We start from the raw sequence: 71,777 nt of genomic DNA, 5'->3' as shown, positions 1-71,777 counted from the left end.
GAATCTACTAATACAGAGATCAAGGGTCTAAGAAACAGTCAGGAGGAGCTAAAAATGCTATAAATGAGCTGCAAAACAAAATGGAGGCGACCACAGCTCAGATTGAAGAGGCAGAGGAGAGAATAGGTGAATTAGAAGAAAAAATTATAGACAAAGAAGAAGCTGAAAAAGAGAGATCAAAAAATCCAGGAGTATGAGGGGAGACTTAGAGAACTATGTGACATAATTAAATGAAATAATATATGCATAATTGGGATTCTAGAGGAGGAAGAGGCAAAGGTGCTGAAGGTGTACTTGAAGGAATTATAGCTGAGAACTTCCTTTATGTGGGGAAGGAAAAAGGCATTGAAATCCAAGAGGCACAGGGAGCTCCCTTCAGATGTAACTTGAATCGATCTTCTTCATGACATATCATAGTGAAACTGGCAAAATACAAGGATAAAGAGAGTATTCTGAAAGCAGCTAGAGATAAACATGCTCTAACATATAAAGGGAGACCAAAAGACTAGTGACGGATCTCTCTACTGCAACGTGGCAGGCCAGAAAGGAATGGCAAGAAATCTTCAGTGTGATGAACAGAAAAATAATGCAGCTGAGAATCCTTTATCCAGCAAGTCTGTCATGTAGAATAGAAGAAGAGAAAGAGGTCTTCCCAAACAAAGAAAAACTGAAGGAATTCATCACCACTAAACCAGCTCTAAAGAGATCCTAGGGGGGATCATGTGAGACAAAGTACCAGAGACATCACTACAAGTATGAAACCTACAGATATCACAATGACTCTAAACCTATATCTTTCTTTAATAACACTGAATGTAAATGGACTAAATGCTCCAACCAAAAGACATAGGGTATCAGAATGGATAAAAAAACAAGACCCATCTATTTGCTGTCTACAGTAGACTCATTTTATACCTGAGGATACCTTCAGATTGAAAGTGAGGGGATAGAGAACCAACTATCATGCTATTGGAAGTCAAAAGAAAGCTGTAGTAGCCACACTTATAACAGACAAACTAGACTTTAAAGGCTGTAACAAGAGATGAAGAAGGGCATTATATAATAATTACAGGGTCTATCCATCAGGAAGAGCTAACAATTATAAATGTCTATGAACCAAATATGGGAGCCCCCAAATATATAAAACAATCACAAACATAAGCAACCTTATTGATAAGAATGTGGTAATTGCAGGGGACTTTAATACTCCACTTACAACAGAGCATAGATGATCTAGACACAGGATCAATGAAGAAACAAGGGCCCTGAACGATACACTGGATCAGATGGACTTGACAGATATATGTAGAACTCTGCACCCCAAAGCAACGGAATATACCTTCTTCTTGAGTGCACATAGAGCCTTCTCCAAGATAGATCATATACTGGTTCATAAAAGAGCCCTTCATAAGTATACAAGAATTGAGATCATACCATGCATACTTTCAGACCACAATGTGATGAAATGAAACTTGAAATCAACCACAAGAAAAAGTCTGGAAAGCCTCCAAAAGCATGGAGGTTAAAGAACACCCTACTAAAGAATGAATGGATCAACCAGGCAATTAGAGAAGAAATTTAAAAATATATGGAAACAAATGAAAATGAAAATTCAACAAACCAAACGCTTTGGGATGCAGCAAGGGCAGTCCTGAGAGGAAAATACATTGCAATCCAGGCCTATCTCAAGAAACAAGAAAAATCCCAAATACAAAATCTAACAGCACATCTAAAGGAAAAGAAGCAGAACAGCAAAGACACCCCAAACCCAGCAGAAGGAGAGAAATAATAAAGATCAGAGCAGAAATAAACAATACAGAATCTAAAAAAACTGTAGAGCTAATCAATGAAACCAAGAGTTGTTTTTTTTTGAAAAAATAAACAAAATTGATACACCTGGAGCCAGTCTTCTCTAAAAGAAAGGGAGATGACCCAAATAGATAAAATCATGAATGAAAATGGAATTATTACAACCACTCCCTCAGAAACACAAGCAATTATCAGGGAATACTATGAAAAATTATATGCCAACAAACTGGACAACCTGGAAGAAATGGACAAATTCCTAAGCAGCCACACACTTCCAAAACTCAAACAGGAAAAAATAGAAAGCTTGAACAGACCCAAAACCAGCGAAGAAACTGAATCAGTTATCAAAAATCTCCCAACAAATAAGAGTTCAGGACCAGATGGCTTCCCAGGGGAATTCTACCAGACATTAAAGCAGAGATAATACCTATCCTTCTCAATCTATTCCAAAAAATAGAAAGGGAAGGAAAACTTCCAGACTCATTCTATGAAATCAGCATTACTTTGATTCCTAAACCAGACAGAGACCCAGGAAAAAAAGAGTACAGGCCAATATCCCTGATGAATATGGATGCAAAAGTTCTCAATAAGATACTAGCAAATCGAATTCAACAGCATATAAAAATAATTATTTACCATGATCAAGTGGGATTCATCACTGGGCTGCAGTGGTGGTTCAACATTCGCAAATCAATCAATGTGATACATCACATTAATAAAAGAAAAGATAAGAACCATATGATCCTGTCAATCGATGTAGAAAGAGCATTTGACTAAATTCAACATCGTTTCTTAAAAAAAAAAACCCTCAAGACACTCGGGATAGAAGGAACCTACTTAAGCATCATAAAAGGCATTTATGAAAATCCCACAGCTGATATCATCCTCAATGGGGAAAAACAGAGCTTTCTCCCTGAGATCAGCAACACGACAGGGATGTCCACTCTCACCGCTGTTGTTTAACATAGTGTTGGAAGTTCTAGCATCAGCAACCAGACAAGAAAAGAAAATCAAGGCATCAAAATTGGCAAAGATGGAGTTAAGGTTTCGCATTTTGCAGATGACATGATATTATATATGGAAAACCTGATGACTCCACCAAAAGTCTGCTAGAACTGATACATGAGTTCAGTAAAATCTCAGGATACAAAATCAGTGTACAGAAATCAGTTGCATTCTCATACACTAATAATGAAGCAACAGAAAGACAAATAAAGAAACTGACCCCATTCACAATTGCACCAAGAATCATAAAATACCTTGGAATAAACCCAACCAAAGATGTAAAAGATCTGTATGCTGAAAACTATAGAAAGTTTATGAAGGAAATTGAAGAAGATATAAAGAAATGGAAAAACATTCCGTGCTCATGGATTGGAAGAATAAATATTGTTAAAATGTCAATACTACCCAAAGCTATCTACACATTCAATGCATTCCCAATCAAAACCGCACCAGCATTCTTCTCGAAGGTAGAACCAGCAATCCTAAAATTTGTATGGAACCACGAAAGGCCCCATTAGTGTGTTCTGTTTTTAAGAGTCTCTTACACTTTGGCTCTCTCCCACTCTCACCTCCTTTTTTTTCCTTCCCCTCCCCCATGGGTTTCTGTTAAGTTTTTCAGGATCCACATAAGAGTGAAACATATGGTATCTGTCTTTTTCTGTATGGCTTATTTCACTTAGCATAACACTCTCCAGTTCCATCCATGTTGCTACAAAAGGCCATATTTCATTCTTTCTCATTGCCACGTAGTACTCCTTTGTGTATATAAACCACAATTTCTCAGGGACTCCTTTGAAAAGAATTTTATTTCACTTTTTGGAGTTGCTGAGTTCCCGAAGTATACGTTTGAGATGCAATATTTAGTTTTCCTCTTCTTTCCTGCTTCATTTCCCCCATAATTTTATCTTCTATGTCACTTACTCACTCATCTGCTTCTTTCCACCTGAGGTCGTTATATACAATCAGTTTCACATCCCGTTTATAGCATTTGTAACGTTTCAGACTGACAAGTTTTTAGGTCTTTTCTATATGTAGACAGGGTATCCTCCTGTCTTGTTTGCTTTCTTGAAGCACAGCTAGTGTCCGTATGATAGTTTTTAAAAATTCTTTTTACTTATTATAGTTTTTAAAAATTCTGTTTGAGGCATATTTGTTATATGTGTTTTAATTATATCCCTTACAATGACCTTTTATCGTTTATTCTTTTGGAATGCATTCCTCCATCAGTCTGTATGTCTGTCTCTGCTTTCTTAAGTTTTTCGGAAAATCCTGTTATGTTTTCTGCTTCTAGAGTAGTGTCTTCATGAGAAGTGTTTACATACTGTTGAGGACCTGATATTCTGGAAGCATTTCTTGCATGTGCTGTGTGCACTGTGCTGTCATGTATTGGCTGCTGTGTCCCTCAAGTCAGTCCTCTGCAGGTTTCTCCTTGCCTCCAGTAGGGAGTTTTTCAACTTTGTCCAGTGTTGTGTTTTAACTAAGTGAGTTTGTTCTGACTGTTAAAAGAGGCTAATTCCTATCTCCCCTAGAAGTGAAGCTTTGCCTCACTGTATGGTCAGTAGACTTGGTGCCTGTGGGGGTATATGGTGGTCTTTGGAGGGAGGGGCGTGGTGCTGGTCTGGGTTCCAGGCAGTCTTTTCCTAGTAAGGAAGCATCTGAGTAAGACAAGGGGGGTGGATCTTGGTGTCAGTGGCTCAGCTTCTACTGGGGGGTGCTGTGCTGCTCACTGAACTCTGTCCATGCTGATTGGCTGGAGGAAATATTGGCATCAGCAGCCCCTCTAGTCCCTGCAGTTGGAGTTCCCAGCCGCCCCTGTTCAGGAAGCCCTCCCACAGAGAGAAAAATCTGTACTCGTTGGTCCCAGTCAGAACCCTGCCTTCACCCTGTCTGTGTCCAAGCCATTGGCCCACCTGGTGGCACAGAGCTCTTATATTTTATATCAGGAGCTCTAGCTGGGTTTCAAAAGTCCAAACTGTATGAACTCAATATTAGAGGGACCCCACCGATCCTCTGGGAGAGGGTTTTTCTGTGCTGCGGCTGGAGCTGGTTATCCCAGAAGGGCAGTTGCATGAACATTAGGGGCTTGGAGTTCATGGTAAAGAACATCAAGAAGGCAGCGTCCAGTTAGGTGCTCTTAGCAGAGGCTCCAATGCTAATGACCAGGGCAGTGCAATGGTGCCTGTCAGCTCTCGTGTCCCATGAGAGGCAATGCCCCCTCTCCCAAATGCACTCCAAGAAGGGACTGTCTCTCCCTATGCCAGCCAGGGGACCCTCAGATCGCAGTGCCCCCCCATTGGTCTCTGCTGTCCTTCTTCACAGGAGCACTGCCATGCCCACCAGGCTCCACCCCCGTGACAGCATGGACTTCTAAATCTTTAGTCTTTGAACTCCGTATTTACAGCAGGTTGACTTCATGATTACCTTATTTTAATCTTGACTGCGTCATGGGTGCCCAGATTAACCACTCCTTCTGAGTATGTCTGATATGTGTTTCCAGAAGAGATTGGCATTTCCATCCATGTTTTCTTTCTGCCTAGGCATCACCCATTCCATTATAGTTTTGAGTAGAACCCGAAGCAGAGGGAGGAAGAATTCCCTCATTTTTACTTCCCATGTGCTTGTTTGAACTGGACATTGGTCTCCTCTTGCCCTTGTTCTGAGAGCTACATCATCAGCTCTGCAGGTTCTGAGACTAGAGTATTTCATAATCAGGCGAGAATTACACCATTGGTTTTCCTGGGTCCCCAACTTGTGACAGTAGATCATGGGACTTCTCAACATATTTTGTCATGGAAACCAATGTGCTTTGGATTCTGTTGCTCAAGGGAATCCTGACTAATACATGGAGATGATTCATCTCTTGTTTAGAGGAATTGAATAAAGCTGTAGCTCATTGAATGTCCTGAGTAGCAAATGCCAGGAGGGAAGAGTCACGTTGTTTGATTGGGACAAGCGATGGGTGAAGATAATGGGGAGCTGTGGGATCCTGTGATCCTGGCTGCACAGGGAGTGCATCTGGGACTGCTTTAAGGTTCAGGTGTTGTGCCTCAGGAAATCTGTAATTCACTCATGTTGAGGGACAGGAGTAAGCAATGCAAACAACTGTGTCTTTGTGCATGTTAGTGCAGTTTTCCTTTGACAACACAGTTGCTAATTCAGAGAGTTAATAGGTACGCACAGAATCCTGTGTCCAGGAACTGCTGTGTTGAGAGGAAACCCCAGACCCTGACAGGAAACCTGCCTGTATCCTCCCACTGCACCTGCTCCTGGGAACACAAAGCAAAATTGTGCATAGTGTGCGCCCCCTGGTGGTGCTGATCCCCTCCTGCAGGGAGGTTTGTGTGTGGGCTCCCAGTGAGGTCCCCTCACTGTGTCTCTCGCACAGTAATATGTGGCCGTGTCCTCGGTCTTGAGGCTGTTCATCTGCAGATACAGCGTGTTCTTGGCGTTGTCTATGGAGATGGTGAATCGGCCCTTCACGGAGTCTGCGTAGTATGTGCTACTTCCATCACTATAAATGCTTGCGACCCACTGCAGCCCCTTCCCTGGAGCCTGGCGGACCCAGCTCATGTAGTAGCTACTGAAGGTGAATCCAGAGGCCACACAGGTGAGTCTCAGGGACCCCCCAGGCTTCACCAGGTCTCCTCCAGACTCCACCAGCTGCTCGTCACACAGGACACCTGCAGACACAAGACATCTTGGTCAGGAAACTGTCACACATCCACTGTCTCACTCATATCCACTCACAGACTCAGTGTCCCTCGTTCACCATGAATTACCTTTTAAAAGAGCAACCAGGAAAACCCAGCCCAGCACAAACTCCATGGTGAGGTGTGTGTGTTCTGTGCTGATCACAGAATGGGAACACCTGGGACTCCCGGGGCTGGGGCTCCTCTCCCAGCTGCAGGGTTGGAGCTGGACTGGTTTAATCAGCACAGGGAGGGCCCTATTTGCATATCCTCTGACTATATATCAGGCTCCAGACTTAGATTTGTTTCAAATTTAAAACCAGTGTTTGAGAGGCACTTCTAGATCACTTCTTGCAGAAGGGACTGTGACAGTATAAATAATTCTAATCTGTGAACACAGTGATCTTTTCCTCTGTGTTTGCCATTTTACATGTCTTTCTCCTAGCACGTCATGTTTGGTATGCTATTTTACTTTTTAGTGAAATTTAATCCTAAATACTTTATTTTGTGCCATATAATTTTAATATGTGTTTATTTTTGTGTGATAGATAGAAGGAGAGAGAGATCAGAGAGAGAGAAAGGGACAGAGAATCCCAAGCAGGCTGTAAACAATCATTGCAGACCCTGCCTCAGAATTAAACTCAGGAACCATGAGATCATGACCTGAGCCAAAATCAACAGTAGGCCCTTAACGGATTGAGCCACACAGATGCTCCATTTTGTGCCATTTTCAATTGTGTGATTTTGTTATTTTTTTCATATACTATGTTTTAGGTGTGTGGAAATACAACATATTTTTGTATGTTGATTTGTACCCTGAACTTTTCCTGAGTTTATTAGTTCTAATACTTTTTTTATGGAGTTTCTAAGATTTCACTATAAGTTCATGTGATTCTCAAACAAATAATTTTCTTCTTACTGATTTGCATGTCTTTATTTCATTTTCTTACATAATTTTTATGGGTACACCTTCAACTTCTAGGAACAGAAAGGGTTTTCCTTCTTTGCCTCTGTGTTCTTTGTCTGGTCTAAGGATTGAACTGACATAAGACAGATCTACAGAAGACAATAAATTTCATTTTGCATGTGCAGAAGCTTCCTAATAATATGACACCCAGAGAATGAAGAATGTAGGTGGCACTTGTGCCTTTTAGAAAAAAAAAACAATGGATTTGTGAAGAGTTAACAAGACAGAGATTTGGATTTGGGCAAGTCAATTAGTGAGGAATTAACAAGGCTTGTTTGCACAGCCTTCTTGGTGCTAAGGTTCCCATTTCAGGTGTAAGGATGGTTCTTCCATTCTGGTAGAGGGAAAGGAAGTTTCCCAGGAGAGATTTATTTCCTGCTCTCAAGGGGACAAAGGAGGGTCACAGTTTCCTTAGACTAGCTGTTACTCAAGTGACTTTCCTCCAAATAAGCCATGTGACAAGATGACATACATTGGGTGCCATATTTTACTGGTCTTCATGTTACCATGCGGAATACCTATGTAGGGAATGAGAATCCTTCCCCGGCTCCTAATAAGACAGGAAAAGCGTCAGTTTTTCACTGTTAAATATGCTGTCAGGTGTGGGCTTTTCATGTACGGCCACAATTTTGTGGAGGTAATTTCTTTCTTTCCCTCAGTTGCTGAGATTTTTTAATAATGACAATTTGTTGAATTTTGTCTAGTTTTATATATATCAATAGATGATGATATAGGTGATCAATAGATGTGACTGCATTGTCACATATGACCCTTTCATTGTGCTGTTGCATTCACCATGCTAGGAGTTTTGCATGTATGTCCATCTGAGATATTGGCCTTTAGTTTCTCTTAAGGTGTCTTTTGATTCCACATCATAGTAAGGTTGGTCTTGTAGATGAGTTGGGGCATATTCCTTTCTTTTCAGTTTTTGGTAAGAGTCTGAGAGGTATTGGCATTAAATATCCTTTATATTTTGATACAATTCATAGATAAAGTCCTCTGTTACCAAGCTGAATTTTTTTCTTTAGGGGCGGGATATGATTAGATTATAGATTCAATCTTACTTACTTTAATTCTGTTAATTTTCTATTTCTTCATGTACAGTCTTGTGGATTGTATAACTCTAGAAACTGCCTAGTTGCCCCTTAGTAATCTAATAATGGGTCTATAATTATCTAGGCATTTTCTGTTATTGTTCTTCACTTCTTTGGTATCAGTTATGTCCCCTCCTTAATTCTGATTGTATCTGTTTGAGTTTTACTTATTTCCTAGTAGAGATGCTTTTTCAATTGCATTTAGCTTTCCAGATATCAATTTCGATTTGTTAATTTCTTGTATTATTACACTCCTTATTCCTTTTATCTGTTCTAATAATTTCTAATGTTAGTTGAGTTAATAAAAATGCCAATGAATGTATCTGGGAAATTCTTATTTATATGGTACCACAAAGCACACGGAAGTGAGAAAACAATCCTGAGAAAGAAGAACAAACCTGGAGACAGCACACGTCCTTCTTTCTAAGTATATTGCAGAGGTACATTGTCTATCACACTGTGCTGCTGGCATACAGTCAGACACACAGACCAGTGGAGCAGGTTACAGAGACCAGGATGAAATGTGTCTGGATGCAGTCAGCATATCCTCCATGAGATTTCATAGAATTAAAATTAGGGAAAAAATGGCCTCTTTCACAAATGGTTTTGAATTCCAGTGAGTAAAATAATGACATTTGGTCCTTATCTTATACCATACAGATATGTAGACTCCCATTCAGCCCCTTCCCTGGAGTCTGGCAGACCCACCTCATCAATTAGCTACTGAAGGTGAATCTAGAGACTGCACAGGAGAGTCTCAGGGACCCCCTCCCCTGCCGGGCATCATCAGGTCTCCCCCTGACTCCAACAGCTCTACGTCACACAAGACATCTACAGACACAACTCAGGAAAATGTCACACATCCACTGTTTCTCTCACTCACATCCACTAACATAGTCAGTGTTTCTTGTTCGTCATGAATTACTGTTTAAAATAGAACCACGGAAAACCAAAGTGAACCCAAACTCCATGGTGAGATGTCTGTGTTCTGTTCTGATCACTGAATGTGAACACTTAGGGGCTGGGGCTCTTCTCCCAGCTACAGTTTCAGGGATGGGAGGGTTTAATCAGCATACAGATGTCCTTTGACAATATAGTAAATTTTGCAACAGAATCCTCAAGAAGCCAGTGACCTTTGGCAGGTGTAAGGGATGGGGCAGTGTTTGGTGTCACAATATCTTTCAGGACATTGTGATTTATTAATTTGTGATTTTGCTGCAGTGATTATAAGTACCCATGATAATCCTTATTTTCACATATGAACCCAAACACTTGAGGTAAGAATCAGTATACCACCATTGTACAGGTTAACAGATACACTGCGGCATAGATGGATTGTGTGCGTGTCCAAGATCACGTATGAGGTGAGAGTAGTCCCAGTATCTGGACCTGTGCTCTCCATCGGAGGACCCATCTGCCTCCTGAACCACATGCAGGACAAGGCTGGTCATCCCATTGAGGTTTGAAGGTTCCTGACTTTCTAGAAGTCCCAGGAGAGTGATGGGTGGAAGCCAGGTCTATTCTGTCACAAATTGGATAGAGTGAGAAGCCTCGACAGAGACTCACAGAGCTGATGGAGATGCCAGGGGTTTTCTACAGACACAAGGGGTCATTTACACATGAACTCTATGTGGACATCAATGGAAACCCTCAATAATGGGCCTCTGGGTGGCTCAGTTGGTTAAGTGTCCGATTTTGACTCAGGTCATGGTCTCACAGTTTATGAGTCTGAGCCTTGTGTCGGGCTCTGTGCTGACAGCTCAGAGCCTGGAGACTGCTTCATATTCTGACACTGTGTCTCCTCTCTCTCTCTTCCCCTTGCCCGCTCATAGTCTGTCTCTCTCTCCCATAAAAATAAATAAACATTAAAAAAAGAAAGCCTCAATAACGTTAAAATGGTTGAAATTTATTAAAATATGTTGAAGGCAAAACACCTGAGATCAGGAAGGATGATGTTAATTAAAAATATTTCTTCATCTATGAAATGGAGAACATTATTCTTCTAAACTCTTGTTAATGTGAGAATGATCAAAGATGTATTTATCCCAGTGTCTGACCCTGGGAAAATTTGTGTATTCCCATTATCATGGTTTATTTAAACAGGGAGGACACTTGTGTGTTTCCACAGCTTTTACAAACTCTTTGCTGTGTTCATGTCAGAGGAAGTGTGCAGAGCCTGGATCTGAAAGCCCTTGAGAGGAGACCAGTCCTCAACCAATCTCTTGTCGTGGATCATGAGCTCCCTGGTCTCTGAGTTCCCCCTGGTGGTTGTGATTGCCCCCGGTGGTCCCCGTGCTCCTGTTGTTTCACAGACCCCTGCAGAGATACAGTGACTCCTTTATTCCCCTCCCCATTTATGCAACAGGCAAGGGTGAGACCCTTCCATCATGAGCACTGCAGACCCTACTGTTCACAGGATGTCTCCTCCTACATATTTTCCATCTTTGAACCCTTCACTCTGCTTTTTGCCTATAAATATACAGTTATATTTCCTTTAATCATTGGTGAGCAACAATCTTGAATAGTTATCCTTATCAGCTGGCAAGAGTCAGAAGAACTTTTCATTTGATAATCGAGAGAACGAAAAGAAAGATTTTTGGGCTCAGAAATTCTACTTTCATGAAACTGGGATAAATGTGCTCAGCTTCAAACATGCACCACCTTTAAGAAAAAAGGAAGTGTCAATCCCAGAGACAAGTTGGAGTCTGAGATTCAGAGAATTCTGTCTTTGAACCTAATGGGTTTCCCCAGATTGATAATATAATTTTTTCTTCTTGGTGATGCACTTCTAAATTACACTGTATTTCTTCTGGGATAGGAATGTCAGTACCTGTTATGTTATGGTTACCATGCAGAAGCATTCAGAAAACAAAAATGGTTTTCTAGAAATGCAGGTCGGCTGATGGAGAGAGTTTCACACCAGGATGGAAGGCACCACGGTCTCACCCTACCCAAGCTACATGGTTAGATTTGGGGTTTTAGAGGTAGTGAAATTTAGGTACGTTTTGGACTTGACTTAATATGTAATGATTTGACCTGTTGGAGGATTTGGGGGTGTGGTAATGTGAGTGTCGTGTGGGATGGAGGTGAACTTTCCCTGACATCAGTGTGGACTGTGGTCATCTATGTCATTCTTGAACCTGTGTAGAATAACTTATGTGGCCAAAGGGACTTGTCACATGAGATTAATTTTGACACATTGATATTACTGCCATGTGTATGAGTCTGGGGATGGCGTTCAGGACACAGATGGGCAGTCACCAAGTGTCCATCTCGGAACTGAAGATGAGTAGGTCCTGAAGACAGCACATCTGTGGGAGGGAATACCTTGAGAATTGTGGGATGAAACCCCTCATCACCAGGCACAGACACTTTCTTGCATGAACTTCAAGTCTCCCTCTGGATCTGAGTGTCTGACTGAACCCAGGTGGATATGCATGGATGTCCCCAAAATGCTCTGAGGTGAAGAGAAACAGTAAGGAAAGAAACATGAAGAAAGACAGATAACAACAAGGAAAGACACATAAAGGTGTCATTGCCATTGAGAGAGGACTTCTGGGGCTGACATGCATCCTGTTTTCTACAGCCTTGATTGGACGATGTTGGACACTAGCCAGTGGAGTTTGGGGGCAGCCCTACAAACTGGGCTCTGTGATGTAAGAACAGAACCATAGCCACCCCCAAAGCTGACTGTATTGTGGACAAGTGACATGACTCGGGAGGTCCCTCATCTGAGGGTAAAGAGATGTCCTGGCCACCCTGTGGCCCCTCCACCCTCTGAGGTCACTCCCTCCAGATGTTATACATTCACAGCTTCTATTGTATGTGAAATGTACCCTCTCTCAGTAAGGCGATGGTCCACTGCTGGTTGTGGGAGGATCCATCCTTGTGACCTTGTCTCTGGTATAAACCTCTTCTCTGTCTTCTAAGAATGAAAGCAGAGTTCCCCTTAACATGCAGCTAAAATCCAATATTGTGCCCTCACTTGGACCCAATTATTTTTTGGTGTAAATCACTAGTGAAATTGTCATCTGTTTGGAAATTCCCTTCAGAAGCAAGTACTGGAATACATGGGTGGTGTCAGGTGGTGTAGACCAGTGGAACAGCACATGGTAACCATGCATCCTCAAGGCTGAGCTTGTTCCCTAGTGAGGAATGGGAAGTACAAGGAATGCCGGGTGACACTGGTCTGTGCTTTCTGAGTACCCAGCAGACCTGGGTGAATGAGCCTGGTCCAGGAGCAAGGACGTCTACACACAGGCAGTACATAGATGCCAGCTGTCTAGACAGACTGCCCATGAGATGTGGTCACAGAGAAGCAGGGAAGGGCAGCTGGGGTTTGAATTCCCACTCACGTGGCACCAACATTGGGAATCATGAGTATGTTTGTTAATTAATGTCCACTACCAGTTAGGGATAAAATGGGTAAATGCAAGTTGTTAGACTCACTGCCCTAGATCCCATTGGTTATGGCCATTTGTAACAACATTTGTCCCCTTCCTTTTTTCCCCCTGTTTTTTAATATATGAAGATTTTATTTATTTACATCTTTGTTAGTTAACATGTAGTGTAGTTTTAGTTTTGGGAATAAAATTTAGTGATTCATCACATACATTAACACCCAGTGCGCATCACAAGTGACCTACATAATCTCCATCACCCGTTTAGCTATTTGAATCAGAATTTTTGTGTCCTTTGTGTAAATACCTTGTAGAGAAATTGGTGGGACATAAGGCAATTCTATTTTAACTTTTTAAACTCTTCTCCAGTGTGGTCACACCACTTTGCATTTACACCAAGAGTATAGGAATGTTCCTCTGTCTCCACATCCTTGCCCATATCTGTTGTTTCCTGAATTGTTCATTTTAGCCATTCTGACAGGTGTGAGGTGGTATCTTATCATGATTTTGAATTGATTTTCCCCAATGATGAGTGATGTTGAGCATCTTTTCATGTGTCTCTTAGCCATCCAGATGTTTTCTTTGGAAAAGTGTCTGCTCGTGTCTTTTGACCATTCACTGGATATTTATTTGTTCTTCTGTGTTTGTTAAGTTCTTATAGATTTTGGATACTAACTCTTACCATGTATGTCATTTTCAAATATCTTCACTCCTCTGTCAGTTGCCACTTAGTGTTGTTGACTGTTTCCTCCACTGTGCAGAAGCTTTTTATCTTGATGAGGTCCCAATAATTCATTTTTTGCTTTTGTTTTCCTTGCCTCTAGAGGCGTGTCTATTAAGAAGTTGCTGAGGTCGAGGTCAAAGAGGTTTCTGCCTGTTTTCTCTTATAGATGTTGATGCTTTTTGGTCTTACATTTAGGTTTTTCATCCATTTTGAATATATTTTTGTGTTTGCTGTAGGAAAGTGTGCCAGATTCATTCTTCTGCATGTTACTATCCAGTTTTCCCAACACCATTTGCTGAACAGACTGTTCAGGAAATCTGGTTCTCTATTCTGTCCCATTCATGTATGTGTCTATTTTTGTGCCAGTACCATACTTTCTTGATGATTACAGCTTCGTAATACAGCTTGAAGTCTAGAATTGTGATGCCTCCAGGTTTGGATTTCTTTTTCAACATTGCTCTGCCAATTCGGTGTTTTCTGGTTTTATACAAATTTTAAAATTCTTTGTTCTTTTTCTGTGAAGAATGTTGGTGTTATTTTGGTAAGGATCACATTGAATGTGTAGATTGCTTTGGGTAGTATTGATATTTTAACAATATTTGTTTCCCAATCCATGACCATGGAATGCTCTTCCTTTGTGTCTTGTGTAATTTGCTTCATATGCTTTCTATAGTTTTTAGCATACAGATCTCTAACATCTTTGGTTAGGTTTATTCCTAGGTATGTTATGATTTTTGGTGCAATTGTAAATGGGTCTGATTCCTTAATGTCTCTCTTTTCTGCTTCATTTTTGGTGTATGTATATAGTGCCAATAACTTGATGTTGTCTTTGTATCCTACAACTTTTCTGAGTTTTGTCTCCGTCCTAGAAGTCTTTTGGTGGAATCTTTTGGATTTTCCACATAGAGTATCATGTAATCTGCAAAGAGTGAAAGTTTGACTTACTCCTTTCAAATGTCTATGCCTTTTATTTCTTTTCATTGTTTGATTGCAGAGACTAAGCGTTCTAGTACTACGTTGAACAAAATTAGTGACAGTGGATATCCGTGTCATGTTCCTGACCATATGTGGAGAGCACTCAGTGTTTCCCCATTGAGGATGATGTTAACAGTGCGTGTTTTGTATATGGCCTTTATGTCGTTGAAGAATTTTTCATCTATCTTTACTTGCTCGATGGTTTTTATCAAGAAAAGATAGTGTAGGTTATCAAATGCTTCTCTGCATTTATTGAAAGGATCATTTGGGTCTTATCCTATTATTGATATGGTGTATAACTTTGATTGATTGTTAATATTGATCCATCCTTGACCCCAGGAATAAATCCGACTTCATCCTGGTAAATGATTCTTTTAATGTACTGTTGGATTCAATTTGTAAGTATGTTGTTGATAATTTTTGCATCCATGTTCACGTGGGCAATTGGTCTGTAATTCTCCTTTTCTAATTCTTCCTGTTGAAATTTTGGTAGTTTACATGTTTGTGAGAATGTATTCATTTCTTCCAGATGGCCTAATTGGTTGGTATATAGTTTTTCATAATATTCTCTTATAATTGATTGTATTTCTGGTGTTGGTTGTGATCTGTCCCATGAAATTCATGATTTTGTCTCTTTGGGTCCTTTTTCTTTTCTGTTTGAATAATCTGGTCCAGGAAGTTCAATTTTATTCATTCTTTCAGAAAGCAACCTAAAAGTTTTGTTGATCTGTTCTACTGTTTTTGTTTCTTTCTATGCCATTTATAGGTACTCTATGATTGTGTACCCTCCTCGTCTGACTTTAGGCTTCATTTGCTCTTCCTTTTCTAGCTTCTTTAGGTGTAAAGTGGTTGTGTGTTTAAAATTTTATTTTTATCGTGTTAGGCCTGTACTGCTATCTACTTCCATCTTAAACCTGCTTTTGCTGCATCCCACAGGATTTGGACCGTCAACGCTAACATTTTCATTTGCTTCCATGTATTTTTATTTCTTCTTTAATTTCCTGGTCAACCGCTTTATTCTTCAATGGTCTTTTACTCCAACTATTGGTGGTGTTTCCAAATTTTTCCTTGTGGTCGACTCCAAGTTTCATAGTGTTCTGATCTGAAAATATGCATGCCATAGTCTCAATCTTTTTGTACTTGTAGGGGCTGATTTATGACCCAGTGTGTGATCTATTCTGGAGAATGTTCCATGTGCACTCGACAAGAATGTATTCTGCTGCTTTAAGATGGAATGTTTTGAATATATCTGTTAAGTCCATCTGCACCTGTGTCATTCAAAGCCATTGTTTCCTTCTTGATTTTCTTCTTACACTATGTGTTCATTGTTGCAAGTGGGGTGTCCCTACTTGCAAGTGAAAGTCCCCTACTACTAGCGTATTATTATCAATGAGTTTTTTTATGTCATTAATTGCTTTACATATTTCAGTGCCCCAATTTGTGGTCATAAATATTTACACTTGTTAGTGCTTCTTGTTGGATAGACCACTTTATGATATAATGCCCTTCTTCATCTCTTTTTGCAGTCTTTGTATTTTAAATCCAGGTTGCCTGACATGAATATGGTACTACAGCTTTCTTTTTATGTCCAGTAGCATGATAAATTGTTCTGCAACCCCTCACTTTCAATCAACAGGTATCTCTAGGTCTCAAAGGAGTCTTTTACAGGCAGAATATACATGGATCTTGTTTTTTTAATCCATTCTGATACTCTGTGCCTTTTGACTGGACTTTTTAGTTCATTTACATTCACAGTGATTACTGAAAGACATGATATTAGTGTAATTGTGTTATCACAATGTTTCTGTAAAGTAATTTTTTTTTCTGGAGATTTATTCTATTCCTTTCTAATGTTTGTTGCTTTTGGTCTTCCTTTCCCACTCAAAGAGTCCCCTTTAGTATTTCTTGCAGGGTTGGATTAGGGGTCAGAGACTCCTTTAGATTTTGTTTGTCTGGGAAGCTCTTTATCTCTCCTTCTTCTCAATGACAAACTTCCTGGATAAAGTATTCTTCCCTGCCCATTTTTTTCCCATTCAGCACATTGAATGTATGTTGACACTCCCTTCTCTCTTGGTAAGTTTCTGTGAATGGAACTAACCTTATTTGCCTTCCCTTCTTAGGGACTTCTTTTCTCTTGCTGCTTTTAGGATTTTTCCTTTATCTCTCTATTATGTCAATTTTCTGATTTCTCTTGGTAATGGCCTACTTTTGTTGATTTTGATAGGAGTTCTCTGTGCCTTCTGGATTTGGATGTTCATTTCCTTCCTTGGGTTAGGGCAACTTTCAGCTACAATTTGCACAGATAAACCTTCTGTCCCTTTTTCCCTCTCTTCTTTTGGGACTCCTATGAAAGGAATTTTACTACACTGTACAGAGTAGCTGAGTTCTCTAAGTCTACATCCATAACCCAAGAAGTTAGTTTACCCTCTCTTTTCTGATTCCTTATTTTCCATAATTTTATCTTCTATCACTTAGTCATTCCTCTGCTGCTTCCACCCATTATTATGTGCCGTAAGCATCATGTCTCTTTCATAGAATTTTTAAATTTCACCGTTGACCAGTTTTTATGTCTTTTATCTCTGTGGTATGCATATCCTTGATGTCTTCTATGCTGTTCTCAAGCCCATCCATTATCCTTACTATTGTTGTTTTCAGTTCTGTTTTAGGCCTATTCCTTATATCTGTTTTGATTAGATCCCTGGATATGATCCTTTCTTGTTCTCTCTTTGGGGACGAATTCCTCCATATTCTCATATTGTCTAGGTCTCTGTCTTCTTCTGTGTTTTAGAAAACCTGTTATGTTTTCTGCTTCTGAGAGTAATGGCTACATTAAGAAGAGTTCGTATGCTGTACGGAGACTGGCGCTTCAGGAAGGGTTTGTGGTGAGTGCTGTGTGCACTGTGTTCTTGCGTTTTGGTGTCTTGGTAAGTGGGCATCACCCAATACATTACGGTTATGAATAGAATAAAAATAAAAGTGAAGCAAATTCTCTCATTTTTACTTCTTGTGTGCCTGCTTGAGCTGTAACATTGGCTTCCTCTTGCCCTTGGAGTGAAAGTTAAACCATCAGGTCCCCACATTCTCAGACTTGAGTCTAGTTTGGAATCAGATGAGAATTACACCTTTGACTTTACTGGGTATCCAGCATGTGATAGTATATCATGGGACTTCTCAGCCTATTTAGTCATGTAAGCCAATGTGCTATGTGTTCTGTTCCTCAGGATTATCCTAATACATGTAGATGCTTTTTCTCTTGTAGTTTCAAGTATTTGAAGAAAACTGTAACACATATAAAGTTCTGAGAAGCAAAGTGACATGAATGAAGTGTCATGGTGTTTGACTGGGACAAGAGCAGGGTGAGGATAACCAGGAGCTATGGGATCCTGTGGTCCTAGATGCAAAGTGAGCGCACCTGGGACTCCTGTAAATGTTCAGTTGATGTGCATCAGGATACGTGTAAACCATTGATATTTAGTACAAGTGTAAGCAATTGTAAGAGACTCTATCTCTTGTTCATGTAAGTATAGTGTTCCTGGTAAAACAAACTTTGTAAACCAGACCCGAGTAGGTAAGCACAGAATCATGTGTCCAGAGAGGCTTCCTGGGGGAAACTGCTATAAGGAGAGGAAGCCCCAGGCCATGGCACAAAACCCTCCAACAACCCCTACCTGCACTTGCTCCTGGGAACACAAACAGAATGGTGCATAGTGTGCAACCCCTGGCGGTCCTGATCTTCTTCTACAGGGCGGTTTGTGTCTGGGCTCACAGTGACAACCCCTCACTGTGTCCTTGCACAGTAATACATGGCCGTGTCTGCAGACCTCTGACTGCTTAGCTCTATGTAGGCTGTGTTTGTGGATGTGTCTGCTGTCAGAGTGAGTCTGCCCTGGAACTTCTGTGCATAGCTTGTAGAATCATCTTCAGGGTCAATGCTTCCCATCCACTCAAGCCCTTGTGCAGGAGCCTGTCGCACCCAGTGAATATAGTAATCAGTGAAGCTGTATCCAGATACTTTGCAGAAGATCTTCACTGATGCCCCAGGCTTCCTCAATTCAGCCCCAGACTGCACCAGCAAAACCTGGGAGTGCACACCTGTAGAGAGGGGACAAGAGTGGATGAAATCAATGTTGACTGGTCCTGGTCCTCTCCTGTGTCCAGGGACTTGGCTGACCCTTAGCTGTCGCCACTGCCGCCAGGTAGAGGATTCTCCAGCTCCAGTCCATTGTGAGGGGATGTGTCTCAGGGTCTCCGGTAGAGGATGGCATTGTACGGTGATGCTCTCAGGGCACAGACACACCCATACTTAACCTAGTGCTCTGAGGACTATTTGCATAGCCATGAGACAGAGTATTTCATACACAGGACCAGAACCATCTGGAGACGGTCCCAGGGACCGTGTACATTGTGACTCAGAGAGCACCAGTCTAATCCTTGTTTGAGGACATGGGTCCTTGGCCAGGTTCCTGAACTGTGTGCAGACTGAGCTCCTGCCACTGAGTGATAAGACCTTACAGGAAATTCTCCCCATTGTGGACCAGTATTGAATGAGGCAGAGACCACCTGAACCTATTGTTGGCTCTGATATCTGGACGTCTTATTCCTGGAGAAGCGTGTCTCCAAACTGCTGCACAAAATGGAGTAATGCGTCCTGGCTTCCATCTCTTAGATGAAGATATCTAAAAGCCCTGGAGTAGCAGCGTCAAGTGTCTTCTCACTGCCTGAGTTCATTAAATGCTCTGATGGAACAGGATATTTAAACACCCTTTAGCATCCCTCATCCTACTCATATTTTAGATTGCTTTCTGGAAAAGGAAACACTGGCTTCCAACAGGAAAGCCTTCCTCACCCCTTGTGCACCTACTCACCTGGGGTAGCAGCCTGGTGCTGGGTAGTACTGAAAGCTCCCTGCAGTCTAGGCCCGGCCCTGCAGGGAGGTTCCTGTCGAGACTCACAGGACATTTATTCCAGTGTCTCTACTCCAGCATTACATGGTGGAGGGGAGCAGAATATGCCACCCCAAATATGCCGCTGGAATGAAACATGCTTGAGAAACAGTCAGTGCAGAGACGCACTGACCATCCTTTGTTCCCTAAACAGAATATAAATCTCCTATGTGAAATACACCCTTTTTGTACCAGGAGGGGAGAAATGTCCTTAGCACCAGAAAAAGGAATTCAGGCCCCAGAATGCTGTGCAGAGAAACCTTAGTTCTTCACTACTGTAGTAACACTAAGCACATTGAAGCTCTCACTTTTTCCCCATTGAGGATGATATTAGTGTTGGGTCATTCATATATGGCTTTTATGATCTCGAGGTATGCTCCTTCTATCCCTACTTTCTTGAGGGTTTTTATCAAGAAAGGATGCCGTATTTTGTCGAATGCTTTCTCTGCATCTATGGAGAGGATCATGTGGTTCTTGTCCTTTCTCTTACTGATGTGATGAATCACGTTAATTGCTTTGCAGATATTGAACCAGCCCTGCATCCCAGGTATAAATCCCACTTGGTCGTGGTGAATAATTTTTTTAATGTATTGTAGTATCTGGTAGGCTAATATCTTGTTGAGGATTTTTGCATCCATGTTCATCAAGGAAATTGGTCTATAGTTCTCCTTTTTAGTGTGGTCTCTGTATGCTTTTGGAATCAAGGTAATTCTGGCTTCAGAAAGAGTCTGGAAGTTTTCCTTCCGTTTCTATATTTTGGAACAGCTTCAAGAGAAGAGGTGTTAACTCTTCCTTAAATGTTTGGTAGAATCCCCTGGAAAGCCATCTGGCCCTGGAGTCTTGTTTTTGACAGATTTTTGTTTACTAATACTATTTCCTTACTGGTTATGGGTCTGTTCAAATTTTTATATTTCTTCTTGTTTCCGTTTGGTAGTGTATATGTTTCTAGGAATTTGCCCATTTCTTCCAGATTGTCCATTTTATTGGCATATAATTGCTCATAATATTCTCTTACTATTGTTTTTATTTCTGTTGTGTTGGTTGTGATCTTTCCTCTGTCATTCTTGATTTTACTTATTTGCATCCTTTCCTTTTTCTTTTGGATCAAACTGGCTAGTGGTTTATCAATTTTGTTCATTTTTCAAAGAACCTGCTTCTGGTTTCATTGATTTGGTCTACTGTTTTTTTGGTTTCCATAGCATTAATTTCTTTTGTAATCTTTATTATTTCCTGTCTTCTGCTGGTTTTGGGTTCTATTTGCTGTTCTTTTTCCAGCTCCTTAAGGTGTAAGGTTAGGTTGTGTATCTGAGATCTTTCTTCCTTCTTTAGGAAGGCCTGGAATGCTATATACTTTCATCTTATGACCACCTTTGCTGCGTCCCACAGGTTTTGGGTTGTGGTGTTATCATTTTAATTGACTTCCATATATTTTTTAACTTCCTCTTAACTGCTTGGTTAGCCCATTCATTCTTTAGTAGGATGTTCTTTAGTCTCCAAGTATTTTTTACTTTTCGAAATTTCTTCTTGTGGTTGATTTTGAGTTTCACAGCATTGTGTTCTGAAAATATGCACAGTATGATCTCAATCTTTTTGTACTTACTTAGGGCTGATTTGTGTCCCAGTATATGGTCTATTCTGGAGAACGTTCCATGTGCGCTGGAGAAGAATGCATATTCTGCTGCTTTAGGATGAAATATTCTGAATATATCTGTTAAGTCCATCTGGTCCAGTGTGTCATTCAAAGCCATTCTTTCCTTGTCAATTTTTTGTTGAGATGATCTGTCCATTGCTGTGAGTGGGGTGTTGAAGTCTCCTAATATTATGGTATTACTATCGGTGAGTTTCTTTATGTTTGTGATTAATTGATTTATATATTTGTGTGCTCTCCCATTTGGCACATAAATGTTTACAACTATTGGGTCTTCTTCATCTATAGACCCCTTGATCATGATATAATGCCCTTCTACATCTCTTGATACAGTATTTTTAAGTCTAGATTGTCTGATATAAGTATGGCTACTCGGGCTTTCTTTTGTTGACCATTAGCATGATAGATGGTTCTCCATCCCCTTATGTTCAATCTGAAGGTGTCTTCAGGTCTAAAGTGGGTCTCTTGTGAACAGCATATAGATGGATCTTGTTTTCTTATCCATTCCGTTACCCTATGTCTTTTGATTGGGGCATTGAGTCCACTGAGGTTTAGAGTGAGTACTGAAAGATGTGAGTTTATTGCCATGATGATGCTTGTAGATCTGGAGTTTCTGATGGTGTGCTCTGGTCGTTTCTAATCTTTCTTGCTTTTGATATATATATATATTTTTTTTTTTTTCATCTTTTGTCCCCTCAGAGAGTCCCCCTTAAAATTTTTTGCAGGGCTGGTTTAGTGGTCAAAAACTCTTTTAATTTTTGTTTGTCTGGGAAATTTTATCTCACCTTATATTTTGAATGACAGCCTTCCTGGATAAAGAATTCTTGTCTGCATACTTTCTGATTCAGCACACTGAATAGACTCCGCCACTCCTTTCCGGCCTGCTGAGATTCTGTGGATAGGTGTGCTGTAAACATGATCTGTCTTCCCTTGTATGTTAGGGACTTTTTTTTCCTTTCTGCTTTCATGATTCTCTCCTTGCCTGAGTATTTTGTGCATTTGACTATGATATGCCTTGTTGCTGGCCAGTTTTTGTTGAATCTAATGGGGGTCCTCAGTGCTTCCTGGATTTTGATGTCTGTGTCTTTTCCCAGGCTAGGAAAGTTTTCCGCTATGATTGGCTCACATAACCCTTCTGCCCCTATTTCTCTTTCTTCCTCTTCTGGGACTCCTATGATTCTGATGTTCCTTTTTAATGAGTCACTGGTTTCTCTAATTCTTAAATCATGCCCTTTTGCCTTAATCTCCCTCTTTTTTTTCTGCTTCATTATTTCCTATTAGTTTCTCCTCTGTATCGCTGATTCTCTGTTCTGCCTCATCCATCCTTACCACAGCTGCATCCATCCGTGATTGCAGTTCAGGTATAGCATTTTTCATTTCATTCTGGCTATTTGTTTTCTTACTTCTCTTAACTCTTCAGAAAGGGATTCTAATCTATTTTTGACTCCATATAGTTTTCTTATTATCGTGATTCTAAATTCTGGTTCAGACATCTTGCTTGTACCTGTGTTGGTTAAATTCCTGGCTGTCGTTTCTTCGTGGTCTTTCTTTTGGGGTGAATTCCTTTGTTTTGTCATTTTGAAGAGAGAAAAGGAATTAATGAAGTAGAAATATTGAGATAAAACAAATAAAATTACAAAAATATTAAAATTAAAATTTAAACACACACACACACAAATCTAATAGTTAATGCTTGATCCTAGGTGTGTTTTGTTTCGGTGTTGAAAGTGGTTTGACAGATTAGGGAAAAAAAAGGGGGCAAAGTAAATCATTTGAGAATTTGAAAAAATGAATACACTGATGTAGAGTAAAATGGGTAGATGGGAGTAAAATAGAATTTGAAAATAATATAGACAAAAGTAAAGTATACAGTAGAAAAAATTAAATAAAAATATTTTTAATAAAAATCATGAATTTTTTGTTCTGTATTTAAGAAAAAAGTAAAGAAATGAAAAAGAGAATAAAGATAAAGAAAAGAAAAAAAAGAAATAATTTGATAATTTGAAAAAGTGAATATACTGTAGTAGACTAAAGTAAAATGATGGAAATAAAATGGAATTTGAAAAAATTTACATACAACTAAAAAAACATACTAATGACAATTAAATAAGATTATTTTGTAAATATGAAATTGATTGTCAAATAGGTTTCTATACAACACCCAATGATCATCCCAACAGGTGCCTTCCTCAATACCCATCACCCACCTTCCCCACCCTCCCACCCCCATCAACCCTCAGTTTATTCAGTTTTTAAGAGTCTGTTATGGTTTGACTCCCTCCCTACAACTTTTTTTTTCCCCCTTCCCATGGTCTTCTGTCAAGTTTCTCAGGATCCAAATAAGAGTGAAAACATACGGTATCTGTCTTTCTCCATATTACTAATTTCACTCAGCACAACACTCTCCAGATCCATCCATGTTGCTACAAAAGGCCACATTTCATTCTTTCTCAATGTCAGGTAGTATTCCATTTTGAATAGATACCACAATTCCTTTATCCATTCATTAGTTGATGGATATTTAGACTCTTTCCATAATTTGGCTATTGTTCAAAGTGGTGCTATAAACATTGGGATACAAGTACCCCTATGCATCAGCACTCCTGTATCCTTTGGGTAAATTCCTAGCAGTGCTATTGCTGGGTCATAGGGTAGACCTATTTTCAATTTTTTAGGAACATCCACACTAGTTTCCAGGAAGGATGCACCAGTTTGCATTCCCACCAACAGTGCAAGAGGGCCTTACATCAAATATAGTGCCTTACATCAATCCCTTGAAGCATTGAGTCAGTCAAACTAACAAGCCTTATGAGGAATCGGGCACATTTTGACACGTTGTTGAACACACTATACATTGTTTTGGAACCGAGAACAAGTCCTTTCAAAATCCCACGATGGGATGAATACAACTTACTAGAGATCCTGGGGGCTGCACTGATATTTGCTTGAGAGAACAGGGGTTTCCTAACCTCCTTATATCCCAGGTTATAAGTAGGTCCCGTTGCATTGGTGTCTGCCACTATCTGAGAAACAACGTGTTCAAACCGTTGGGAATGGCTGAGGGGTCTGATTTCATAGGCAAGGTCATCCAGCTTCATGATACCTTCAAGGCCCCCATAGCACGTGTCCATGGTGACCATGGAAAGAGGAATCTCCTCCAGGTAGCCGAGGTAGTAACAGTCTGGAGGGATGAAGGGGTAGTCCATCTGCAAGGCTCCCTGATCATCCTGAGTCATCATCAGCAACTGTCTGGACCAAAAGAGTTTCTTGTGCCTCATGTGGATAACATGGCTCTTGCCCCCAAAATGCAGGCTATAGGACAGCCAGCCAGGCATCTGAACGCCCTTGCCGTGGTGCAACTCCTTCTTGGGAATTACCACCTCAGAAGAGATGTAGCGCCATGAGGGACGACCTTGAGAACCTTGGACAGGAGCCAGCAATGCCCAGAGCGCAAACAGCAAGAGGGGTGCCCTCAGGGTGACCTGGTCCTCTGCCAGCCTCATGCCCCTGCTCAGGGACATCTGCCAGTGAGAATGGATAAATGGAGGATCCTCAGCAAAACCAGGTCTAGACCATCAGACAGAACAGAGGGCTGTACCAGGTGGCCAGCACCCTACACCTCGGGGCCACCTGTGGGGGTTAGGTTACAGTCACAGGGTGTGGTATTGGGTGACCCTGCTCATCAGTTCACCTGGGGTGGATGTGGGAGAGTCAAGTGGGCCATGGTCAACAGTGCTCACATGGACATGGGTAGGGACTTGGACCCAGAAACACGGCTCTATACAACACATTCCATCTTTTCTCCTTCTACTTGGATACGGGATATGCAATTATAACACACTGAACTTCTCTACCAATTCCATGTCCTGTGTTACTGCTGGGTCACTTTCTCTGGATGACTGCTTTTCCTCATTATGGAGACCAATGCTTCCTACTTCCATGGGATATGGAGGTAGACTGTCAACTTTACCTTTGTACGTATTGAAAAACATCGCTTTGTAATGTTACATGTCTTATTCTGGTTGGCTATTAGTTTGCAGGCCATTTGATCCTTTTGGTTTTTGGTTTGAAGCTTCCTCTGTGTTTACTGAGGAAACATTTCCCAGTATTCTGTGTCATGATTGGTGAAGTACAAAGTTGTATTTTAGTATTTTCTTATGCCATCTGGTGAGAACAGAAAGTACTGCTGAACATGTGTGAGCCCCAGGGGATTTCCCCTCTAATCCCTTATTGTGGTTCTTTCCTGGCCTCTGGCAGTCCTCTCCCATGCCTGTGAGTTTCTCTCCTCAGGTGGAGATAGATGCAGGGGAGTTGAGGTTACCTTGGCAGCTTGCACTATGGAGGACGCACATGATTGAAAATGGTATCCACCATGGAACTCCCTTGTTTAAGTACTGTCTAGCCCTTTAAAATCCTCTGGGTTGGGCAGAAACCCTCAGAGTTGGCTTTTGGAGAAGAGTCTGCCTTAGCTCCGGGTGGCTGGTCTCCTAAATAAAGCTCAACTTCTTTTCCCACCAAAACTAAAACTTTGAACATTGACCTTTCCAGAAATACTCAGCTGAATTTGGGATTTGATAACAATAAAATGGAGAGTGGAATGGCAGTTGTCAGGGGCTGGCAGGATGGGGCAATGTGGAGTAGATCTCAAGGGCTATGATTTTCTGTTATGCAAGATGATTAAGTTCTAGAGGGGTCTCCACAACATTACCCCTGTCATTAACAGTACTGTACTGTATGGTTCAAATTTTGTGAAGAGTGTTGGTCTCATGTTCAGTGAGATCCTAACACAAAACAAAAGTGGAAGACACGAATTTTACTTCTCACATGACAGTATGCTGAACTGCATGGACACACTCTCTACTGATAATGTGAAAATAATTTAAAAGCATTTACATAGTTTGAATACTAACCCTGAGGATATGTCATTTACAAATATCTTCTTCCATTCCATAGTTTGCCTTTTACTTTTGTTGATTTTTTCCCTCACTGTGCAGAAGCGTGCTATTTTGAGGTAGTCCCAATAGTTCATATATGTATGTATTTAATTTTCTTGTTTTATTTTTAATTTAAATTCAAGTCTTCAGGCTTTGAGCTCCACGTTTACAGGAAGTTGACTTGTCATGATTAACTTTATGGGTTATCTGGAATGAGTCATGGGTGCCCAGATTCACTACTGTTTCTGTGGATGTCTGTGATGTGTTTCCAGAAGAGACTGGCATTTCCTTCCATGGTTTCTGTCTGGGCATCACCCATTCCATTAAGGTTGTGAATAGAATCTGATGCAGAGGCAGGAAGAATTCCCTCATTTTTACCTCCCATGTTCTTGTTTGAACTGGAACAGTGGTCCCCTCTGGCCCTTTTTATGAGAGTTATATCATCAGATCCCTATGTTCTGAGGCTAGACCCTAGTTCAGAATCAGACCTATTACACCACTGGTTTTCCTGGGTCTCCAGCTTGTGACAGTAGATCATGGGACTTCCCAACCTCTTTAGTCATGGAAACCAATGTGCTTTGGGTTCTGTTCCTCAGGAGGATCCAGACTAATACATGGAGATGATTTATCTCTCTTTAGAGGAATTGAATAAAGTTGTAGCTCATTTAACGTCCTGAGTAGCAAGTGCCAGGAGGGAGTGTCACGTTGTTTGATTGGACAAGGGCTGGGTGAGGATAATGGGGAGCTGTGGGATCCTGTGGTCTTGGCTGCACAGGGAGTGCATGTGGGACACCTCTAATGGTTCAGCTGTTGTGCCTCAGGAAATCTGTAATTCACTCATGTTGAGGGACAGGAGTAAGCAATGGAAACATCTGTGTCTTTTGTGCATGTTAGTGCAGTTTTCCTATGACAACAGGTATCTAATTCAGAGAGTTAATAGGTAAGCACAGATTCCTGTGTCCAGAGAGGCTCCCTGGGGAAACTGCTGTGTGGACAGGAAGCCCCAGACCCTGACAGGAAACCTGCCTGTAACCTCCATCTGCACCTGCTCCTGGCAACACAAAGCAGAATTGTGCATAGTGTGCGCCCCCTGGTGGTGCTGATCCCCTCCTGCAGGGAGGTTTGTGTGTGGGCTCCCAGCGAGGTCCCCTCACCCAGTCTCTTGCACAGTAATATGTGGCCATGTCTTCGGCCCTCAGGTTCATCTGCAGATACAGCGTGTTCTTGGCGTTGTCTCTGGAGATGGTGAATCGGCCCTTCACGGAATCTGCGTAGTATGTGCCACTTTCCTCAGTATCAATCCGTCAGACCCACTGCAGCCCCTTCCCTGGAGCCTGGCGGACCCCGTTCATGCTGGAACTACTGAAGGTGAATCCAGAGGCTACAACGGTGAGTCTCAGGGACCCCCCAGGCTGCACCAGGTCTCCCCCAGACTCCACCAGCTGCACGTCACACTGGCCACCTGCAGACGCAAGACATCTTGGTGAGGAAACCGTCACACATCTACTGGTTCTCACTCATACCCACTCACATACTCAGTGTCTCCCATTCACCGTGAATTACCTTTTAAAAAAGCAACAAGGAAAACCAAGCCAAGCACATACTCCATGGTGAGGTGTCTGTGTTCTGTCCTGATCACAGAATGGGAACACCTGGGACCCCTGGAGCTGGGGCTCCTCTCCCAGCTGCACGGTCGGGATGGGCTGGTTTCATCAGCACAGAGAGGGCCCTATTTGCATGTCCTCTTACATATATATCACACTGCAGACTTAGATTTGATTCTTTCAAAGTGAATGGCAGGTTTAGGGATGCACTTCTACATTAGTTTGCGTGGATGGTGCTGTGACAATATGAATGATTCTAATCAGTGAGCACAGGTATGTTTGCGGAACTCGTGCATTTTTACATGTCTTTCATCAACGAAGGTCATTTTCGCTCTACAATTATTTTACATAATTTATGAAGTTTAATCCCAAGTACTTTATTCTGTGCCATTTTCAGTTGTATAATTTTGTTATTTGTTTTGCATATATTTCCATGCTGGTGTGTAGAATCATAGGTGGTTTATTTTTATTTATTTTCTTTGTTCATTGTGCTCATTGTGCATCCTGCACTTTTCCTCATTTTAAAAAACTGGTTCTAATATTTTTTGTGGTATCTCTAGGGTTTTGTTATGTTTAAGATCATGTCATCTGCAAACAAATAATTTTCCTTCCTCCTTACTGAGTTAAATGTCTTTTATTTCTTTTTATTGCCAAAGTTTATGGGTACTTCTTCCAGTTGTAGGAGAAGAATGCCTTTCCCTTCTTTTCTTCTGGGTTTTCACCAGGTGTAAGGATTCAATTGACATAAGACTGATCTAAAGGGAAGAATAAATTTAATTGTGCAAGTGCCTGGGCTTGCTAATAATATGACACCCAGAGAATAAACAGGCAGGTGGCACTAGTGACTTTCAGACAACGAAATATTGGATTTGGCAAGAGTCAAGGCAAAGGTGTGGTTTTGGGGTATTTAATTAGTCAACAAATAACTAGGTTTGTTTGCACAACCTTCTTGTCCCTGAGTTCCTTATTCTGGTGCTAAGGATGGTTCTCCCCTCCTGGTACAGGGAAGGGGAGTTTCCCAAGGGAGATTTATATCCTGCTGTCAAGGGACAAAGGAGGGTCTGAGAGTCCTTGGACTGGCTGTTTCTCCCGTGACTTTCATCCAAATAAGGATTGTGACACGATGATATGGTTTGAGGCAGCATAGTTATTCTTCACGTTATCATGTGGAATACTTATGTTGGGGATGAGCATCATTTCCTGGCTCCTGATATGGCAGAAATGGTTTTAGTATTTTATGTTCAATATGCTGTCAGGTGTGGACTTTCATAGTGGCCATGATCATGTGGAGGCAATTTCCTTCTCCTTTTTAATTGAGTTATTTTTAAATGATGAACATGTGTTTTTTGTTCATGAAAAAACTTTCTCTAATGATTTTATGAATAAATTAAGGATGGCTTTGATTTAATCATTCCCTCTGTTAATGGAGGACATCACATTTTTGCATTTGTGTATGTTGAAGGAAACTTGCATCTCAGGGATGCATCACACTGGATTATCATGTGTGATCCTTTCAGTGTGCTGTTGAATTCAGTAGGCTCAGACTTAATCAAGGAATTTTGCATGTATGTGTATCTGAGACACTGGCCTGTAGTTTCCCTTCTTGTGGTGTGTTTCTCTGGCTTTGTTGTGAGAGTAAAAGTGTCCTCATAAAGTGCATCTGGGAGTGGTCTTTTTCATCAGCAATTTGTAATAGTTTGAGAAGTATTGGCATTAATTATTCTTTAAATATTGTGGAATTTTAATAAAGCCTTGGTTTTTTTTGGAGGGTGAAGGTTTATATTAAGGATATCTTCTTACTAATTTTTGTTTTGTTCCTCTGTATTTTGCATGAAAGAGTATTGGTGGATCATATAATGCTAGAAAATGTGTAATTTGTTCTTGGTGATCTAACTGTTGACCTATAAATATCTAAGTCTTTCCTTTATGATCCTTTTCATGTGTTTAGTTCAGTTATGTCTCCTTTTTCAGTTCCGATCGCATTTGTTTGAATCTTACCTATTTCCCTAGGCTACCTATGTTTTTTAAATTTCACTTATCTTTCCAAATTCAAATTTTAATGAAGTTGATTTGTTTTCTGTATTTGTGATAGTCTTTTTTTCTCTGCTGTATCTTTTTATGTTAATTTTATATTTATCTTTTTATCTCAATGAAAATGCCAATGCCTTTTTTTTAAAGGAATGTGAAAAATATACTAATTCATATGTAACCACAAAACACATGGAAGTAAAAAAAAAATCATGAAGAGGAGAGAACCTGGAAGAAGGAGAACACTTCTTCCTTCTAAATATATTGCAGAGATACATTAGCTCCAACAGTGTACTGCTGGCATGAAATGAGGCATATAGACCAGTGGAGCTCATTACGGAGCCAAGATGTAGAATTGTGCAGATGCAGTCAGCAAATCCTCCATGAGATTTCCAACAATGCGCAGTGGGGAAAGGATTGTGTCTCTTAAACACGGTGTTGACTAGGGGCGCCTGGGTGGCTCAGTCGGCTAAGCATCCAACTTCCAGTCACGTATTGTTGTCATGATTTGTGGGTTTGAGCCCCACATCAGGCTCTGTGCTGACAGCTCAGAGCCTGGATTCTGTGTCTGCCTCTATCCCTGTGCCTCCCCTGATCATGATCTGTCTCTCTCCCTCAAAAATAAAAGAAACATTAAAAAATGGTGTTGATATACACGTGCAAAATAATGACATTTGGCCATACTCTTGCATCATACATATACGTCAACACAAAAAAATCTCAAAATGGATTAAAGATTAAGCAGAACAGCTGACCCAAAATGCCTTCGAAGAAAACACACAGGATAACCATCATGACATTCTCTTGACAATGATTTATTTGATACAAAAGCAAAATCACAGAGAACCATGGCAGACAAGGGGGACTGCATCAAACTAGAAAGGGGGCAAATCAAACAGTAGCAGGGTGAGAAGGCAGTCTATGAAATGGGAGATATTACATTAAAAATATCGAAAAGGAGTTAATATCCAAAATACAGGAGGGACTCCTTAACATCAATAGCAAAAATCACAATTATAATAATAAACGCATCACCTGATTAAAATTTGGGTCAAACATGTAAATATCCATTTTGCTATTAAGGTTGAAAAAATGTCCATCCAGCATATGACTTGCTGTTCATCATCACTAATCATCAGAGAATTCCACCCCCGATCCACTGAGATATCACCTCACAACTGATAGCAAGGCTATTATAAAATAAGGCAAACACAACGAGAACATCTCAAGTGTTGCTGAGGATGTGGAGAACAGGCAATCCTAGAATTCACTTGATGGGAGTGCAACATAGTGTAGCTACTATGGAAAACTGTGGTGAAATAACCCACTAAACTGAGTTCCTAATCTGCTCACATACAGTTGACTTCATGTCCAGCTGAGTGTGAGGAAGGTCTGGGCCTCATGTTCTGTGGAGAGCAGGTGCAGAGACAGGTGGATCCAGTGGATGATTCCTTAACTACTTAAGTAAAATGGACCCCTGGCTGACCGTTTTGTAAGACTTGACTCAGTGTGCCTCCCCACTGGTTGTCTCAGGCTTCCTGAACTGGATGGAGAACAAAAGGAGTGAAGGGTAGAAACTACTCTTTTCTCTCACAGGAACGTGTATATACTGAGAATCCTTGAGAGAAAGTCGTGGAGTTGATGAAGCAGCTGTGGGGTTGCGACAACTACAAGAGTCTTTACTCATGCTCTCTCTTCATGGGCATCAAAGGAAAACCTTAAGGAAAATAAAAGGAGAGAGGAGCTGCTCAAATATATTAAGTTTAGATCACTTGAATGAGTCAGTCTCCTCTGTTTGAAAATCACTTACATCTATTTTAAATGGTGGCCCGTGTACTTGTGAGGCACAGGTCTGATCATATGAGAGTTAATTTATCCCCGAGCTTGGTCTCTGTCAAGGTCGGCACTACTATATGACTGTTCACTCTAAATGTTAGAAGACATCTGTGTTTGTAAATGGTTTAGGAAACAGTGTGTACTGTTTGCTGGTCAGGTTGAAGTTTGCAGGGCCTGATGAGAAAGATGCTTCACAGGAAACCTGACCCTGTAACACTGGTTCTGGATATGAATTCTGAGATCTTGGGTGCCCCCTGGAGACCTGTGAACCTCCAGGTTCCCTAGGTGGCTCCTGGTGTCCTGTGTGTTCCTGATGACCTGAGTGCCCCCAGGTGAACTGAGTGGCAGCTAGTGACCTCAATGCCCTATGGAGACCTGAGCATCCCCCTGGAGGTCTGAGTGCTCCATGCAGAACTGAGCGACCCTGGTGTCCTCAGCTCCCCCTGGTAACCTGAGCACCCCAGGAGATCTCAGTTACCCCTGTTGTCCTTAATGCCCCCTTGTGACTTTTAGGTAACCTAAGAGCAAATCGCAATTTTTGGGCTGATGCTCAGCTCTCAGAAGTCCTTTGTGGTGTTTTAGCCAGCTCTGTGGCTAGGCCTATTCTGTCCTGTTCACCCTTAGAGGGGGTTCTGATTGTGTGGCTGTTAATCCTGGGGGAACCTCCAAGGGTGTGGCCAGCCCCTGCTTTATCCCACTTCCTCTTGCCTAACAAACTGCCTAACTGATGAACATGTGGCTCTTGTGGTCTGGACCCTAGTATGTGATATAGAATATATGATAGTATGTGAACCATCCACTGCATCCACTCTGCTGGGGTCGGTGGATCCAATTCCACCAGAAATTACTGGTTGAGATGGAGAACCCCAAGATGCTGCTAGTGAGGTGCAGAGTGTGCAAGGCACTCACCAGTTGGGCACAACCCCTGCAGCTGCACCTGGGACAGGACCCCTGGGGACAAGGAGACTCAGCCTGGGCCAGTCACCAGCAGTCACAACCATTCCCATCATCCCACATCTGACATCTGAAACCCTCACCTTTGGGACCTCTCACCAGGCACAAGGAAGGCCCTACAGTCTCTTCTGTTTCTCGAATACAGTTCTGCCTTCCTCAGGGACTTCAGCCCTGTCTGAGGAGACAGCTGTGGGCTCCCACACCCTGAGATTGGAGTTTACTCTAGATCTTGAGAAGTTTGCCTGTGTGGGAGGGAGCATGTCCTGATAAGTGGACAAAACTTGAGTCAGGCTCCCCTTGTCCTTCCAGGTCCACCTGTGGGCATCTCTTTGTGGATCCGCAGGCTTGTTGGTCCTCGGTCAAGGCAGCACTTGGTCTATGAATTGTGTTGGAGGCAGGTCAAGTGATGGCCTCACCTTTCTGATCAGATAGTGAACAAATGAGTGGACCACAATTCACTATACTCTATCTGTCCGAAAGATATTTGAAGGGATCCATACTTTCTCCAGAAAACTTTCCAAATCAAGTCTTTAAGTACATTCAATTTTAACAGTCATTCCTCACATAACTGCATAGGAAAAATCTATATTGATGTCCAGTCTGGTGTAAATATAACAAGCAAAGGACACTTGTTCCCAGGATCATATTTCTTTTAGTTTCCACACTGATGTATTAACCTCACCTGACAACCACCTGCAAAGCATGCGCACATCTGGAGACTTCTGATCTTGATGGTTCTCTGCTGATGGGGTTTGCTTCCTCAGTCATCTGCAAAGCTTGGAAGCAGTGCCGACATCTTTAAGTGCACAGACACGAAGACATGGACACCTTTCTGTCACCTGCAGATATGATTCGCATGCATGGCTGGTGTCTCCATCTCCTGAGAAATCCCCATCCAACACAAGGGGCTATTAACTCAGGGAGGAGGCACAGATGTCACAGAAAAGTGGGGGACTCTTCACTGATATGGACAGAGACCATCAGTATCTGAGGTAAGAAGTTAATGGCACTAAAACAACCACATTAATGAAAATGGATTGGCTGACCTGGACATCATTGGAATCTAAAAATCCGGAGCCTAAAGAAATTGTAGAAAATGTGTTCATAGTCCTGAAGGCATGTGCCAAGAGGATAAATGCTGAGTTAGCTGAATAGACCTCAAATAGAGATCAGAATGCTAGATAGTAAATAGATAAGAGGATAGGTGATGGATGATAGAGGGTAGATAGAGGATAGATAGATAGATAATTTTATGTTATATTAAAGTCATTATAGAGGATTCACATCATTATGAAAGCATTATAATGAAATTATCCACTACTGGCAATATTTTTTAAAAGACCATAATTTCATACGGAAAAGAATATTTGACACCAACTTGAGATATACAAAAGAAATAATTATGACTTCAATTTTTTCTGAATACAGCTTCCACATGGGGTAGCACATGCCTGCTTGTAGATTCCTCCTCCCTCTGGGGCTTTGGCTTCCATTCCCATTTGTTCCCAGGGTCTCCCTTCCCAGGATGTCCTGAGCTCTAGGATATCCAGGGACAAGAGCTCTGTCCTGGATCTGGACCATCGTCCCTCTGGCCTAACATTTACAGCTCCTTCCAGGCCCTTGCTCAACCACCAGGCTTCTGCCCACCAGGCTCCCTCGCTGCCTGCACCACCTGCCAGCTTCCTTCTGGACTCTTCCATTCATTTCCTGTGGATTTAACAACAGTTTGTTAGGTTGGCAGGTCTCCTAATAATAATTCGCATTGAGGAAAGAACTGTATAGGTAAAACATGACAGACTCTCTCCACAATAGCCTTGAGTTCATTACCATGATGTTATTATTTTGCACCCCATCTCAGCCCCTTGACCCCACAGTCTTGCCTTAGAAACTGTCACTTTCATGAACTGAACTAAATCTGTCCCCCCTACACAACTGGTCCATCCTATCTATCTACTCTATATGGTCATCAGACAACCACCAAGCTAAGAAGGAACACAATACAGAGTGTGAAGACATAAGTATTTATAGAAATAATTTTATAAAATTTTATCTAATAATCAAAGTAATGAGATATTTACAGAAGTAACTTAAATATGGTAAATGACCATGTTTATTATAAGATTCTATGAGTTTAGATGAACATAATCAAGTTACAGGACAACCGAGTAACCACAGGTCAAAGAAATGTATCCTTCTCAGGTCTATCCAAACCCTTTCCTTTGCACACCAATCAGTTTCCTATCTCTCCCTTTCTCTATGGGCCTCGCATGTTCTCTCTCTCAAAAATAAATAAACACTACAAAATAAAGATACGTACAGGTCAGTGATATTTAATGGAGAACCCAGAAGTAATCCCCTTCATCTTTGGTCAACTGAATTTTGACAGGAGCAGACAACATGACATTGGGGAGCAAATGGTCTTTTTAATAAAGGGTGCTAGACAGCTGGCTATCCATGTGCAGAGGAATGAAATTGCGTCCATATCTCACAACATATACAAACATCAAATCAAAATGGATCAACAGTTTAAATGTAAAATTATGACCTCTGGAAGCAATATATCGAGATAAATCTTCATGACCATTGGGTTTAGCAATGCTGTTAGAGATGACACCAAAGCACAAGCAAGGAAAGAAAAGTAGATAAATTTAGTTTTCTCAACATTAGAAACCTTTGTACACCAGAAGATGCTATCCCCAAAGTGAAAAGACAAAGCCTAATGGAAGACAATATTTGCACAGTATTTGTCTGGTAAGAGCCTGTTATGCAGAATGTATAAAGAGTTTTTACAACTCATCAACAAAAAGACAACCCAATTTTTAGTATGGACAAAGGATTTGGATATATCTTTCCCCAGTGCAATCATAGAAATGGTGAATACCACTTGAAAAGATATTAAACATCAATAGTCCTTATGGAAATGGAGATTTAAAACACAGTGAGATACCCTTTTACACGCACTAAAAATGCTCTAATCAATACAACTATAAAATAACAAATGTTGGTAAAGATGTTGAGAAATTGGAACCCTTCAACCTTGCTTGTGGAAATGTAAAATGGTGGAGACTATGTGTAAAAGAGTTTGGCAATTCCCCCCCCCCAAAAAAAAGATAAAAACATAGAATTACCATATGGCCCAACAATACTACTCCTAGATGTATATCTCGAAGAATGAAAACAGTTGTTTAAACAAAGTGCATGTGCACATACATAGCAGTACTGTTCACAATAGCCACATTGTAGAAACTATGCAAATGCCTATCGGTGTGTGAATGGATAAACAACCTGGGGCAGACCCTTAAACAGGAATATTATTCTGTCATACAAAGAAATAAAGTAAAATGTTGTGGCTGTAGAGAATACTGGTTTCTCAGAAAGCTATCACAGAACTCCACATCTGCACTTACATCTGGAAATTTAAAGCAAAGCCTTGAGCAGGTATTCATGTTCCCGTATTCATAGCAGCTTCTTCACAACAGCCAAAAGATGGAAGCAAATCAAGTAACTATTCACAGGTGAGTAAATAAACAAAATGTAGTATATACACAATGGAATATAATTCAGCCTTCACAAGGAAGAGAGTTCTGATACACACCTGCACACCGACTGAACTTGGCAGTCATTATGCTGAGTGAAATGAGCCAGTGACAGAAGGAAAATACACTATGGTTCCACTTAAGTGAGGTGTCCAGAAAAGTCATACTCAGAGACACCAAGTAGAATGTGGCTGTAGGGGCCGAGGCGAAAGGGGAATTGGGATTTAGGGTTTAATAGATACAGAGTTTCCCTAGGGGAACATGACAACGTTCTGGAGATGGATGTACAACAGTGTGAATGCAGTTAATGCCAGACAACTGTATGCTTAAAGTGACTTACGTGGTAAGTGTTATGTTACATACATTTAATCAGAATTTAAAAAGGAAGGACTGATACACGTCACAACATGGGTGAATGCAGAAAACATCCTCAGTGACAGAAGCCATCCAGAAAAGGCCACTCAGGAACCATCTTGCTCTTTTTTTTTTTTTTTAACATTTATTATTTATTGTTGAAAAAGAGAGACAGAGACAGGTCATGATAGGGGGAGGGGTTAGCAAGAGGGAGACACAGAATCTCAAGCAATCTGTAGGCTCTGAGCTGCTGACACACAGCCAGAAGCAGGTGCTCGAACCCAGCAACTTCGAGATCACGACCTGAAGTGAACTCGGCCTTTAGCAGACTGAGACCCCAGGCGCCCCAGGAACCACCTTGCTCTTTAAATCCCCCCAGGTTACACAGATAGGGGAAAGTCTCAGGAGCACTTCCCCAAAAGAACCCAGATCAGATTGGGAAAAGACATTTCACAGTGGGGCAGGTGGGGACACTTGAAGTGGGCCTGTGGTCTGGGGTCTAATGTGGAAACGCAGGGATTTCCTCATTTGGGGTTCTGTGGTGGTTTCTCGGGAGGGTGTCCCTGTTTGGGGTAAAACGCACCAAAGTATCTCGTTTGAAGTGGCAAACGCGGCAAAGAAATGAGCCTCCAGGTAAAGCGTATTTGCGCTGCCGTGACACGTTCAGTGCACGTCTGAAATCACAGAGTAAGGTACTCCTCCAACAACCGTGTCAGCCCCACACGATAGAAGCAAGAGAGGGGTCAAACGCTGTGACGTAGGCCCACGCCCAGACCCAGCTCACCCAGGCGGAGAGGCCACGGGCCCTGCAGGAGGCAGCACGTGAGCCAGAGGCACGTGGGAGGGTTCTATTGGTGGCCACGTGTCTTGGGTGCAGCGGAAGCAGTGGGATTTGGAATTCCGGTTGTCCACAAGACGCCACTAAGAAGCTGTTAGAACTGCGAAAACCAGTGAAGGGACATCTCACGGAAGTGGACTCGGGAGGCGGGGAGGGAAGGCTGGAAGGCGGAGCCCACCACCCAGGGTCAGGCTCGGGAAAAACCCACGGCTACAGACCCAAGATTAGAACCCTCCGCGGAGAGAACCCCCCGGCTCAGGCCCCACCAGGGGAAGCCTTGCCCTGCGGCCCCTGCAGGAAACCCACCGCCCCTGCAGCTGGGCCCGGGAGGCGCCTGCTCGCCCTGCAGCCCTGCTTTCCTCCTGCGGACTTCGCTTCAAAACCACGCTCCCAACTTCCTCTTCTCCGCGAAACAGCGTTCCTCTCCGTGTGCTCCCCGCTCGGCCGCGGTTTTGCCACAGCTTGCTGGGCCCGGATGGCAATTCTCCGCTACTCCTGAAGAAACCCACTTTGGCTGGTAACATAACTGGCGGGTTATTTCCAAGGGCAACGGAAGGAGCAACGAGGACACTCGCAGGATAGGAGAGCAGCACACACACACCACGTGCACGTCTGCACGCTCCTGACGAGCCGTCGGAAAGAGAAAGGAAGAGACGGTGCCATTTGCAACCGCGGCGGAAGGAACGACGTGCCCCAGAGGAAATCTCAGCAAGGAGGTGGCAGGCCTGCTGTCCCAGGACAGGGCACTGGGGACAGAAACGGAGGAAGACGCACGGGGGCGGAGAGCTGCTCTGTGCTCCTGGCCGCGGAGGAACCGCCCCTGTGAGCACGTCTGTCCTGCCCGGAGCCATCTGCAGCTCCGGGGTGTCGCACAGAAGTCCCCACGGCGCCGTGGCAGACTCGGGAGGGACACCCCGCCCCGCGCGGAGGCCGAAGGGACCCGCGAGGCCAGAGCGGCGGGAGTGCGAGCTCCGCCAGGGGAGCCCGCTCCTGGACCGCGAACCGCATGAGGCAGCGGCGGGAACCGAGTGGGCGCGGAGCAGGAAGACGGCCGCGCGGCCCCGCCGCCCGGCGCCGGTGAGGTAAGCCCCGCGGGGGACACAGTGTCACCGCGCACGAAGCCGCGCAGGGTCCTTTCCCCCCAGGGTCTGGCGAACAGCGCCCCCCTCAGCCTCCAGGTTCCGGAAGCTCCTCTTCCCGGGGCCTGGCTTTGTCCTCGCCTGCTCCTCCCTTGGCGGGACCTGAGGGGACCGGGTTGTTGTCAGTGTGGACGCAGGGCCACGTCCCCAGTGTGGACGCAGGGCCACGTCCCCCTGAATCCTCCACATTGGGCCCTGGGAGACCGGGTGCTTGTCAGTGTGGACGCAGGGCCACGTCCCCCTGAATCCTCCACAGTGGGCCCTGGGAGACCGGGTTCTTGTCAGTGTGGACGCGGGGCCACGTCCCCCTGAATCCTCCACAGTGGGCCCTAGGAGACCGGGTTGTTGTCAGTGTGGACGCGGGGCCACGTCCCTCTGAATCCTCCACAGTGGGTCATGAGGAGACTGGGTCCTTGTCTGTGTGGACGCCGGCCCGGGTCCTCCCGAATCCTCCACAGCGGGTCCTGATGAAACCGGGTTCTTTTCGGTGTGGACCTGGGCCCTCGTCCTCTGGAATCCTGCACAGGGGGTCCTGATGAAACCGGTTCTTATCGGCATGGATGCATGCCCTCCTCCGCCGGAAGTCTCCACAGTGGGTCCTGAGATCAGGTTCTTGTCACGTGGACAGGAACCTATGTCGTCCTGTTCCCCCACTGTGCATGTAATGGCACAGACTTAAGGTCAGAGTGGTCCTTCATGAAGAGCGCCTTAGATGGTGTTGTCAAGGGCCTCTTCTCCAGGTTGGAAATGGTCAAGGGTCTTGGGCGCATGACACAAGGCAAAAACAAAAAACAAAAACCCCACACTCTTTGAATTGTCCCCATTCTATCTTAGAGGTGGATGGCGTCACCTGGGCTTGACCTCTCCCAGTGGGCCTGTGCTGCCATGCCATAAAAATCCAAGTCCCAGGAATCAGAGCTTCTTTCTTCCTACCTCTGTGGGCTCTGGGGGCTTGGGGAGCGTCTTCCTCAGAGCCTTCCCCCTTTTGTTTTTTTGCCTGTGTCTCCTGCCCTGTGCCTTGGCGTGCTTGTCATGGTCTTTTGATAGAGTGAAAAGTCTGGAGGCTCCTCTAGGGTGTCTCTGTAAACAGGCTGTGGATACTTTGAGTTTTTCAGTGAATGATGACTTTGGCGGTCTTGGACCAATCCAGCCAGCTGCAGCATGTCAAGTGCTGTAAGCAACAGCTTGGAGCCAATGACGAAGACCCACAAAAGCCAATCAGTGTCCTTGTCTCCCTCCCTTTGGACAAATGATTCCAGGAAGCCTTGCATTTCCATGATGGTATAGTGCCTGTCACCCTTTCTGTCTCTCACGCTGGTCCTTGGACATGTAGGTGTAGTGGATCGTGACAGGGGAAATCTGGGATAGAAGTTATTTCTTCCCAGAGTTGTGTTCTGTGGCCTCCCACACTGAGGTGTCCCACCCAATACCTGACAGGTGGGGAGCCATTGGTGACAGCAGCGAGGATTGCAGCCACTAGGGGGAGCTTGCCTTGGCCACGTCCTCCACCCTGGGTGCCATGATGCTCCTTGTAGATTTGCCTCCATCACTAGCTAGGCCTGGCTAATCAAGCACAACACCACGGTGCTGGCCGCAACACAGTGGACCAAGCAGCTGGCGTCTTCTTCAACACTAATCTAGGAACACTGTTCTCGGTGTCCACCTCCTTTGGAGGTGAATAGGAAGTACACACCCCTGTACCCCCAGACTGGTGCCTGCTTGTTGGTCTCTGCAGGGAGTCTGACCTTTCATGGCACTGATAATTTAGGGTGAGGGTTTCTGGCAACACCTGGCATAAGCCCAAATCAAAGCTACAGACCACCAGCAAGCACCAGCTCCTTCCCACAGCAGCTGAGACGTGAGGGTGAGGAATGAGTGAGCCATTCTTAGGTCTAAGGCATTGTAGGGGGGCATCAGGTAGGCTCCCAATCCCATCCGTGGGGATAAATGTATTGTGGGACTCAGCTTCTGGACTGAATTAAGAACATGAAGACTGTGACCTGCTGAAGGAAGTGGCAACAGCAAGTCACAGTGGGTGACAGGCAGCTCCCTAGGTATCTGAGCTCTCGTTTGGGGTACATGAGATGTGTGGGCCCCTTGTGACTGAAGGTGGGGTTTCAGTACACCCCCAACAAAGGAAATGGAAGCACAGGATTTATGGCTTACAGAGCCCAGAACAAGAGGGCACAAGGACCCAGGGAAGGGCAGGCCTCCATCCCACATTCGCCATGATCAGGACATAGAAAACAGGGTAGCAAGTACAGGATTTCTTGGGGGTGGATGGGGCTGAATTCACTAACTTTCACAGGCTCACCTCTGTGTTATTCTAGAAGGTGCTTGGAAAACCAAAGTGGGAACCCTAGGCAGATTCTTATCTAAGGTTAAACTCACTGAAAAGTAGGCAAGAGAAAGAGAGCAGGGATTCACCTTTCCCGATCTCCCTCTGGATGCCAGAGTCATCCATAGACGCTTGTGCCTACCCTTCTGATTGACTTATGGGGTGCTACTTTCAGCCTCATGGTCTCAGTCTCCCACATTTGGAAATTTGCTCTCCATAGAGGCACAGCTTGGGCTAGTGGAACCTAATGGCAGTCCCCTTCCCTCACAGCCCGCAGACACGCCCGTGTGGACAGGCAGTATGGGTGGGTGGTAGCCCTCCATTATCCTGAGCCCACATGGGACTGGGGGAAGACAGATTACCTGGAGAATGAGAAACTTTTCAGTCCACAACAGCATAGTTTTGGAGAAAACTCATGAAGTTGCCAATAAAGGAGCTTGTGTCAACTTCTCTTAATTCTGGAACCAGACACTTCCGCTCAAGACACAGCTCTGACTCAGGTCCTCTTCCCAGAAACTAAGGCTCATTTTGGGCTCTTACAGGCTTAAAAACTACATAAAAGCCAGAAGCATGCAGTTTTCAAGTTTTATTTCAGAGTGCTGGTCGGTGACCCATGAGAGACCTGGTGTCAGAGCTGTGATGTGCCTGAGGACCCCTGTGTCTCCCGCAGACCCTTGGAAACGTGGATGTCAACTGTGCCGCCTCAATACTGTATTTTTACAGATGCACCAGATGCATTGTCTATAGTTGTTCAGGGGTCTGGAGGCTAAATTATGGATTGTCTTCTCCAAAAATCTCTTCCTTAACTTTCTCTGTGTTTATAGTTCTGGCATTTCCAGAAACAACAAAGAGGAATGCAGCTATTATGGCATAAATGTGACCAAAACCCACTCTGAGATATACCATGGATTCATGACTTTGCCTGACTGGCTGAATTCTTCTGGGAGGGGTCCACAGTCTGTGCTCCCACCAGTGCCTTGTCCGTGCACCATGGAGGATCCCAGCCTGTGTGGCAGTGGCAGTTCCTGTTATGGTTGCACATCCCTCTGTGACTGCATTTCTCTGGGATACAGTCATAATTCAGCTGAGCCCCACTGCCAGTGCAGTAGGTATCCCGACAGAACTATCCAGAAGCACAGGAAGTACCAGTTCTCACATGAGGAATCTGGGTTTTTCCTGTGCTACGATGTGAATCCAGCCCCAAACATCAGAACCCTGGATCTCAGACAGATGGAATCCAACATGTTCTTGCAGCTGAGGGAGATGTGTGACATTCCTACACTGCAGCCTTCCACACGGCACGCCTGTATGGGAACAGGTTCAGCGTTGACTTCCCCAGGGTGTTCTGAGGTGTCCATGTCGGCTGCCTTTGTGATGTATGGTATAGCAGACATCTTCACCTTTCCCAGAATTTCTGCCAAAGCTTTCTTGGCAGTGAATAGTGCGGTCAGTGCAGTTTCCATGATAGCAGCAGCCCTCTTCAGTGCACCCGGTTCCATCTTGCATATGGAAGTCATCAGGGTATGCCAAGGTCACCCCATGGCAGAACTCTGGAAGATCACGTATATTTTGGATTGGTCTGCAGGGTGTCCAAGCAGCGGAGTTGGTGCAGTCTGTATAGCATCTGCCTGTATTCCATTTGCCCCCAGGGGTTCAGATACAATCACGCATACAGCCTAGATTGCTGTAGCACTGGTTGAATGAGCCGCAGTCACACTGCTTTCCTGGATCCACTATGTAGTTTCCATAATGATAGTGGGTCAGGCTTTTATTTAAATGCACCATTTCAGTGTTGAACATGCACTTGCCTGTTCCACAATTCATTATGTGCTGCATATGAATGAAGGAACAGTTACTGAAAGCTTCCATTATACCAGTTAGTTGGGTCCTAAGGCAGCTGGACCTTTTTTGGCAAGCACATTCATCAGTGTCAATGCACAAGCCACAATTTCTTGCCATCTGATGTGTTGCTATGACAGACAAGAGTAAATAATGTCTGCCTAAATAACCCAGAATGATGGCATATAAGCCATTGGTGGATGGCATATAGAATATACAACTGGACTGCCATGAACCTCATGGGGCCCATCTCAAATCACATTAAGGGTGAATGTGTTTTAAGAAATCGAAAATACTTTCACTCATACTATTGAAGAGGAAAAAAAAGGGGCTCTGATGCAACACATAATTGCCTGTGTGAGCTTGATGTCTCTCACTATAAATGACCATGAAACCAATAACTTACATCAATAGCATGAAATATGGACTCAATTAAGCTAACTAGCCTTACTAGGAATTGGGCACTTTTTTCCACGTGGTTAACACACTATACATTGTTTTGAAACTGAAAGCAAGTCCTTTGAAAATTCTGTGATGGGATGAACAGAACTTACTAGAGATCCTTGGGGCTGCACTGGCATTTCCTTGAGGAACAGGGGGTCCCCTGTCCTCCTTATATCCCCGGTTATAAGTAGGTCCCATTGCACAGATGTCCTCGACTATCTGAGAAACAAAGTGTTCAAATGATTGGAAATCACCGAGGGGTCTCATTTCATAGGCAAGTTAATCCAACTTCATGATATCTTCAAGGCTGCCATAGCCTGTGTCAATTGTGACCATGGAAAAAGGAATCTCCTCCAGGTAGCTGAGGTAGTAACAGTCTGGAGGCATGAAGGGTTAGTCCACCTGCAAGGCTCCCTGAGCATCCTGAGTCATCATCAGCAGAGTCTGGAACAAAAGAGTTTCTTGTGCCGCATGTGCATAACATGTCTCTTGCCCCAAAACGCAGGCTATAGGACGGACAGCCAGGCCTCTGAATGCCCTTGCTGTGGTGTGGCTCCTTCCTTTGAATTACCATCTCAGAGGAGATGTAGCACCATGAGGGATGCCCTGAGAACCCTGCACAGGAGCCAGCACTGCCGAGAGTGCAAATAGCAAGAGGGGTGCCCTCAGGGTGACCTGGTCCTCTGCCAGCCTCATGCCCCTGCTCAGGGACATCTGCCAGTGAGAATGGATAAATGGAGGATCCTCAGCAAAGCCAGGTCTAGACCATCAGAGAGAACAGAGGGCTGTGCCAGGTGGCCAGCACCCTGCACGTGGGGGCCACCTGTGGGGTTAGGCAACAGTCCCAGGGTGTGGCATTGGGTGACCCTGCACATCAGTTCGGCTGGGGAGGATATGGGAGGGGCAGGTGGGCCATGGTCAAGAGTGGTCACATGGACATGGGTAGGGATTTGGACCCAGAGGCTTGGCTCTAGTCAACACCTTTAATCTTTCCTCCAGCTACTTGCATATGGGCTATGCAGTTATATCACCCTTAACTTCTCTACCAATTCCATGTCCTGTGGTACTGCTGGCTCACTTTCTTTGGATGACTACTTTTCCTCATTACGGAGACCACTGCTTTTGCTTCCTTGTGATGCGGAGGTAAACATTGTCAATTTTACCTTTATGGGTGATGCAAAAATCTCTTTGTAGTTTTGTGTGTCTTATTCTCCTTGGCTATTAGTTTGTAAGCCATTTGATCCTTTTGGTTTTTGCTTTGAAGGTTCCTCTGAGTTCACTGGGGAAAACATTTGTCAGTATTCTGAGTGATGATTGGTGAACTACAAGGTTGTATTTTAGTATTTTCTTATGCCAGCTGGGGAGAACAGAAAGTACTGCTGACCATGTGTGAGCCCCAGGGGTTTTCTCCTCTAATCCCTTATGGGGGTTCTTTCCTGGCCTCTGGCAGTCTCCTCCCATGTAGTTTGGTTCCCTCTTCAGCTGGAGATGCAGGGAAGTTGAGGTTAATTTGGCAGCTTGCACCATGCAGTCTGCCCATGATCAAAGGATGGTATTGACTATGGCACTGCCTTGTTTAAGTACCCTCTACTGCTTTAAAACGCCCTGGGTCAGGGAGAAACCTCAGAGGTGACGTTTGGACAAGAGTTTGCCTTCTCCCCAGTGGCTGGCCTTCTGAATATAGCTCAAATTCCTTTGCCACCCAAACTAAAACTTTGAACATTGACCTTTCCAGCAACAGGCAACTGAATTTGGGTTTTGATACCAATGAAATGGAGAGTGAAATGGCAGTTTCCAGGGCCTGGCAGGGAGGGTAAATGAGGAGTAGATCTCAAGGGCTATGATTTTGTGTTATGCAAGATGACAAGTTTTAAAGGGGTCTCCACATCATTACCCCTGTAATTATCAATACTGTAATGTATGGTTAAAATTTTGTGAAGAGTGTGGGTCTCATTTTCAGTGAGATCTTACCACAATATAAAAGTGGAAGACACGAGTTTTGCTTCTCACACAGCAGTGTGCTGAACTGCATGGACACACTCTACTGATAATTTGAAAACAATTAAAAAAAACTTATACATTTTGGAAACCAACCCTGAGAATATGTCATTTACAGATATCTTCTTCCATTCCATAGGTTGCTTTTTTGTTTTGTTGATTGTTTCCTTCACTGTGCAGAAGCTTGCTATTTTGAGGCAGTCTCTCTCTATATATAATTTTCTTGTATTATATTAATGTAAATTCAATCTGTTAACATACAGCGTAGTACTCATTTTAGGGGTAGAATGTAGAGAACCATCGCATACATATAACACCCAGTTCTCATTTCACCCAGTGCCCTCCTTAATGGCCACATGCCATTTAGCCCACCTCCCCCACTTCCCCTCAGTTTGTTCTCTGTATTTAAGAGTGTCTTCTGGTTTCCTCTCTCTCTGTTTTGATTTATTTTATTTTTCCTTTCTGTATGTTGTGTTTCTTATATTCCACTAATGTGTGAAATCATAGGATATTTGACTTTTTCTGACTGACTTGTTCCACTTAGCATAATACACTGTAGTTCCATCCACATTATTGTAATTGGCAAGATGTCATTCTTTTTGATGGCTAAGTAATATTGCATTGTATATATTTACCACCTCTTCTTTATGCATTCATGTGTTGATGAATATTTGGGCTGTACCACAATTTGTATTTTGTTGATAAGGCTGCCATAAAGATTGGGATGCACGTGCCCTTTCGAATCACCATTTTGGCATCCTTTGGATACCTTTGGTATCCTTGGATAAATGCAATTGCTTGATCACAGGATAGTTCCGTTTTTCATTTTTTGAGGAATCTCGACACTGTTTTCCAGAGTGGCTGCGCCAGTTTGCATTACCATCAACAGTGCGAAAGGGTTTCGCTTTCTCTGCATCCTTGCTGACATTTTGTGTGTTCTGAATTGTTAATTTTAGTCATTGTGACAGGTGTGAGTTGGTATCTCATTGTGGTTTTGCTTTATATTTCACTGAAGAAGAGTGTTGTTGAGCATCTTTATTCGTGTCCTTTTGCCATCTGGATGTCTTCTTTGGAAAAATATGTATTCATGTCTTCTGCCCATTTCTTCACTGGATTATTTGTTTTTTGAGTGTTGAGTTTGGTACGTTCTTTATAGATTTTGGATACTAACCCATTGTCTGAGATGTCATACAAATATCTCCCCCCATTTTGTCAGTTGCCTTTTAGTTTTGTTGATTTGTTCTTTGCTGTGCAGAAGCTTTTTATCTTGATGAGATCCCAATAGTTTATTTTTGCTATTGTTTCCCTTGCCTCTGGGGACATGTCTAGTAAGAACTTGTTCTGGCCAAGGTCAAAGAGGTTGGTGCCTGTGTCCTCCTCTAGGATTTTGATGGTTTCCTGTCTCACATTTAGGTCTTTCATTCAATTTGTATTTATTTTTGTGTCTACTGTAAGAAAGTGGTCCAGGTTCATTACAAGTTCACGATGCTGTCCAGTTTTCTCAACACCAGTTTTTGAAGGGACTTTTTCCATTTGATAGTCTTTCCTGCTCTGTCAAAGTTTAGTTGATCATATAGTGATGTGTCCATTTCAGGGTTTTCTAATCTTTTCCATCAATGTATGTGTCTATTTTTTGCCAGTATCATCCTGTCTTGACGACTACAGCATTGTAATATAGCTTGATATCCAGAATTGTGATGCCTCCAGGTTTTTTTCTTTTTCAAGATCTTTGGTTATTTGGGGTCTTTTGTGGTTCCATGATAATTTTAGAGTTATTTGTTCTAGCTCTGTGAAAAATGCTGGTATTATTTGACAGGAAATTGAATTATTTGCATTGAATGTCTAGATTGCTTTGGATAGTATTGTCATTTAACAATGATTTTTCTTTTGATCCATGTGCATGGAATATTTTTTCCATTTCTTTGTGTTTTCTTCAATTTCTTCCATAAATGTCCCAGACTTTTCAGAGTACAGATCTTGTACCTCTTTACTTAGGTTTATTTCTAGTATATTATGGTTTTGGTGTAATTTTAAATGGGATTGATTCCTTGATTTCTCTTTCTCCTGCTTCATTATTGGTGTATAGAAATGTAACAAATTTCTATATGTTGATTTTGTATGCTACAAATTTACAGGTTTATTGTAGCAGTTCTAGCGGGGTTTTTTTTTGGTGGAGTCTTTAAGGTTTCTATATATGGTTTAAAGTTCACCCCCAGAACTGAATAATCCTATTAAAAAATGGCCAGAAGACATGAATAAGCATTTTTCCAAATGTGACCTACAGATTGTCACTAAACACATGAAAATATGGTCAACATCACTCCTCATCAGGGAAATATAAATCCAAACTACAATGAAATATCAACTCACACTGGTCAGAAAGGCTGAACTCAACAGCACAAGAAACAACAGGTGTTGGTGAGGATGCAGAGAAAGAGGATCCTTTTGGAGGTGCTGGTGGGAATGCACACTGGCACAGCCACTATGGAAAACAGCATGGAGGTTCCTTAGAAAGCTAAAAATACAACTATGTTACGATAGAACAAATGCACTACTAGGTATTTACCCAAAGGATACAAAAATACTAATTTAAGGGAATTGTACCTCTCTGTTTATAGCAGCTATGTCACAAACAGCCCAGCTATGGAAACAACCCAGCCGAAGTATGCATTGATTGATGAATGGGTATAGAATACGTGGTATATCTACATAACCCCGTCCACGCACACTGGAATATTTCTCAGCCGTAAAAGGAATGACATTAGCTATTGTTAAGGACAGGGATGGGCCTAGAGAGTATTATATTTACGGAAATAAGTCAGAGAAAGACAAATATATGATTTCCTCCATATGTAGAATTTAAGAAACAACAAATGGGCAAAGGGACAAATAAGAGAGAAGAGGCAAACCAAGAAATAGGCGATTTTTTCAATGTTCACTTATTTATTTAGAGAGAGAATGGGAGGTGGGGCAGAGGCAGATGGGAAGAGAATCCCAAGGAAACGTCGTGCTGTCAGTGCAGAAACCAAAGTGGGGCTCGATCTCAGGAATGATGAGATCAAGACAAGAGGCCAGATCAAGAGTCGTGGGCCTAACCCATGGAACCATGTAAGCCCCACGAAACAGATACTTAACTATAGGGGAAAAACTGATGGTTACCCTGGGGAGGGTGTGTGGAGGGATGGGGTGGTAGTTGATGGGGATTAAGGGGAGCGCTCATAACGAACACTGGGTGCTGTATTGCAATGTTGAATCACTATATTTTACACCTGAAAGTAATAGTACATTGCATGTTAACTAACTGGAATTTGAAGAAAAACTCAAATAATGTATTTATAGTGCCTGTAAAAGGCCATGTTGGCATACAGCCCATGAAGAAGCATTTATTGCAGAAAATATACTACCAGAAAGAATACCTAGACTATTTGAACTAAGGTATGTTCTTTTCCTTTCCCACCCCAGATCAGCAAGAAGAAACTCCAGTGCAAGTAACTGTGACTATAGGCATGTGCCCCTGAGCCTGGCTGCAACCTCCCCTCCAGACTGTTGTAGCCAATACACACGGTTCCCGGTGACCAGCTCCTGTTCAGAGGACTCTTTCCCAGAGGGACAGGATGTCAGTGACCCTAAGCTGTTTGCTGTTGAGGCCAAGCCCCAGCAGGTGCCACTGAGATGTGCGACTCACTCATTGTTGGCAGCCCCACTCCCAGGAAGGAAGCTCTGCCCTGGGCACAGTCCACTAGGGATGCTGGGAACCTGATCACCCCAGACCTGACTTGTATGGCAGGAGTCTCATGCCACCAGGACAAGCAAGCCACAAGGCAGTGAAGCTGCCAGCCACCCCTAAACAGAGCCCTCAGTTTCCAAACTGTTTGGAATCCTGTTTGTCCCCGACACGCCCTGCAGCTGCAGACCTTTGCCCAGAGTATTGCCCAGGGTAAGGGGGAGATGGAGTAATCCTCTAATCCAAGGAGCAAATCTGTTCCTATAGAACTGACTTCATTTCCAGCTAAGTGTGAGGAAGAAGGTCTGGGCCTCATGTTGTGGGAGAGTCAGGTGCAGGAGACAGATGGTTTCAGTGGAGGATTCCTAACCTACTCCCCCTCACCTGCAGGAGAGAGCCAGAGCCAGGGACAGTGGAGGGAACAGCTCCTGTCAGAACACATATCAGACTATGGTCTCAACTACTCTCCATTCAGAGGAGTGCGAGGTTGTAGGGTTCAGTCTGTGGAGACTCCATACATCAGAGGGTGGTTGAACATAGGAGTGCTGTCAAATGAAGCAGAGTATCTCATCATGTGGTTTGGGAAAGAAAGAGCTAAGGAATGCCCAACCAAACCACTGTCACCATGGTCTGGCTGTGTGAATGTCCCAGGTCACACCACCTCTGTAATTATGGGACTACCGCCCTTCCCTCCACATCATGTCTTTGAGTTTCACCTGATTTCAGGTGTGCATCAGTAGTGTCACAGTTCTCTGGCAAAGCCTCCCATTGATGGAATTTTCGTAGTTGGTTTATTCCTTTATATATAGAAAGACTTTTGCCTTATTCTGAGCTCCTAACACTAAGAAAGATGCTGTAAATATTTACACACCATTTATTTTCTGAGCATGGGATTTCATTCTTCAGGGACAAATACTCGGGAGTGGTATTTCCAGGTTCCTTTTTATGTCATCCATGTATAATTTCATAAGCAACAGCCAACGGTTTTCCAGAGCTGGTGTTTGTTTGTCAATCCTTCCTGCATTGTTTGAGGCCCCACGTATGCTGGATTCTCACCTGGATTTGTTGTCTGAGTTGTTCATACCTGAGCCATTGGGATGTGTGTATAGGGCATCTGTTGCATTCTTGATTTGAATTTCCCTGACAGTCGATGGTGTGAAGAGACTTCTCCAGTCAGTAACTAATGTGTCTATAACCTCAAGGATAGGATGTCTACTACACAAGGCTGTGCTTGTTTGATGGAGGTTTGTTTCCTTTCTTCCTATTGACTGTTGAGGGTTGTTAGCATATTCAAGATGCAGGTCCCTTGGTGGTCATGCAATTTGTGAATATTGTCTCTTACTCTGTAACTTATCTTACTATTGGTATTCACGTGGGCAGATAAGCGGAATTGATTTTCACAAAGTCTATTTATACCATTTCTTTTTATGGGTCTTGTGTTCTTAGCTATAGTTTTCCTTTTCTTGATGATTGCTTATGACTAATATTTTTTTAAAATGTTTATTCTTGATAGAGAGAGAGACAGAACGTGAGCGGGGAAAAGCAGAGAGAGAGGGAGACACAGAATCTGAAGCAGGCTCCAGGTTCTGAGCTGTCAGCATAGGGCCTGACAACGGGGCTCAAACCCTCAAATTGTGACACCGAGACCTGAGCTGAAGTGAGACACTTAACTGACTCAACCATCCAGGCACCCCACTGATTTCTTGACTTACAATGTAACTAAAAGTCTTGTTTTTTTTTCTGGTTTCTCTCCATGTTGACATGTTCCCTATTTGGTCTCTGGTGACTTAGAGTTTTGTCGTTTGTTTTTAAATTTATAGACTCTAGCAAATCATTTTCGTGGCATGGTTTTTCCTAATATATGGAAATTAAGTGGAAATATAGGAAATTGAAGTTCAAATTTCACAAGAGTTGCCATTCTGTGTCTCTTTGGCCAGACTGCTCATCAGATTTGATAGATATGCTCCTGGGGTCCAAAAACACGTTTACCTTTTCAGGTGGTGGGCTTTCTATATGTCTCAGGAGCCGCTGAGCTCTGTGCACACAACTGAGTTCTTGACACAATTTTTCCTTCGCAATTCTATGTGAAACCCTCAAAATCCATTTTTGCATTGCCAATTTTAGACACTTCATGAATAGAATGCATTGAAGCTCTTGTATCATTTCCTAAAATTATTTTACTCTTGCGTGTTTGGGACTGTAATTTTTCTTCTTCCTCCCAAGGGGAGCTCATATCTGCATTTGTGGAATTCTTTCAGGCTTCTCATCTCTTAATACTTTCCCAACGTGCTGTGCAATTTTTGACCAAATGAATACTTAGGTTTATTTGTACTCTACCACATTGGGTGATAGGAGCCGCGAGAGAGGCTGCATCATATGGGTTTTTTTTTTTTTTTGTCCCCTTGTATGTTACCTGTCATATTGAATGTGTATAGAACATATAGCCCCTCACTTTCATGAACCACTAACAGGGGACATGGTTCTCTTCAAGAGACAGGAAAGGAAGACAAAGGAGCTGAGACAGCAAGTTGGGGAAGGAACCCCAGAGCTTCTCAGGAAGCGTCAACTGTCCACACTTTCCAGTTCTGCAGATGTGGGTCCCTGCTGAGGCCCAACCTGGGTTCTTGTGCAGGTGTCTGGACAAGCTGCCCATGATGTGTGGGCACAAGGGAGTTGGGAAGGGCAGCTTTGGTTTGAATTCCAGCCCACCTGGCACTGCTGTGAAAATTCATGAGTATGTTAATTTATGTCCACCATCAGTTAGGGATATAATGAGTAAATGCAAGACGTTAGACTCACTACCTTAGATTCCATGTTCATGACAATTTGTGACAACAATTCTCCCTTCCTTTTTTCCACTTTTTAAATTTTTTAAGTTTGTGTTTAAATATTTGTTAGGTAACATATTGTGTAATATTAATTTCAGTAGTAGAATTTATGGTTCATCACTTACATTAACACCCAGTACTCATCACAACACGTGGCCTCCTTAATCCCCAACACCCATTATCCCATCCCCCACACACCTGCCCTCCAGCAACCCTCAGTTTGGTCTCTAACCTTAGAGGTTTTTTTTTTATGATTTCTTGCTCTTTTTCCCCTTCCCCTAGATCTAAATTCCCCATAGGAGGAAATCATATGGTGTTTGTCATCTTTGACTGACTTACTTTGCTTAGCATGATGCCCTGTAGCTGCATCAACATCTTTGCAAATGGCAAGATTTCATTCTTTTTTATGACTGAGTAATATGCCATTCTATACATATAGCAGATTAATCACATGGTGGACTTTTGGTCTCTTTCCTCAGTTTGGCTGTCATAGTTAATGCTGCTGTACACATTGGGGTGCATGTACTTCCTCAAATCAGAAGTTTTGTATGCTTTGGATGAATTCCTAGTAGAGCAATTGCTGGAGTGGAAGGTTGTTTAATTTTTAGTTTTTAAACTGTTTTCTGGAATGGTCCGGGCACTTTGCATTCCCACCAAGAGTGTAAAAGGGTTCCCTTCTCTCCTCATCCTCATCAATATCTGTTGTTTCCTGAGTTGTTAATTGTAGCCATTCTGACAGGTGTGCAGTCATCTCTCATTGTAGTTTTGATTTGTAATTCTCTGATGATGAGTGATGTTGAGCATATGTTCGTCTGTGTCGGTTAGCCATCGGAATGCTTTGTTTGGAAAAGTATCTCCTCATGTCTTCTGCCCATTTCTCCACTGGATTCTTTGTATTTTGGGTGTTGAGTTTGAGAAGTTTTTTTAATAGATTTTGGATAGTAAGCCTTTATCAGATATGTGGTTTGCAAATACCTTTTTAATTTCTGTAGAATGCCTTTTAGATTAGTTGATTGTTTCTTTAGCTGTGCAGAAGGTTTTTATTTTGATGAGGTCCCAGTAGTTCAAGTTTGCTGTTGTTTCCCTTGCCTCTCTAGACACGTCTAGTAAGAAGTTGCTATGTCCGAAGTCCAGGAGGTTGCTGCCTGTTCTCCTCTAGGATTTGATGGTCTCCTGTCTCACATTTAGGTCTTCCACCCATTTGGATTTATTTTTGTGTATGGAGTAAGAAAGTGGTTCAGTTTCATTCTTCTGCATGTTCTGGTCCAGTTTTCCCAACACCCTCTGTTGACAAGGCTGTCTTTTTTCCCATTACATAGTCTTTCCTACTTCATCCAAGATGAGGTGGCCATACATTTGTGAGTCCATATCTGGGTTTACTCTTCTGTTCTCTTGATCTATGTGTCTCTTTTGTGCTTGTAGCTTACTGTCTTGATAAGTACAGCTTGTAATATAGCATGAAATCCATAATCATGAAGTCTCCCGTTTCTTTGTGTAGCATAGACATTTCAACACTACTTGCTCCTTAAATCCATGAACATTCAAGGTGTTTCCACTTCCTTGTGTCATCCTCAGTTTCTCTCACCATTTTTAGAGTCTTCAGAGTATAGATATTTTAATTCTTTAGGTATCCTATTATATTTGGTGCAATTGTAAACGGGATGGATAGTTTTTTTATTTTTCTTTCTGTTTCTTCATTATTGCTGTGTAGAAATGCAGCCGATTTCAGTATGTTGATACTGTATCTTGTGACTTTGCTGAATTTGTGTATCAGTTCTTGCAATATTTTGGTGGAGTCTTGAGTTTTTTATATAGAGTGTCATGTCATCTGTGAAGAGGGAATGTTTGACTTCTTCTTTTCCAACTTGTATGCCTTTATTTTTTGTTGTTGTCTGTTTTTGAGGATAAGACTTCCACTGCTGTGTTAAGTAGAATGATGGGTGTGGACATCCCTCTTGTGTTCCTGACAGTAGAGGAAAAGGTTTTTTTTCCCCACTGAGGATATTAGCTGTGGGGTTTTCATGTACAGACTTTATGATGTTGAGGTGTGTTTCCTCTACCCCTTGTTGAGGGTTTTATCAAGAAAGGATGCTGTACTATGTCAATTTTTTTTTTTGCATCCATTGAGAGGGTCATATCATTCGTATCCTTTCTCTGATTGATGGTATGTATTACATTGATTTATTTGTGACTGTTGAACCACCCTTACAGCCAAGGAATAAATCCCACCTGGTCACGTTAAAGGATCCTTTTAATGTCTTGTTGGATTCAATTTGCAAGTATTTTCTTTCTTTTTTTGTAACGTTTATTTATTTTTGAGACAGAGAGAGACAGAGCATGAATGGGGGAGGGTCAGAGAGAGGGAGACACAGAATCTGAAACAGGCTCCAGGCTCTGAGCTGTCAGCACAGAGCCTGACACGGGGCTCGAACTCACGGACCACAAGATTACGACCTGAGCCAAAGTTGGACGCTTAACCGACTGAGCCACCCAGGCGCCCCTGCATGTATTTTCTTGACAATTGTTGTATTCTTGCTCATTAGGGCTAGTGGCATGTAAGTCTCATTTTTAGTGGGGTTTAATCTGGTTGGAATCGTGATCATACTCATCTTATAGAATGAATTTGGAAGTTTTCTTTCCATTTCTATTATTTGGAACAGTTTGTGAAGACAGGAATATTCTATTCTACTTAAATAGAATATTTTACACTCTTCTTAAATATCTGGTAGAATTCACCTGTGAACCTGTCGGGCCCTGGATTTTTGTGTGTCAGTAGATTGTTGATTAATGATTCAAATTCTTTGCTCATTATCAGTCTGTTCACGTTTTCTATTTCTTCCTTTTTCAGTTTAGGTAGTTTACATTATTCTGGGAATTTATCCATTTCTTCCAGATTGCCCAATTTGTTGGCATATAAATCTCCAAACTATTTTCTCATAGTCGTATTTCTGTGGTGTCAGTCGCGATGTCTCCTCTCAAATTCTGATTATATTTACTTTCGTCCCTTCTCTTTTGTTTTTGCCAAGTCTGCCCATGGGTTTATCATTTTTATTTATTCTTACAAAAACCACTTATAGTTTAATTCATCTGTTTTACTGTTTTTCTTTGTTTCTATATCATTTATTTCTGCTCTAATCTTTTTTGTTTACCTGTTCCTGCTGGCTTTAGGGTTCATTTGTTCTTTTTCTAGCTCCTTTAGTTGTAAAGTGGTTGTGTGTTTGAGACCTTTCTTCTTTCTTGAGTTTGGCCTGTACTGCTATATAATTCACTCTTCCATCAACTTTGCTGCCTCCAGATGGTTTGGAACTGGCATGTTTTCATTTTCATTTGCTTCCATGTATTTTTTATTGCTTCCGTAATTTCCTGAAAATCTCATTCCGCTTTTACTACAATGTTCTTTAACCTAATGTATTGGCAGTGTTGCTCAAATTTTTCTTGTGGTCGACTTCAAGTTTCATAGTGTTGTGGTTTGAAAATACGCATGGAATGATCTCAGTCTTTTTGTACTTGTAGAGGGCTGATTTGTGACATAGTATGTGATCTGTTCTGGAGAATGTTCCATGCACACTCAAAAAGAATGTGTATTTTGGTGCTTTAGGATGGAATATTGTGAATATATCTGTTAAGTCCATTCAGTCCATGTGTCTTTCAAAGCCATTGTTTCCTTATTGATTTTCAGCTTAGATTGTCTTTCCATTGTTGTAAGTGGAGTGTTAATGTTCTCTATTATTACTATTGTCTATTATCAATGAGTTTCTTTATGTTTCTTATTGAGTTATATATTTCAGTGCTTACATTTTTGGGGTATAAATATTTAAAGCTTCAGATCTTCTTGTTGGATAGACCCCTTTATGATGATATACTGCCTTCCTGATCTCTTGTAACAAACTTTGGTTTGAAAACTAGTTAGTGTGATATGAGTGTGGTACTACAACTTTCTTTTGACGTCAGTTAGCATGATAAATTGTTCACCCTCCCCTCACTTTCAATCTACAGGTGTTTTAGGTTGAAAATGAGTCAATAGTGTGCAGTGTATAGAAGGATCTTGTATTTGTTTTTATCCATTCCGTTATTCTATGTCTTTTGATTGGAGCATTTTGCCCATTTACATTCACAGTAATTATTGATAGATATAAACTTAGTGCCATAGTGTTACCTCCAAAGTCATTGTTTCTGGAGATTTTCTCTGTTTATTTCTAGTCTTTGTTACTTTTAGTCTTCCTTTCCCACTCAAAGAGTCCCCTTTAATTTCTCGCAGGGCTGATTTAGAGACCATGAACTCCTTTGGTTTTTGTTTGTCTGGGAAATTCTATCACTCCTTGTATCTGAATGACTGCCTAACTGGAGAAAGTATTCTTAGCTGCAAAATTTTCAATTGCGCATGTTGAGGATATGATGCCACTCCCTACTTGCATGAAGGTTTCTGTAGAGACATTTGCCATAGTTTTTTTTTAATCTTCCCTTGTTAGTTAGCAACTTCTTTTGTGTTGATGCTTTTATGGTTTTTCTTTATCTGGATATTTTGCCATTTTCCTATGATATGTCTCAGTGTTGGCCTGCTTTTTTTTTTTTTATTTTAATGGGTGTTCTCTCTGCCTTCTAGAGGTGGATGTCTGTTTCCTTCCCCAGCTTGTGGAAATTTTCACTATATTCACTCAGCTAAATTGTATCCCCTTTTTCTCCCTCTTATTCTTTTGGGACTCCTTTCAAAAGAATGTTATTACAGTTTATGGAGTTGCTGATTTCCCTAAGTGTATGTTTGTGATGCAATATTTTAATTTTCCTCTTCTTTCCAGCTTCATTTCCCCCATACTTTTATCTTCTATGTCCCTTCCTCATTCATCTGCTTCTTTCCGCCTTGAGGTCATTATATCCAATCAGTTTCACATCTCGGTTACAACATTTAAAATTTCATCCTGACTAGTTTTTAGGTCTTTTCTGTTTGCAGTAAGCGTATCCTTCATGTCTCATATATTTTCCTCAAGCACAGCTAGTATCCTTATGATACTTTTTGAAAATCCTGTTTCATTATGAGAGTTTTCAGAAATTCTGTTTGAGGCACATTAGTTTATGTGTTTTAATTATATCCCTCACAATGACCTTTTATCATTTTTTCTTTTAGGATGAGTTCCTCCATCATGTTGTTGTCTGTGTCTCTGCCTTCTTAAATGTTTTAGAAAATCCTGTTATCTTTTCTGCTTCTAGGGTAGTATCTTTATTGAGGAGTGTTCACATACTGTCGAGGGCCTGACACTTCATGAAGCATTTGTTTTATGTTCCGTGGCACTGTGCTGTCGTGTTTTGGCTGCTCTGTCCCTCAGGACAGTCCTCTGCAGATTTTCTCCTTGCCTCCAGTGGGGAGTGTTGGACTTTGTGCCCAGTGTTGTGAGTTTTAACTAGGTGAGTTTGGTCTGCTTGTTAAAAGAGGCTAATTCCTATCTCCCCTAGAGGTGAGGATATGCGTCACTGTATGATCAGCTGACTTGATGCGTGTGGGGGTTTACGGTGGTCTTTGGAGGAAGGGGTGTAGTGGTGGTCTGGTTGCCAGGCACTCTTTCCTAGTAAGCAAACACTTGATGGGTGCTGGAGTAGGTGGAGCTTGGTGTTAGTGGCTCAGCTTGCACTGGGGATGCTGTGCTGCTGAGTGAAATCTGTCCATGCTGATTGGTGGAAGGAAATATTGGCATCAGCTCCCTCTCTAGTCCCTGGAGTTGGAGGTCCCAGCCTCCCCTGTTCAGGAAGCCCTCACACAGCAAGAACACTTGTGGGTCCCAGGCTTCCGTCAGAATTGCTTTCACCCTGTCTGCGTCCAAGCCATTGGCCCATCTGGTGGCACAGGGCTCTTATGTTTTATCTCAGGAGCTCTAGCTGGGTTTGAAAACTCCAAATTGTGTGAACTCAATATGACAGGGACCCCACTGATCCTCTGGGAGAGGGTCTTGGTGTGCTGTGCCTGGAGCTGATTTACCCCAGATGGGCAGCTGCATCAATACTAGGGGCTTGGAGTGCATGGTGAAGAACAACCAGAAGTAGGTGTCCAGCTAGCTGCTCTCAGAAGAGGCTCCTATGCTAATGATCAGGGAACTTTAATGGTGCCTGTCAGCTCTCCTGTCCTATGAGAGGCAATGCACCGTCTCCCAAATGCACTCCACGAAGGGAATTGTCTCTCCCCATGCGACCCAGGGGATACTCAGACCACAGTTCCCCTTATGGGCCTCTGCCCTCCTCCACAGGAGCACTGCTGTGCCCACCAGACTCCACCCCAATGATGGGATTGACTTTTAAATCTTCAGTCTTTGAGCTCCACGTTTACAGGGGGTTGACTTGTCATGATTAACTTTATAGGTTATCTTGACTGTGTCATGGGTGCCCAGATTCACCACTGTTTCTGTGGATGTCTGTGATGTGTTCCAGAAGAGATTGGCATTTCCATCCATGGTTTCTTTCTGCCTGGGCACCACCCATTCCATTAAGTGTGTCAATAGAATCTGATGCAGATGGAGGACGAATTCCCTCATTTTTACTTCCCATGTGCTTGTTTGAACTGGAATATTGGTCTCCTCTGGCCCTTTTTCTGAGAGTTACATCATCATCTCTCCACGTTCTGAGACTAGACACTAGTCAGAATCAGACAAGAATTACGTCACTGGTTTTCCTGGGTCTTCAGCTTGTGACAGTAGATCATGGGTCTTCTCAACATATTTAGTTATGGAAACCAATGACATTTGGGTTGTGTTCCTCGGTGGAATCTTGACTAATACATGGAGATTGTTTGTCTCTCCTTTAGAGTAATTGAATAAAGCTGTAGCTCATTTAAAGTCCTGAGTAGCAAAGGGCTATGAAGAAAGTGTCACGTTGTTTGACTGGGACAAGGGCTGGGTGAGGATAAGGAGGAGCTGTGGGATCCTGTGGTCCTGGCTGCACAGGGAGCGCATCTGGGAATCCTGTAAATGTGCAGCTGTTGTGCCTCAGGAAATCTGTAATTCACTCATGTTGAGGGACCGGAGTAAGCAAGTGCAAACAACTGTGTCTTTGTGCATGTTCGTCTAGTTTCCCTATGACAACCCAGTTGCTAATTCCGAGAGTTAATAGGTAAACACAGAATCATATACCCAGGGAGGCTCCCTGGGGAAACTGCTGTGTGGAGAGGAAGCCCCAGACCCTGACAGGAAACCTGCCTGTAACCTCCATCTGCACCTGCGCCTGGGAACACAAAGGAGAATTGTGCATAGTGTGCGCCCCCTGGTGGTGCTGATCCCCTCCTGCAGGGAGGTTTGTGTCTGGGCTCCCAGTGATGTCCCCTCACTGTGTCTTTCGCACAGTAATATGTGGCCGTGTCGTCGGTCTTGAGGTTGTTCATCTGCAGATACAGCGTGTTCTTGGCGTTGTCTCTGGAGATGGTGAATCGGCCCTTCACGGAGTCTGCGTAGTTTGTACTACTTCCATCAGTATAAATATATGCGACCCACTGCAGCCCCTTCCCTGGAGCCTGGCGGACCCAGCTCATGTGGTAGCTACTGAAGGTGAATCCAGAGGCCACACAGGTGAGTCTCAGGGACCCCCCAGGCTTCACCAGGTCTCCCCCAGACTCCACCAGCTGCACGTCACACTGGACACCTGCAGACACAAGACATCTTGGTCAGGAAACTGTCACACATCCACTCTTTCACTCATATCCATTCACAGACTCAGTGTCCCTCGTTCACCATGAATTACCTTTTAAAAGAGCAACCAGGAACACCCAGCCCAGCACAAACTCCATGGTGAGGTGTGTGTGTTCTGTGCTGATCACAGAATGGGAACACCTGGGACTCCCGGGGCTGGGGCTCGTCTCCCAGCTGCACGGTCGGGCTGGGTTGTTTTTATCAGCACAGAAAGGGCCCCATTTGCATGTCCTCTGACATATATATCAAGCTCCAGACTTAGGTTTGATTGTGTAAAAGTGAATGACAGGGTTAGGGATGCACTTCTACATTAGTTTGTGTGGATGGCGGTGTGACAATATGAAGAATTCTTTTTTTTTTCAGTTTTGGATTTTTACCTTTATTAATGGAGGCTTCGCATAATCTTTAAGAAACATTTACCTCAACAGCATGATCACGCAATATTTTCTCTTAAAATATTTTAATTTTTTTATTATTAATTATTATTTATTTTTAGTTTTAAAAATTAACATCGAAATTAGTTATTATATAGTGCAACAATGATTTCAGGAGTAGATTCCTTAGTGCCCCTTACCAGTTTAGCCCATCCCCCCTCCCACAACCCCTCCAGTAGCCCTCTGTTTGTTCTCCATATTTATGAGTCTCTTATGCTCTGTCCCCTCCATGTTTTCATGTTATTTTGGTTTCCCTTCCCTTATGTTCATCTGTTTTGTCTCTTAAAGTCCTCATATGAGTGAAGTCATATGAGTTTTGTCTTTCTCTGACTGACTCATTTCACTTCGCATAATACCCTCCAGTTCCATCCACATAGTTGCAAATGGCAAGATTTCACTCTTTTTGATTGCCAAGTAATACTCCACTGTATATATTTACCCCTTCTTCTTTATCCATTCATCCATCGATGGACATTTGGCTCTTTCCATACTTTGGCTATTGTTGATAGTGCTGCGATAAACATGGGGGTGCATGTGTCCCTTTGAAACAGAACACCTGTGTGCCGTGGATAAATGCCTAGTAGTGCAATTGCTGGTTCATAGGGGAGTTCTATTTTTAGTTTTGTGAGGAATCTCCATACAGTTTTCCAGAGTGGCTGCACCAACTTGCATTGCCCCCAAAAATGCAAAAGAGATCCTCTCTCTGCATCCTCGCCAACGTCTGTTGTTGACTGAGTTGTTAAGGTAGCCATTCTGACAGGTGTCAGGTGGTATCTCATTAGGGTTTTGATTGGCATTTCCATGATGATGAGTGATGTGGAGCATTTTTTCATGTGTCGGTTGGCCATCTGGATGTCTTCTTTGGAGAAGTGTCTATTCATGTCTTTTTCCTGTTTCTTCACTGGATTGTGTTTTGGGTGTTGAGTTTGATAAATTCTTTATAGGTTTTGGATACTAACTCTTTATCTGAGATGTCATTTGCAAGTATCTTCTCCCATTCTGTCAGTTGAATTTTAGTTTTGCTGATTGTTGCTTTCACTGTGCAGAAACTTTTGATTTTGATGAGGTCCCAGTAGTTCATTTTTGCTTTTGTTTCCCTTGCCTCTGGGGACGTGTTGAGTAGGAAGTTGGTGTGGCCAAGATCAAAGATGTTTTTGCCTGCTTTCTGCTCGAGGATTTTGATGGCTTCCTGACTTACATTGAGGTCTTTCATCCATTTTGAATTTTATTTTTGTGTATGGTGTAAGAAAGTGTTCCTGGTTCATTCTTCTGCCTGTCGCTGTCCAGTTTTCCCAGCACCACCTGCTGAAGACACTGTCTTTATTCCATTGGATAGTCTTTCCTGCTTTGCGAAAGATTAGTTGGCCATACATTTGCGGGTCCATTTCTGGATTTCGTATTCTGTTCCATTGATCTGAGTGTCTGTTCTTGTTTTTTTTTTTTTTATTGTTTTTGGCATTTATTTATTACTTTTCAGAGACAGAGACAGAGCATGAGCGGGGGAGTGTCAGAGAGAGAGGAAGACACAGAATTCCAAGCAGGCTTCAGGCTCTGAGCTGTCAGCACACAGCCTGATGTGGGATCTAACTCACGAACTGCCAGATCGTGACCTGAGTCAAAGTCAGATGCTTAACAGACTGATCCACTCAGATGCCCCTGAGTGTCTGTTCTTGTGCCATTACCATACTGTCTTGATGATTACAGCTTTGAAGTACAGCTTGAAGTGTGGGATTGTGATGCCTCCTGCTTTGGTTTTGTTTTTCAAGATCGCCTTGGCTATTCGGGGTCTTTTCTGTTCCATACAAATTTTAGGATTATTTTTTCTAGCTCTGTGAAAAATGCTGGTGTCACTTTGATCGGGATTGCATTGAATATGTAGATTGATTTTGGTACTATTGGCATTTTAACAATATTTGTTCTTCCTATTCAGGGGCATGGAATCTTTTTCCATATTTTGTCTTCTTTAATTTCTTTTATAAGCTTTCTATAGTTTTCAGTGTAAAGATTTTTCACCTCTTTGGTTAGATTTATTCCTGGGTATTTTATGGTTTTTGTGCTACTGTAAATGGGATAGATTCCTTGATTTCTCTTTCTGTTGCTTCATTGTTGGTGTATAGGAATGCAACCGATTTCTCTGTGTTGATTGTGTATCCTGCCACTTTGCTGAATTCATGAATCAATTCTAGCAGTTTTTTGGTGGGGTCTTTTGGGTTTTCCATATAGAGTATCATGACATCTGTGAAGAGTGAAAGTTTGACCGCCTCCTGGCTGATTTGGATGCCTTTTATTTATTTGTGTTTTCTGATTGCAGAGGCTATGACTTCCAATACTATGTTGAATAAAAGTGGCGAGAGTGGACATCCCTGTCTTGTTCCTGACCTTAGGGAGAAAGCTCTTAGTTTTTCCCCATTGAGGATGATATTAGCATTGGGTCATTCGTAGATGGCTTTTATGATCTCGAGGTATGGTCCTTCTATCCCTACTTTCTTGAGGGTTTTTATCAAGAAAGGATGTTGTATTTTGTCAAATGCTTTCTCTGCATCTATGGAGAGGATCATATGGTTCCTGTCCTTTTATCAATGTTATGAATCACGTTAATTGTTTTACAGATATTGAGCCAGCCCTGCATCTCAGGTATAAATCCCACTTGGTCGTGGTGAATAAATTTTTAATGTATTATTGTTTCCGGTTGGATAATATCTTGTTGAGGATTTTTGCATCCATGTTCATCAGGGAAATTGGTGTATAGTTGTCTTTTTAAGTGTTGTCTCTGTCTGTTTTTGGAATCAAGGTAATGCTGGCTTCATAGAAAGAGCTGGGAAGTTTTCCTTCCATTTCTATTTTTTGGAACACCTTCAAGAGAATAGGTGTTAACTCTTCCTTAAATGTTTGGTAGAATTCCCCTGGAAAGCCATCTGGTCCTGGACTGTTGTCTTTTGGCAGATTTTTGATTACTAATTCGATTTCCTTACTGGTTAGGGGTCTGTTCAAATTTTCTATTTCTTACTGTTTCAGTTTTGGTAGTGTATATGTTTCTTGGAATTTGTCCATTTCTTCCAGATTGCCCATTTTATTGGCATATAATTGCTCATAACTTTCTCTTATTACTGTTTTTATTTCTGTTGTGTTGGTTGTGATCTCTCCTCTGTCATTCTTGATTTTATTCATTTGGGTCCTTTCCTTTTTCTTTTTGATCAAACTGAATAGTGGTTTATCAATTTTGTTAATTCTTTCAAAGCACCAGCTTTTAGTTTCATTGATCTGTTCTACTGTGTTTTGGTTTCAATAGCACTAATTTCTGCTCTAATCTTTAGTATTTCCTGCCTTCTGCTGGTTTTGGGTTTTATTTGCTGTTTTTTTTCCAGCTCTTTAGTCATAAGGTTAGGTTGTGTATCTGAGATCTTTCTTCCTTCTTTAGGAAGGCCTGGATTGCTATATACTTTCCACTTATGACCGCCTTTGCTGCATCCTAGAGGTTATCGTTGTGGTGTTATCATTTTCATTGACTTCCATATACTTTTTAATTTCTTCTTTAACTGCTTGGTTAGCCCATTCATTCTTTAGTAGGTTCTTCAGTCTCTAATTATTTGTTACCTTCCCAAATTTTTTTCCTGTGGTTGATTTTGAGTTCATGGCATTGTGGTCTGAAAATATGCATGGTATGATCTCGATCTTTTTGTACTTACTTAGGGCTGATTTGTGTCCCAGTATATGGTCTATTCTGGAGAAAGCTCCATGTGCACTGGAGAGAATGCATATTCTGTTGCTTTAGGATGAAATGTTCTGAATATATTTGTTAAGTCCTTCTGGTCGAGTGTGTCATTGAATGCCATTGTTTTCTTGTTGATTTTTTGATCAGGTGATGTGTTCATTATTGTGAGTGAGGTGTTGAAGTCTCCTACTATTATGGTATTCTTATAGGTGAGTTTCTTTATGTTTCTGATTAATTGATTTCTATATTTGGGCGCTCTCACAATTGGCGCATAAATGGTTACAATCGTTAGGTCTTCTTGGTGGATAGACCCTTTGATTATGAATGATGTAATGCCATTCTGCATCTCTTGATGCAGTCTTTATTTTAAAGTCTAGATTGTCTGATATCAATATGGCTACTCCGGCTTTCTTTTGTTGAACATTAGCATGATAGATGGTTCTCCATCCCCTTATTTTCAATCTGGAGGCGTCTTTAGGTCTAAAGTGGGTCTCTTGTAAAAAGCGTATAGATGGATCTTGTTTTCTTCTCCATTCTGTTACCCTATGTCTTTTGATTGGGGCATTGAGTCCATTGACGTTTAGAGTGAGTACTGAAAGATATGAGTTTATTGCTATTATGATGCTTGTAGAGTTGGAGTTAATGGTGGTGTTCTTTGGTCTTTCTAATCTTTGTTGATTTTGGTATTTATTTATTTATACAGATATATTTTCATCTTTTCTCCCCTCAGAGAGTCTCCCTTAAAATTTCTTGCAGGGCTGGTTTAGTGGTCACAAACTCATTTAATTTTTGTTTGTATGGGAATCTTTTCATGTGCCTTCTATTTTGAATGACATCCTTGCTGGATACAGAATTCTTGGCTGCATATTTTTCTGATTTAGCACACTGAATACATCCCGCCACTCCTTTGTGGCCTGCCAACTTTCTGTGGATAGGTCTGCTAAACCTGATCTGTCTTCCCTTGTAAGTTATGGACTTTGTTTCCCTGTTGGTTTTATGATTCTCTCTTTGCCTGAGTACTTTGTCAATTTGACTATGATGTGCCTTGTTGATGGTCGGTTTTGGTGGAATCTAATTGGAGTCCTCCGTGTTTCCTGGATTTTGATGTCTGTGTCTTTGCCCAGGTTAGAAAAGATTTCCGCTATGATTTGCTCACATAACCCTTCCACCCCTATTTCTCTCTTCCACTTCTGGGACCCCTGTGATTCTCATGTTGTTCCTTTTTAATGAGTCACTGATTTCTCTAATTCTTAAATGTTGCTCTTTTGCCTTAATCTCCCTCTTTTTTTCTGCTTCATTATTCTCTATAAGGTTGTCCTCTATCAAGCTGATTCTCTGTTCTGCCTAATCTATCTGTGCCACCGCTGCATCCATCTGTGATTGCAGCCCAGTTATAGCATTTTAAATTTCATTCTGGCTATTTTTTACTTCTTTTATCTCTGCAGAAAGAGATTCTAATCTATTTTTGACTGCAGCTAGTATTCTTATTATTGTGATTCTAAATTCTGGTTCAGAAATCTTGCTTATATCTGTGTTGGTTAAATCCCTGGCTGTCGTTTCTTTGTGGTCTTTCTTTTGGGGTGAATTCCTTCGTTTTGTCATTTTGAAGGGAGAAAAGGAATTAATGAGGTTGCAAAAGTGAAATAAAAAGATAAAATTACAAAATATTAAAATTAAAAATTAAACACACGGAAGCAAATTGAATGGAATATGCTAGATCCTAGGTGTGTTTTGTTCTGGGTGTTGAAATTGGTTTGACAGAGAAAAATATGGGAGGGGGAGAAAAAAAAGGAAATAATTAGAGAATTTGAAAAAATGAATACACTGAAGTAGACTGAAATGAGATGATGGGAGTAAAATATAGTTTGAAAAAATATAAAGAAAAGTAAAGAATATAGTAGAAAAAATAAAGAAAAATATTTTTAATAAAAATTAAAAATAAATGTGATTTTTTTCTTATTCTGTATTCTAGAAAAAAGAGAGGAATCAAAAAAGAGAAAAAAGATAAAAAAAGTAAAAAAAGGAAATCATTTGAAAATTCAAAAAGTGAATACACCATAGTAGACTAAAATAAAATGATGGAAGTAAAATAGAATTTGAGAAAATTTACATAAAAGCAATCAATATAGTAAAAAAATTAAATAAAATATTTTTAATAGAAATTGAAAGTAAAATCAAGTTTTTCTCATTTTGCATTCCAGAAAAACTACAGAAACAAAGAAGAGAAAAAAAGAAAAAGAAAGAAAAAATAAAAAGGAAATTGTTTGGAAATTTGAAAACGAGAATACACTGACGTAGGGTAAAATAAAATGATGGAAGTAAAATAGAACTTTTACTAAAATTCAGAAATGTAAAAAATATAGTAATAAAAATTAAAGAAAATATTTTTAATAATAATTGATAATAAAAATAATTTTTTCTGTTTCTACATTCAAGAAAAAGAAAAGCGTAAAAGAGAGAAAGAAAAGAAAAATTGACTAGATGAATCGGCTAACAGATTGAAGTAGGACTGAAATTACTTCGTTATCCCCTAGATGTCAGTCTATGTAGCTCTTTATAGTCCATAAAGTAAGTGGCAGTGAGACTTGTATTCCTGAAGAGCCCTGTTGGCCCAGTTGGGCGGGGTTCAGTGTAATGGCTCTGCTGTCCACTAGATGGCGCTTTTAGGCTCCTGGGGTGGATTGTTGCGGTGCTTGTAGGTGCGAATGCACATGCGCGGGAGAAGTGAAAATGGCCCCACTCAGGTATCCAGTCTCTTCTCCTGGATCAGCAATCGGGCACCCATCCTCTGTCTTCAGCCCTTGTCCACTCCCTGCTCCTTCACTCTCCGTGACCAGGCCCCAGGCCGCACCTCTGTCCCAAGTTTTGTCACAGACGCGGCTGTTTTCCCCGGTCCCTTACGTCCAAAGGACCGCAGCTTTGACCTGTTCTGCCCCTCTGTGGGAGGGTCTCACCAAGCAATGTCCGAATGAGCAATGGCCGAGTATCAGCAGCACCTAGGAACGCTTGCTGGACCCTGTTGTTGTCAGTGCCCTGAGACTTTGGCCAGGTGCCAGCCCGCCCCAGAAAAAATTCGCAAGAGAGTGTAGCAGCAGCGTTTCATGGATTATGGAAAATCACAACACATGTCTGGCATCAGGCTTCACCCTAAACGACCTTGTTCCAGCAGCAGCGAATGTGGCCATTTTCCGGGGTCTGCTGGGACCAGAGGGCTTTGGCAGTCTCCTCCAAATGTCCTTCCAGCAGTGCAACTGCCTCTCCCGGTGTGGCCTGAGAACATCCCGGACCCCACTCTGTTCCTGGGATTCTCCCTTCCCACCAGAGCACCTCCAGGTATCGAGCTGTGGAGTTGCAGCCTTTGCACTCCCCTTGTTTACAGTCTTAGTGGAATTTACATACTCTCCTTTCTCCTTTCTCCCTTTTTAGTTGAGTCCCTGTGGCTGTTTCCAATTTTCCACTTTCTCTCCAGCTGCTTTTGGGGAGGGGTGCTTTTCCTTTATTCTCCCCCACTCCCCAGTCTCCGTCCTCTCTCCGCCTGCAAAAGCACCTCCCTTCCTGCAGCTTCGTGCTCCCCAAGGTCCCCTCTCCACGCCACGTACTTGTTGAATTCTGTGGTTCAGGTTGTGCAGATTGTTGTGTTAATCCTCAATCAGTTTTCTAGGTGTGTAGGATGGTTTAGTGTTGGTCTGGCTGTATTTCATGGACGCGAGACACACAAAAGTCTTCCATGTTGTTCCGCCATCTTGTCTCCTCCCCCATTGACTGCCTGATTTTCATTTGAACATTTGAGGATATTATGCCACTCCCTTCTTTCCTGCAGGTTTCTGTGGACACTTCTGCCATAATCTTTTATCTTCCTGTATTCATTAGCAAACTGTTTTGTCATCATGTTTATAGGTTTTTTTAATCTGTGTATTTTGTGAGTTTTACTATGTTATGTCTCAGAGTCAGCCTGCTTTTTTTTTTTTTTTAATTTTAATGGGAGTTCTCTGTGACTCATAGATGTGGACGTCTGTTTCCTTCACCATTTAGTGGAAATTTTCCACTCTAATGCACTCAGACAAAACTTCTCCCCTTTTTCTCCCTCTCTTCTTCTTCTGGGACTCCTTTGAAAATAATTTTATTACACTTTATGGAGTTGCTGATTCCCTAAGTATACGTATGTGATGCAATGTTTTAATTTTCCTCTTCTTTCCTGCTTCATTTCTCACAAAATTTTATCTTCCATGTCATTTACTCATTCATCTGCTTCTTTCTGCCTTGAGTTCATTATATCCAATCAGGTTCACGTCTCGGTTACAGCATTTTAAAAATTTCAGCCTGACTGGGTTTTAGGTCTTTTCCATCTGTAGTCAGGGTATTCTCATGTCTTCTAGGCTTTCTCAAGCATAGCTAGTATCCTTATGATAGTTTTTAAAAGTTCAGTTTCCTTATGATAGGTATTAAATTCTGTTTGAGGCTTATTATTTATATGTGTTTTAATTATATCCCTGGCAATGTCCTTTATGGCTTTTTCTTTTGGCATGAATTCCTCCATCACTCTGTATGTCCATGTCTCCGCTTTTTTTTTTTAACATTTTATTTTTATTTTTGAGACAGAGAGAGACAGAGCATGAATGGGGGAGGGTCAGAGAGAGGGAAACAGAATCTGAAACAGGCTCCAGGCTCTGAGCTGTTAGCACAGAGCCCGACGCGGGGCTCAAACTCACGGACTGCGAGATCATGACCTGAGCCGAAGTCGGCCGCTTAACCGACTGAGCCACCCAGGTGCCCCTCTCCGCTTTCTTAAGTGTTTTAGTAAAATCCTGTTATGTTTTCTGCTTCTAGAGTAGTGTCTTTTTTGAGAAATGTTTACATACTGTTAACAACCTGACATTCTGGAAGCATTTCTTGCATGTGCTGTGTGCACTGTGCTGTCTTGTATTGGCTGCTCTGTCCCTCAGGTCAGTCCTCTGCAGAGATCTCCTTGCCTCCAGGGGAGATTTTTTCAACTTTGTCCATAGTGTTGTGAGTTTTAACTAGGTGAGTTTGGTCTCCTTATTAAAAGAGGCTAATTCCTATTTCCCCTACAGGTGAAGCTATGCCTCACTCTATGGTCAGTAGACTTGGTGCCTGTGGGGGTATATGGTGGTCTTTGGAGGGAGGGGTGCAATGGTGATCTGGGTTGTAGGTACTCTTTCCCTAGTAAGGAAGCACCTGAGGAAGGAAAGGTGGGTATGTCTTGGTGTCAGTGGCTCAGTATCTACTGGGGGGTGTTGTGCTGCTCACTGAATTCTGTCCATGATAATTGGTGGGAGGAAATATTGGCATCAACTCCTTCTCTAGTCCCTGCAGTTGGAGTTTCCAGCCACCCCTGTTCAGGAAGCCCTCACATAGAGAGAACAATCTGTACTCATGGGTCCCAGGCTTCCTTCAGAATCCGGCCTTCACCCTACCTTTGTCCAATCCATTGGCACACCTGGCAGCTTAGGGCTCTTATGTTTTATCTCAGGAGGTCTAGCTGGGTTTGAATACACCAAATTGTTGAACTCAATGTGACAGGGACCCCACTGATCCTCTGGGACAGTGTCTTGGTGTGATGTGGTTGGAGCTGGTTATCCCAGAAGGGCAGTTGCATGAACACTAGGAGCTTGGAGTTAATGGTGAGGAAGAACAAGAAGGCAGCATTCAGTTAGCTTCTCTCAGCAGAGGCTCCTATGGTAATGACCAGGGCAGTGCAATGGTGCCTGTCAGCTCTCCTGCCCCATGAGGGGCAATGCCCTGTCTCCCAAATGCACTCGAAGAAGGTAACTGTCTCACCTGATATGACCCAGGGGATCCTCAAACCGCAGCAGTCCCTATGGGCCTCGGGGCTCCTTCTTCACAGGAGCACTGCTATGCCCACCAGGGTCCACCCCAGTGATGGCATGGAGTTCTAAATCTTCAGTTTTTGAACTGGACATTTACAGCAGGCTGACTTGTCATGATTACGTTTATGTGTCATCTTGACTGCGTCATGGGTGTCCAGATTCATGACTGTTTCTGTGTATGTCTGTGATGAGTTTCCAGAAGAGATTGGCATTTCCATCCATGGTTTCTTTCTGCCTGGGCATCACCCATTCCATCATAGTTCTGAGTAGAATCCAATGCAGAGGGAGGAAGATTTCCCTCATTTTTACTTCCCATGTGCTTGTTTGAACTGGAACAATTGGAATTGGTCTCCTCCTGCCCTTGTTCTTAGAGTTACATCATAGGCTCTGCAGGTTCTGAGACTACACACTAGTTCAGAATCAGGCGAGAATTATACCACAGGTTTTCCTGGCTCCCCAACTTGTGACAGTAGATCATGGGACTTCTCCACATATTTTGTCATGGAAACCAATGTGCCTTGGGTTCTGTTGCTCGAGGGAATCCTGACTAATACATGCAGATGATTTATCTCTTGTTTAGAGGAATCGAATAAAGCTGTAGCTCATTTAAAGTCCTGAGTAGCAAAGTGTCATGAAGGAAGTGTCACGTTGTTTGATTGGGACAAGGGCTGGGTGAAGATAATGGGGAGCTGTGGGAGCTTGTGGTCCTGACTGCACAGGGAGTGCATCTGGGACTCATGTAAAGGTGCAGCTGTTGTGCCTCAGGAAATCTGTAATTCACTCATGTTGAGGGACAGGAGAAAGCAATGCAAACAACTGTGTCTTTGTGCATGTTAGGGTAGTTTTCCTAGGAAAACAATGATCTAATTCACACAGGTAATAGGTAAACACAGAATCCTGTGTCCAGAGAGGCTCCCTGGAGAAACTGCTTTGTGGACAGGAAGCCCCAGACCCTGAGAGGAAACCTTCCTGTAACCTCCATCTTCACCTTCTCCTGGCAACACAAAGCAGAATTGTACATAGTGTGCGCCCCCCGGTGGTGCTGATCGCCTCCTGCAGGGAGGTTTGTGTCTTGGCTCCCAGTGAGGTCCCCTCACCCTGTGTCTTGCACAGTAATATGTGGCCTTGTCCTTGGCCTGCAGGTTGTTCATTTGCAGATACAGCGTGTTCTTGGAGTTGTCTCTGGAGATGGGGAGTCGGCCCTTTACCGAGTCTGCGTAGTACGTGCTACTTCCATCATCATAAATACATGTGAGCCACTACACCCCTTCCCTGGAGCCTGGCAAACCCAGCTCATTCCATATCTACTGAAGGTGAATTCAGAGGCTACACAGGTGAGTCTCAGGGACCCCCCAGGCTGCACCAGGTCTCGTCCAGACTCCGTCAGCTGCACGTCACACTGGACACCTGCAGACACCGACATCTTGGTCAGGAAACTGTCACACATCTACTGGTCACTCATATCCATTCACAGACTCAGTGTCCCTCGTTCACCATGAATTACCTTTTAAAAGAGCAACCAGGAAAACCCAGCCCAGCACAAACTCCATGGTGAGGTGTCTGTTCTGTCCTGATCAGAGAATGGGAACACCTGGGACTCCCGGGGCTGGGGCTCCTCTCCCAGCTGCAGAGTCTGGGATGGGCTGGTTTTATCAGCACAGAGAGGACCCCATTTGCATGTGCTCTGACATATATATCAAGCTCCAGTCTTAGACTTGATTCTTTAAAAGTGAACAACAGTGTTAGGGACGCACTTGTAGTTTAGTTTGTGTAGATGGTGCTGTGACAATTTGAATAATTGTATTCAGTGAGTACAGGTGTATTTGCAGTCCTGTGTGCATTTTTACAGGTCTTTCAACAACATAGAACATTTTCACTCTACAAGTATTTAACATACTTTTTGAAGTTTAACCCAAAATACTTCATTCTCTGCCATTTTCACTTGTATAATTTTGTTATTTATTTTGCATGTATTTTCATGCTGGTGTGTAGAATCACAGGTGGTTTATTTTTATTTATTTTCTTTGTTCATTTTGCATCCTGCTCTTTTCCTCATTTAAAAAAACTGGTTCTAATATTTTTTGTGGAATCTCTAGGGTTTTGTTATGTTTAAGATCAATGTCACCTGCAAACAAGTAGTTTTCCTTCCTCCTTACTGATTTAAATGTCTTTTATTTTTTTTATTCCCTATTTTTTTCTGGTTATGTCTTCCAGTGGTAGGAGAAGAAAGCTTTTCCCTTCTTTTCTTCTGGGATTTAGCCAGTGTAAGGATTCAATTTACATAAGACCTTTCTACAGGAGAGAATAAATTTCATTTTGTAAGTGCATGGCCTTCCTAATGATATGACACCCAGAGAAAGGACAAAGCAGGTGGCACTTGTGTCTTTCAGACAAAAAAAACATTGGGTTTGGCAAGAGTTAAGTTTGGGGTATTATGTTAGTCACCAAGTAAGTAGGTTTGTTTGCGTAG

General features: G+C 42.4%; 2 protein-coding genes, 2 pseudogenes and 2 gene segments (V, D, J or C); 1 reads left to right on the top strand and 5 right to left on the bottom strand.

The window, feature by feature from the left end:
* Positions 1-5,964: 5,964 nt before the first annotated feature.
* LOC122212723 lies at positions 5,965-6,639 on the bottom strand. The segment is given in 2 exon segments: positions 5,965-6,494; positions 6,594-6,639. Coding segments are annotated over 2 exon segments (576 nt in total).
* Positions 6,640-18,441: 11,802 nt separating this feature from the next.
* LOC122212722 lies at positions 18,442-19,622 on the bottom strand. The segment is given in 2 exon segments: positions 18,442-18,755; positions 19,529-19,622. Coding segments are annotated over 2 exon segments (408 nt in total).
* A 4,260-nt stretch (positions 19,623-23,882) lies between these two features.
* LOC122212731 (disintegrin and metalloproteinase domain-containing protein 21-like) lies at positions 23,883-25,198 on the bottom strand. Its single transcript, XM_042926681.1, has one exon. The coding sequence runs from the start codon at positions 24,773-24,775 to the stop codon at positions 24,002-24,004; it is 774 nt and encodes a 257-aa protein (XP_042782615.1). The 5' UTR covers positions 24,776-25,198; the 3' UTR covers positions 23,883-24,001.
* A 1,780-nt stretch (positions 25,199-26,978) lies between these two features.
* LOC122212720 lies at positions 26,979-33,378 on the bottom strand (annotated as a pseudogene).
* A 165-nt stretch (positions 33,379-33,543) lies between these two features.
* LOC122212719 lies at positions 33,544-49,589 on the top strand. Its single transcript, XM_042926677.1, has 4 exons — positions 33,544-33,602; positions 37,378-37,816; positions 37,969-38,420; positions 48,559-49,589. The coding sequence occupies exons 1-4, from the start codon at positions 33,544-33,546 to the stop codon at positions 48,854-48,856; spliced, it is 1,248 nt and encodes a 415-aa protein (XP_042782611.1). The 3' UTR covers positions 48,857-49,589.
* A 20,581-nt stretch (positions 49,590-70,170) lies between these two features.
* Positions 70,171-70,857, bottom strand: LOC122212718 (annotated as a pseudogene).
* Between the last annotated feature and the right edge of the window lie 920 nt (positions 70,858-71,777).

This window comes from Panthera leo (assembly GCF_018350215.1).
Source record: "Panthera leo isolate Ple1 chromosome B3 unlocalized genomic scaffold, P.leo_Ple1_pat1.1 chrB3_random_Un_scaffold_42, whole genome shotgun sequence".
NCBI lineage: Eukaryota > Metazoa > Chordata > Mammalia > Carnivora > Felidae > Panthera > Panthera leo.
This window is presented reverse-complemented; position numbering and strand designations above follow the sequence as displayed.

Excerpts from the sequence above, each read along its gene's own strand:
- LOC122212731 (XM_042926681.1), bottom strand. The coding sequence starts at position 24,775 with ATGTCCCTGAGCAGGGGCATGAGGCTGGCAGAGGACCAGGTCACCCTG.
- LOC122212719 (XM_042926677.1), top strand. The coding sequence starts at position 33,544 with ATGTCACAGAAAAGTGGGGGACTCTTCACTGATATGGACAGAGACCAT. Across the intron at positions 33,603-37,377 it reads AGAGACCATCAGTATCTGAG|CGGAAGCAGTGGGATTTGGA; the intron begins GTAAGAAGTTAA and ends TCTTGGGTGCAG. Across the intron at positions 37,817-37,968 it reads CAGCTTGCTGGGCCCGGATG|CCGTCGGAAAGAGAAAGGAA; the intron begins GCAATTCTCCGC and ends GCTCCTGACGAG.